The following is a 69,122-nucleotide window of genomic DNA, read 5'->3' on the forward strand; positions in this document are numbered from 1 at the left end:
CTCATAGCCTGCTCCTCTGCTGTCCTGAGACGTATGAAAGAACCAGTGAGACCATAGCCTGAGACCCCAGGCTGAAAGAAGGCCCTGGCCTATCCTAATATCATAGTGTCCCATCAAACGTTGGACCTGTCATTGTGAGAACTAGGGCTCCTAGATATCTCACCCTGCTGACCCTAGGCTGTGGAACCAGGGGGCCGCCCAGGCCATGGCCTGGCCACTTTTTGGCTGGGCCAAACCTGAGTGGCACTGTGACCCCACGTGCCAGGTTGCAATGCGCAACGCCACTCACTCAGATTTGGAGGGGGTGGGTGTAGGGCAGGGGTTCTCAAACTGAGGGGTCAGGGGGTCGCAAGCTGTCAGCCTCCACCCCAAACCCCGCTTTGCCTCCAGCATTTATAATGGTGTTAAATATATTAAAAAGTGTTTTTAATTTATAAGCGGGGTCGCACTCAGAGGCTTGTTATGTGAAAGGGGTCACCAGTAAAAAAAGTTTGAGAACTATGGTGTAGAGGCTCATGGGCCAGGGGAGTCAGGCTGCTGGTGGGAGGGGGGCGCCTGAGAGGGGAAGAGGAGGGTCAGGTGGGAGGAGCGCAAATCTATGCTCCCTCCAAACTTTAAAGGGCTCTCTGAAGCCTCTGCTGCTGACTGTTTTCTTTTGCTTCCTTTTGCAGAACCCCTGCTGTGCAACGACTGATTGAAAATGTCAGACAGCTCCAAGTATGTCTTCCTCTTCCTTCTCCCACTATGTATTGGATTGGGGCACTGCAGAGTGCCAACATGCAGCACCCTTCACAGGAAAGAGGGGACCCCAAACACACTGGGTTAGCTCGCCCCAGCCCTAGTGGAGGCAGCCCATGCCCTACAGAGATCGGATGGAATGGGGTAAATGCCCATTGTTTTGAAGGCCTCAGCCCCCTCCAGGGGCAGTCCTGCAACCAGCCCATGTCGCCCTTTGCTCTCTCTCCATGTGGGACTGGGACGTGCCATCCTCCAGGGATGGGCAGGAGTCTCATGCACGTGTGTTTAGCAGTGGGTGACAGGGACTTTGCCTGGCTTTGGTGGCCCATCCGTCTCTCTGTCATGCATATGCAATGCCATCTGCTGGCATTATGCAAGCTCTCCCACTCTGTATCCAGCCCAGAGCACAGCCTGCGTCTGAGGGAAGCTAGGTGCTTAATGTTAGACTCGATACAAAGGGAACATGGGATTATGGTAATTGGAATTGACATTGAAGTCACTATCAGCTCCTTAGCATCAGCCTCCAGCTGGCAAGGATGTCCAAGGCAACTTTAATCCTCCAGAGTCTGGGCCAGGAGCCAGATGGACATAGGACCAGAGGAACTTCCAACCCAGTCAAGTGTCCCAGCTCCTGCCAAAATCAATCCAGTCCAGTGGTCCATTAAGTCCAGTGTCCTGGCCCAAGTAGTGGCCAGTTCTTGATACTTTAAAGGAGGAGGAACCCCACCATCACAAAAACCCGGCCCTTGTGGTAGGTCATATGTGCTGCAGTGTTCATGTGTAGTGGCTGGGCCCAGTGACTATACAGCCTGCATCCATCTCATAGATCAAGCAGTTTAACTTTGTTGCTGAAGGTCCCAAGTCCAGTCTCTTTTGATGAGAGCGGTGTCTGTATGCGTATGCAGCCACATCTATGTACATGGGGGATTCTCTCCTCACCACTGGGTGATCAGTCCATGCCAGGAAACAGGAGCATTGGAAGCCCATGTAACCTTTTATCCTGACTGCAGATAATGTCTAAGTGGGATGGGAACTTGCCCCACAGCATAAGCTTCCCTAAAGCATCAGAGTTTAGAGTTACTAAGGCCAGGTCTACACTACGGGGACTACAGCAGCAGAGTTATGGTGCCATAGATAGACTGGCATAACCTGTAGTGTAGACGCATCCTACAGCAACAGTAGGGTTTTTCTGCCATTGTAGGAAAACCACCTCCGCAGCTGCATTTACACTGTGGGTTAGATCGGCATAGCTCACCTGGGTGGATTTTCCCCATCCCTGAGCACATGTTGACTTATGTTTTAAGTGCAAACCAGGCCTGAGTGTTTGGCAACAGTAGCTCCCCGTCCTGTGGAGAAATCCACTCCCCAGTGCCAGCAGCTAGAGAGAATTGGGGGAATGCAGCAGCCCTACCTGAGGAACCTGAGACAGGAGCAGGAGCAGTGCCTGGCTGGCTGACCATATTCTACAGTGAAGGGATATATACACACAGCCTCCCTAACCCCAGGAGCTGTTCACTAGCCAACACTCTCACATTGCAGTTCCCTGCTTTCCTCCCCAGCCTCTAAAATATGGTCTGTGGCAACAGTATGTCCTCCACCTCTCCCCACCAGGCATATTCTCCTCATGATAGTGGGCAGAGAAATCCACAGCACAGAGAGCTCAGGGCATATGATATCTCCCTTCTCCCCAGCCATTTGAGTCTTGACCAGGCAGAAACAGGCAGGGGCTCAGTTTGGGGTCTGACCATGCAAGGGACTGAATCCCCAAAGATCCTGAATTCACATGCCCACTTCTCCGTAGCCAAGAGTTCTGGCTACAGACTCAGCCTCGCTCCCCGACTTCCTCCTAACTACCAGGTGAACTGACTCCCCTTCTCCTCCCTTTCTCTGAACACAGCACTTTGGCAGAGGCCAGCCTGCAGGGACTTGCAATCTTTTCCCAGACCTTCCCAACCCCTTTGTGTTTGTTTCCTCTGCAGGGTTTTTAAGAAGACCAGCCCCAATGGGAAGGTAAATACACGCTGAGCTTGGGCACGCCTGGGGGGCTGCAGAACACAGGCACATGCACATTTGTATCCCAGGACACTTTACCTGTTGAACTAAATTATATCTGATTTATCCAGGCACTACTAAGAGAGACCTGCAGGAACATGTGTGTCAGAGACTCCATACCAGGGGGATTCCCAACCCACCAGGGGTGCATTGTGGGGAATCCCTCCCCCTTCAATCTCTCTCTTGCTCTATTTCTGATACACCTGGCATGGTGCTATCATGGAGCTTTTCAGGAAGAATTTTTTTTTTAAATATAATGAAGTCCCTAAGTAATTATGGCTGTTCTGATAACTTGAATAATCACAGTATCGAGAGATCTCCATTCCCTGATCCCAGCCACAGCTACAAACTTGAAACTTCCACTGATCAAATGAAGAACAACAACCTGTTTCTTTGCTGTTCTTTTTTCTTTTCTCCCACCTCATGCTGCCTCCAGTTATCCATCTACTTGGGGAAGAGAGATTTCGTGGACCATGTAGATTCTGTGGAACCTGTAGGTGAGTGACGTTCTCTTCCCCATCCCATTCTGCAAGCCAGTATCCTCTTCATGTGACACTGCAGCTGATTGCTGTGTAGCTGGTTGTCACGTTACAAACAGAGGTTTCATGAGGCCAGATCCTCAGCTGGTGTAAAATGGCTTAGCTCCATATGTTCCAGTGGTCAGTGATTTTCAGTGGGAATAAGCAACAGGAGCAAGCGAGACTTGTGAGAAGCAAAAATTCTGGTTTCCTGCAAATATCTGTAACATAAGGCAAAGGTGGGAGAAACAGAAAATCTAGCCCGTAGGAGCAGGCAGACAGACACGTACTAGCTCTGCTCATGAAAATAGAAATGTGCCCATGACAGCATGAGCAGCTTGCCTGAGTATGTACCCAGGGGGTCAGGCAGAACTGTATATGGAGAAAACTGATCACTACATGGAAATGGTTTTGGAAGTATTTTAGGAAGCGGTAGCAGCTCTTCAACATGCAATTTCCCTATGGGATGAGCTAATGTCTCTGTAGATGGAGAAAGGAGCTACTTTTGTTGACTAAATTTTATGGATAAAGCGCATTTTTAAAAGGACATTCCCACCATTTGCAGCCCCACCTGTTGCGAAGGCTGAGCTCACCTGCACCTCTTGTGCTTATTTGCAGATGGTGTTGTCTTGATTGATCCAGAGTATCTGAAGGATAGAAAAGGTAACTCTCTGCAGCAATAAGATGCAAATGTTGAGGCTATGATATGCCTTGTGACTGTAGTTAGGTTAAAGTGCCTAGTGATCACCAGTCTCCCTATTCAAAGCAACCATTCCTGAGCCAGAGACGAAAGACTGTCTTTGTTTTCTGCTCTTCTCTTCTGTCTTGGGGACTGATTCTGAAGCTACCAGAGGCTCGAAGAAGGATTTCATGGATCTTCCTATCTTTGCACTGGGCTTTAGAGACCCAGCCCTAGATAATTGGGTCAGATTTTTGCCTGCACAAAAAAACTGCTTTTAATTTTGAAGAGTCATTAACATGGTCTCTTCTCTCGTCTCAATCCCGCTCCTCCACCTGCCCTTTCCTTATTTCCATTCCTTCCTTTTGCTCATCATCTTTTCTCTCTTTCAATTTCCATCTGTCCTGCCCTGGCCCCAGTGTATGTGACCCTGACTTGTGCATTCCGCTATGGCCGAGACGACCTGGATGTCATTGGCTTGACCTTCAGGAAGGACCTCTATGTCCTGAGCACTCAGATTTATCCTCCTGTGCCAGAACAGACGCCAACTTCCCTCACTCCTTTGCAGGAAAAGCTGCTGAAGAAGCTGGGCGAGCACGCTTACCCCTTCACTTTCGAGGTAGGAACTTCTCCACACACATGGCTCTTTCCATTCACACACTCCAGTATCTCTTGCTGTGCACAGTCTCTCTGGAGCTGTGAAGCAGTGGCCACTTCTCATGCTCCCCAACAAATGATCCAGGATCAGTGGCAACTAAGTCAAGGAGTTAACTCATGGTAGTATCCTTCTCAGCTACATCAGCTCAAAGGTGCTCCCATATTGCTGGGGGAGCAGTCTTGGGATTTTGTCCCTTGGGTAAGGGGTTGGGGCAGAACAAGCACGAGCATCAACTTGAACAGAAGCTTCCTATGGACAGACATAAAGCCCATGTCATAGACAGTGGCTTAAGAAATTATGAAGAGACTATGGGGCCCCAAATGAGGTGCTACCTTGAGGTGTGTGTGTGTGTGTGTGTGTGCATGAAGTTCCTTGCTCCATTTATGCCTTAGGGTGCTAATCCTCAGGCACACTCCTTATCTGAGCCTATAGCCATGATGGAAGAGGAAACTCACCTGCAGAACTCTGAGCTACTACCAAAATACCTGCCAGGGACACATCTATCCCACCATAAACCCCAAGCCTCAGGGGACTCCAGCTAGGGCTTTTGCCATCCTGACAGCCCTCAGTGCCAGGGATCACTGATCTGGAGTCAGACATTACAGTGAGTGAGGAGGAACCCGAGCTCTGATCGTGCTGTTCCGCTGGGTTGGGTTTGGTGTTCTTGGTAAAAATTTCCTCTCTCCCGCAGATGGCGACCAACTTGCCCTGTTCAGTCACTCTCCAGCCAGGACCAGATGATCTTGGAAAGGTGAGCTTGAGTTCTGCGTTTCATACCTATCATTGGCCTGAAAGAAAGACACAGGGTGGACGGATGAATTAAGAATCTGTCTCCAACAACTTCCCCCAACTTTAGGGCTCCAAAAATCACAGCTGCTTCCATTGTGGTGTCAAGCAAAATGGTACAGCCAGTTGAGGGGCAGCTCTGAGAGGGAGGTAGCACAGCCACTTCATGCAGAGACAGGGTCTTCAGAGAGGTTGAGGATACACACTGATGTGATGAGGAAGGGAGGTGAATAAATGTAACTATCAGCACTTATTATCCCTGGTGGAAGTTAAGGGGCCCTGTTCCATCCCGAGGCCTATCACAATAACCTTGTAGCCATCTGTGTTTTCCTCAGGCTTGTGGTGTAGACTTTGAGGTCAAAGGATTTTGTGCTGAAAATCTGGAGGAGAAAATTCACAAGAGGTAATTCCAGTGCATCCCTTCTTCCCCCATCACCCTAAAGCAAAAGAACCAAGTTTCTCCCCTCAGGCCAAATCCCTGCAGGAGGGCAGCCCTGGGTTTAGACTTCCAATGGAGGCCACAGGCTTTAGCCTCCATCATCCCTGCCTCATGCTTTTTGATTTAAGGGTGCCAGCCTCTGTTTCCATTTCTAATGCTTCTTAAGAGCAGACTTTCGTTTGCCCATGCACCCTGGTGCAGGGGAATAAAAGTGTTCATCTGTTTAAGCAAACAGACATTTTCCTCCATTCTTTTAGATCTAGCTGGGGGAGAAGGGTAGGTTATGGGTGGAACCCCCTGGGACAGACCCAATATCTCTGTGCTTACAGGCCTGGCCATTTCTCATCCCTGCAGGAATTCAGTGCGACTGGTGATCCGAAAGGTCCAGTTTGCCCCAGTAAATACGGGCCCAGCACCAAAGTCAGAGACTACCAGGCAATTCATGATGTCTGACAAGCCCCTACACCTCGAGGCCTCCTTGGATAAGGAGGTCTGTATTGAGTCTCTCCTCTGTACTCTTGCAAGTAGGGTCTGTCCCACACAGACTGGGACATGCTGGTCTTTCCCTTTGCTGCTGGAGACTGATTACAGCAGAAATGCTCAGCTGTGAAACTGAGGCTCCAGAAGAGGCTCTCGCACCCACTCCAGCCTGCTAACCTATTGTGCCTCTCAGCCTTCCAGCATCCATCATTCATTTGCGAACAAATCTGGGGGCTTCATCCCAGCCTGTACTTTTTAAGACATGATTTACCCAGGTGTGAATCCTCAGGAGTTTAGTCGGGCTGGAACTTTCTCTTCTATGTCTGTATTTCTAGTGCTTGGAAACAGACCCTCTCCACAGACCCAAGAAGACAAAGGATCCCCTCAGATCTGGGCTGTCCCCTTCTTGGAGAGGAGAGGTCCTGGTGCACATTGCATATGCATTCCCTTGGGTCCCTGCATCCTAGCTATTACAGGCCTCTCTTTCCATGGTGCCTCAACTTCTACTTATCTATTTAAGTCCTTACTTTGGTGCCCTTCACCATAGTATCTGGTTACTTCCTTAACTCCTGTTAGCGTGCAGTGTAACCAGATCCATTCTGATTGCAGATCTATTACCACGGAGACCCAATCACTGTCAATATTAATATCAACAACACCACCAACAAGATTGTGAAGAAAATTAAAATATCAGGTGAGCGAGAGCATGGTGCACATCCCCAGGCCTCAGCTTCATTCTTACCTCCTGTGCCCCACATTCTTCCTTTTGCCCTCTGCCCTACACTTGGCTCATGCCCCACACCCTGGGGCAGACCTTTAAAACACCTCTGTGAGAGTCAGGTTTTATAAATAAGTGTGCACATGGGCCCAATAGGCAGGGCCGGCTCTAGCGTTTTTGCCGCCCCAAGCAGCAAAAAGCAAAAAAAACAAAAAAAACCCGCCGCGACGGCAGCTCTACCGCCGCTTCATTCTACGGCGGCAATTCGGCGGCATGTCCTTCGCTCTGAGAGGGAGTGACGGCCCCGCAGCTGAATTGCCGCCGAACGGCCGGACATGCCGCCCCCCTCTTCATTGGCCGCCCCAGGCACCTGCTTGCTACGCTGGTGCCTGGAGCCGGCCCTGCCAATAGGTGAACTGTGCTGGTTGGGCACAAGGCCAAATGCCTCACCCTCTTTTCTTCCCCACTCTCCCAGGCCCAGAGAGTAAATCCCTGTGCCTGCTTCTCCTCTCGCTTGCACCAGTTCTACACCTGTGTAGTTCCACTGACTTCAGTGGGGTTATACCTCCTTTAAACCAATGCATGGGAGGGAAGAACCAGGTTCTCTGTATGGTTTAGGGCTGCGGTTTAGAGACACAATAGTTTCATAGCCATCATAGAGCTCAGACTGTTAGGGGAGGGATGAGATGTAAAACAACGGAGAGGCCAGAAGCAGGGCTGGCTCCAGGCACCAGCCTGGCAAGCAGGTGCTTGGGGAAGCCACTCCGGAGAGGGGCGGCAGGTCCAGCTGTTCGGCGGCAATTCGGCGGACAGTCCCTCACTCCCGCTCGGAGCGAAGGACCTCCCGCCGAATTGCCGCCGCAGATCACGATCACGGCTTTTTTTTTTTTTTTTTGGCTGCTTGGGGCGGCCAAAACCCTGGAGCCGGCCCTGGCCCGAAGCCTGCACTACGTGTGTCATGCTCCAACTTTATCAAAGCTGTAAATTTAGTGGTTGAATGACTAGGAAAATCCTTGGGAAGCCCCCTGATATTCCACTGATTTAAGGAACTACCTCCTGAGATGCTATAGAGCTGCAGTGTCACAGGGGCATGCACAAGGGGGGGGGCAAGCAGGAGCATACCCCCCCCCCTCCAATCTCAGTGTGTCTCTACAGCCCAGGGAGGGAAGAAGCAGCAGGGTGGCTGGCTGCTAGCTGAGCTCCTCCTTCCCTGATCCCTGCAGGTGCAGTCTGCGGCTTCTCCCTCCCTGCTGCTGGAATCCCAGGTGTTGTCTCTGCCTCTAGCCCTGACTCACCTCAGTGGGTGCCTGCAAAGCAGGCAGCAGTGCTGGGACTCCAGCAGCGGGGAAGAAGCAGCAGTGTAAGGGGAGGGGGAGGAGGAGTTCAGCTGGCAGCCAGCCGCCCTGCTGCTTCCTCCCTCCCCAGGGGCATCAGGGACACAGAGAGTGCAGCTGCCAGGGGAGCTGCTGCCATCTTGCTGCTGGGCATCCCCGCCAGGGTGTCCTGAGAAATCTGGAGCGGGGGGTGTCACGCGAACCTTTCATTTGTGTGTGTTTAATGTGCCCCTCCGAAAGCGGTCAAATTTCAATTCCTGCGCTTGCCTCTGTATAGGGCCAAGGACAGTGTGTGCAACATTCTATGTGATACGCATGTCATTGCCATGATAGAATTGTGTTCCTTTTCTCTCTGATCAGTCGAGCAGATCACGGATGTGGTTCTCTATTCGCTGGACAAATATATGAAGAACGTGTGCACAGAAGAGATAATGTAAGTTAGAGGAGGTAGCAGCTCATATACCACTGGGCTTGGCTGGCCAATAGAGTGATGGAGAGAGAGAGAGAGTCAAGGAGTGGGAAGAGAAAGATGGGGAAAGAGAGGAGACAGGAAAGATGACATTTCAATGCGGAGCAAGAATATCCAGAGTTCTAATAGTAAATAGGAAAAAAGCAACAGAGCTTTGGAAGGGATATAAACCCCCATGCATCAGGGCACAAGCCACTGTCTAACTACTGGGGGCTAGGAGAAAACTTCCCTGGGGACAGATTGTCACACGGCTGCCCACAGCAGGGTCCTTGCAACTTTCTCTGGAGCATCTGGTGCTGGCCACTGTCAGAGACAGGATACTGCGTGGACTAGATGGGTCACAGGTCAGATCCAATCTGGCAGTTCCTGTGTAAAAGAAGAGGGATAAAGAAAAGGGGAGGAGGAATAGAAAGGAGAGTGGAAGAGACAAAAGGAGACATAGAAGCTGGGGGATACAGCCAGCAGGCGTGTGTGTGTGTGTGTGTGTGTGTGTGTGTGTGTGTGTGTGTGTGTGTGTGTGTGTGTGTGTGTGTGTGTGTGTTGGGGTGGGAAATAGAGATTCTCCTCTTCCTGGGGCATACAGACAGCAGGGTTGGGGGAAGGGATCAGGTAGTGTGCTGTGGCCTTGCTCTGCCCAGACGCATCTGCTCTGGGTCCATAATCACAAGCCGTTCCCTGGTGCAGCAGCAGGCAGCTCAGGATCCTAGCTTTCCAATGGGTTACATGCAATTGTCATTACTCTGTTCTCTGTTGGGACTTTGGTGGCTGTTCTGAGCTTTCCTCTCTGCATCCCTTTCAGTGAGACTGTGGCTGCCAATTCCACATTCTCCAAAAGCTACACAGTGACTCCCAGCCTATCATCCAACCGTGAGAAGCGTGGCCTGGCACTTGACGGCAAACTCAAACATGAGGACACCAACCTGGCCTCCACCACCGTGTAAGAGAAAGGCCTCCACCCTGCCAACCATGTTCTCCGGCTGATCTCTTTGCTTCTCTTATCAGTCTCTGCCAGACAACCACTTCCCACACACCACTCGCACTTTGTACCATCCAGTGCTGCTTGCCAGTACCTAGGTACCCAAACCTTGAGCTGCAGCCTCCACTCCTGCTAGTCCAGTCCTGGGCCCCTACACACTGCTTACGTACCTAGATCCTGTCCTGCCTCAGTCCCTGCAGCTCTGTTTCTAAGACCTTCTTGAGCAGAGACTGTTAATCATGCTGAAGAATTTGTTGAGTTTGTGATGAGGATGCCACACCCACTGATCCATCTTGCAGGTGAGAGGTAAACCCATGGGCCTGACCATGATCTTTAAAAGATCCCATCGCACTTTTTCCAAAAGCAGGTGCATCAGCCCTAGTGTCCTGATAAAATTCCAGCGGAGGTAATTACCATCTACCCCCAGAAATTCCTCCATGCTTTCAGCTACATTAGTCTTCCCTTCCTTTGTGCCATATGGCTGTGCAGTTAAACAGCTACAGTACTTCCCTCTGCACAAGATGGAGCCCTATGGCAGTCACAGATTATAAGATTTTTATGGCATTGTTGTGGTGGCTTAAACCTATCTCAGTAGCTGTCATCCTGATCATCAGGCAACAAATTCAGCCCCCTCTGATCACATGGCATCTCATCCCAGGTCATCTTCTGACCTCTTTTCTGTGCTTTTTCTTGTAGACTGAGAGCTGGGATGGACAAGGAGGTATTGGGGATCCTGGTGTCCTACAAAGTGAAGGTCAACCTGGTGGTATCCAGAGGAGGGTGAGCATCTCTCTGGTACATAGAGTGTAACTCTTTGGTGTAAGAGTTGTGTGTTTGAACAACACCTAGCATAACAGTGTCCTAGTCCATGACTGGAGCTCCTAGGCACTACCACAATACTACTACAGCTAATCATAATAATACTGACATGTACTGACCAGGGAAATAGCTAATAACTGGATTTCTTAGTTTGCCTTTGGGGCCCCCTCTGTACCCTACAAACACTTAAGCCAGGGGTACTCGAACTACATTGCACCGCGACTCCCTTCTGACAACAAAAATTACTATACAACCCAAGGAGCGGGGGCCAAAGCCTGAGCCTGCCCGAGCCCCACCGCCCCAGGTGGAGGGGGCCAAAGCCTGAGCCCGCCTGAGCCCCACTGCCCCAGGTGGAGGGGGCCGAAGCCTGAGCCCGCCCGAGCCCCACTGCCCTGGGTAGACGGGGCCAAAGCCTGAGCCCGGCCGAGCCCCACTGGCCTGGCTGGAGGGGGCCGAAGCCTGAGCCCGCCCGAGCCCCACTGCCCCGGGTGGAGGGGGGCCGAAGCCTGAGCCTGCCCGAGCCACATCGTCAGCCAACTGCTCCCTTTCCCCCCAGCACCTTCTGCCCACTGCAAAACAGCTGATCGTGGCGGGCGGGAGGCGCTGGGAGAGAGGAGGAGGAGTTGATCGGAAGGGCCACCAGTGGACAGGAGGCGCTGGGGAGGGAAAGGGAGGAGTTGGCTGCTGATGGGTGCTGAGCATCCACTAATTTTTGGAGCACCCACAGAGTCGGCGCCTATGCCCAGGTGAGGGGCCTGTAACCTGAGCCCCGCCACACAGGGCTGAAGCTGTCGGGCTCGGGCTTCTGGCTCAGGCTTCGGCCCGGGCCCCAGCAAGTCTAATGCGAGACCTGGCAACCCCATTAAAATGGCTTTGCGACCCACTTTGGGGTCCTGACCCACAGTTTGAGAACCACTGACTTAAGTCATCCGGGCATTGACTTGGGTCATCCACATGGCTTCCATTCTTTGGATTCTCAATGATTCCCACCCCTTTGCTCCCAGGTCACATCCTCATTTATACCACTGCACCTCACTTTATTACCAAACATTCTCTAATGCCCCACATTCTCATAAGCAAACAAGGGAGATGTGGTGGAGATAAAATTCCTATAAGGTGAATGCATAACTGGTTAAAGACCATACTCAAAGAAAGAAGTTATCAAAGATTCATTGTCAAACTGGGAGAGCGTATGTAATGGGGTGCCACAGGAGTCAGTTCTAGGTCTAGTACTATTCAGTATTTTCATTTATGATTTGGGTAATGGAGTGGAGAGTATGGGACTCTTGACACATCACCACAGGATACCTGGGTGCCATGACAGCAGGGACCTGTGAAGGGTGTCATTCACCTGCCCAAGATAACTGTGACACGAAATGAAAAGCCTCATTGTCCAGAAGGGGACATTTTCCACTCATTCATTACGTTTGTATTTGTTGTACTGTTCTTTAGCTGAATTCTGTGTTCTTTCTTTCATCCCCACAGCATCCTGGGAGATCTCACTTCAAGGTAAAGAATGAGTCAGTTGACAGGTGTCTATCAGGAATGGTGTCCCTGCTTATGGAGCTTTGCAATCGGATGGTGCACGGGGCCCAGAGACAATGAATCCTCCTTTCACTGTACAGGAATGAATATCAAGCCGCCCCCACAGCTTCACACCTCCAAACACACACACACATGCACACACACTTTCAGACACCTTGCGTGAAGATGTGATTGTCAAGCCCCACACCGCCTGTGTGACACCTTCCTGTGTCCTGCTAGTGGGTGGCTCCTCTTCTCTGGGCTCTCATATTCCCTGCTCAGCCATTAGTGCAATTACCCAGCAGATGACTTGTGCTAAGAGAACTTCACTCAAAGTTGAGGACACAGTGGATCAAGTAGAAAATCCAAGGCCTTTTCTGACCCAAAGCATGATTTGCAGCCTGACCTCTCTCCAATCCACTCTCTGAGCTGTATTTTGCAGCGCCATTCAGGGAGTTGGATGGTGTTTCTAATGCAGAACACACAGCTGCTCCCCACGCTGTCCTTGTCCCACAAAAGTTAAGGTTACATTTTAACACATATCAGTTTTAATTACGATTTTGATTATCTGATTGTTGCAAAGCATTGTGGGATGTTTTGATGACTGCCAGGGTGCTATAAGCAAGCCTGAGCAGAGACAGCCAGACCTGTACTCATGCCCATTGAAAAGGCCATCAGTTCCGGAGGATTTAACATATTCTGTGCTCTTCCCTCACAACTGTCTCTGTGTAATTTTCCCCTTTAAGAGATGTGTGCTTTTCCTTCCAGCGATGTTGGTGTTGAGCTGCCTCTTATTCTGATGCACCCAAAGCCCACTGATGGTAAGTGATCACGCTGGAATACAATTTTCACTAGGGAAGCAGCAGGGAGGAAACGCATTCACATTCATGAAGGTGTCAGAAACACTAGTGATATCGGTTATCCCTAAGGCCAGGTGAAGCAGTTCAGCTCAGAGAAGACCCAACCCAGATGGAAACAAACCTCAGAGCCTTTCCAGGGTGGGATCAGTTCATTTGCCCTTTTCTCTGTGGCTCTGTTCCTTCCAACATGGCCAGGCCTGGAAACTCTAACACACCCTGAAAGAGAGAGGCTTGTATTATTCTCTCTCCAAACCGAGCTTCCACACTTTCTGAAACTGACCCATCACTGGGTCAGTTCCCATGATGTACTGCACAGTGTGCCAATGATGAAAAAGGCACAGGCTGTGCTTTCCAAAATCCATTGTTTCCAATGGATTTGGAGTCAGTCAGAGCTGTTCCCACTTACATTTTAGCCATGATCTGTCTATGGCGTGCAAGGGGGGGTCTCCCGTAAGTTTGCCACCTCTCCAGATCTTGACAGGACCATCTCGTTTCCTGCAAACTTATCTTGCAGAACACGCAACTACATCATCACACCAGTATGCTGCATTGTGATGGCACAAACATCACAACTTCATGATGCCATGGGTTTGTAGTGGAGGACAAATTTTTAAGGGTGGTGATCCAATGCCCACCCAAGACTTGAGGCTAAAGCTCTGCTGGAGCAAAGGTCCTATTTTGCAATTGTGTGTCTGAGCCACTAAACACAACACATGTAACGGGAGAGCTGTGAACTGTGCTTAATGTTTATTTAGCAGAATTGAGTGGAGTCATTTTATAATAAACACAAAACTCCACAATGTGTGTAGTGTAGTGTAGTGGAAGATTTGACTTTGTCTTGAGATCTAGACTGAGAAATATTCACAAGGTTGTATGGTGTCTCAGCCACATGTCAATTACTGATCTTCCACAGTAACTCTGCAGATAAAACACACAACCCCTTTCAGTTATTTGCCCCAGAATATGTCTTTCCAATAGAAATATCCCAGTAGTAAGAACATGTCCTTTTGAAATGCCTGTTTCAGACTAACCTCTGTGTGTGTCTCTCAATCTTTCTCTGCCTCCCCGTGATGTGTTTATAAATGGACTATAGACAAGCCAAGGTAAGGAAAAGGTTTCTCGGCCTCTACACCAACACTTTCTGTAAGAAATCTGTGACATAAACGCATTGGAGATAGATGCAATACTAAATAACCTGCTCCCATTTCAATATGGAGTCTCCTGTAAGTGTCTTGGACCAAAAGATCCATCATAGATCTCAGGCTCAGGCCCCACAAACTTGTGCTCTCTACATCACAACAGACACTATGACATTACAATGTGATGTCACTGCTAAAATGAGCATTGTCATAGCGGGAGGAGAAACCAGAGCTGGGAGAGAGGCATGTTTGCAGCTTAATTTTGTTTATTTTATAGTTTCCTGGCTTTTCTTCTCCTTGCTAAAATCACACTGGCCCCTGTTGTTTCAGATCCAAACTGTGTTGTCTATTTCAATGTTACTTCATTATTTTCTGGAGGGAGTTGCTGTCACGGACTTGGCTCCATAGATACATGCACTGCTCTGTTGCTATGATAGATGGCCCACTGATGGAGATTTCTGTCCCTTGCTCCAATCAGCACAGCTCAGAACACAGACTACAGCTTTCCCAGTACTGTTGCTTCCTTGGTAATCTCAGCTGGCTCCAGCTCACTTAAGCTTAGTGGCAGCTGGAGGCTGCACTCCAGGCACTGGACTACAGGAAACTGTAACCAAAACAAAATCCAGAATATCCCTAGAGAGAGGGCACTTGCTGAATTCTTAACAGCAATAAATCCTGTAACTACCTTAATTGGTGTAGGAAATGACTAAAGCATCCAAAAACTATCCCAACAGGACACAAATCCACCAGGATTATTAGCACCAAATCCTGCTATGTGCCAATGAATTATATATTGAGAGCCAGCCTCATAAGATAAAGTCCTGTGTTGCCCTGGTAATTCTGTTTAGCTCCAGAACACTCTAGCCAAAGGACTCTAATGGTGAAATCCCACTTCCCCAGCTGGCAGCAATTTATACTGACCAAAACACCAGGATGGAGTTGCCACGCTTACACGTTTGCCCACTAGGAAATCTCACAATGCCAAATCCATCCCCCACTCCGAAGTCCACCAGCTATGAATTTGATCTGTAGTTACAAGACCGTGAAAGACCCATTTTTGTGTCTAGTTATATCCTGCAAGCTGCTGCTGCGGGACACTGGAGAAATGCATGAAAATCAGAACAGTACTTTGGGAACAGGCAGAGTCCAGGAGCTGCCTGTGCCTAGATAAACTACTCACATGTTCTCACAGCAAAGAATGTGCCCTTTATAGCCCCTCTGTGGGCCTAGTCAGGATATTTCAAATTTCTCTTAGGAGCACGGAACCCCCTGATCGGTCCCTTTCCTACCCACTTGCACTTCATGCAGTTTGTCGAATCACTTTGTATTCTTGACATTTTGGAACCTGTTTTGCTGAATTTTCTCCTTTTTTTCCTTCTGTTCCCTTTTGTGCCTCTTTCTCTGTTTCATGGTGTCATTTTGCATTTCCCTCTTGCAAGGAGGTAATTAATCCTCTTTATGTCTCTCTGTCTCCATTTTTTTTGTTTGTTTTATCACTGTGTAAAACTTTGTCTTCAGAAATCTCTTTAGATGCAGGTTTCCCCCCTCCATACACACACCTAGCTGAGTGTCCTGGGCAGAATTGCATTGCTGCTGCTGGTAAAAGTCTCAGCCACTTGAGTAGCTATTTACTACTATTTATCAGCACATCTTGTGGATTTCCTTCAGTAAATGTCCCCCACTGCACTGTCCTTATCAGTTAGCACTCCGAGCCTCCTGGGGCCAGGGCTGAAATATGTACAGAAGGCAAAGCACTGTTCCTCAGCAGAACATGTGCATTGAGGAGTCCTGTGAGGCTGGGTGTCAACAGAAAGTGGACATTGTCTCCATGGTCCTGATGATTTGAGCAGGGACTTCACCCTTTTGGGACTTCCACACTGTGACCCTCCCTCCTCTCCCCCCCGAGGCAGATGATGTGTGTAGTCACCAAAGTCCCAATTTTGAGACCTTATCATGCTGTCTTCTTCTCTCCAGTGAGGAGGACATTGTGATTGAGGAATTTGCTCGCCAAAAACTCAAGGGGGAGAAAGACGACGAAGATGAGAAGGAGGAAGCTGACAAAGACGAAAGCTAATCTGCTGCCCTGCCCAGCCCAGCCAAAACATGCGGTAGTGACCACTCCAGTGCACATAGATTTTTTAGAGCAGTCCCTGATGTACCAATCTTATATGTGTGGTGTGATACAATCATCATTTGTTAGCAACTGTAACTATTTGAATGCTGTCAAGGAAATGTGTTACATTCTGTTTATGCCACTCACTGGAATGCTGCAAAGTTATGCAATTTCTTTATAAATAAAACTGTATAAACTGAAATGTGCTGGAATCCATTTATTTTGGCTTTGGTTTTACTCTGATCACTTCCTCACAAGTCATGGAAGAGCTTACAAGCTAGAGGCAAAGTTGGTGCACAAGTCCCTGTGTCTCTTTCACAACAGCACCAGCTAGGTGGACACCACCCCAAGGCAAGGGTCAAGTCCAAAACAAATTGTTTTTTATAAACATGTTATTAAATGAGAATGTTCAGCATATGCTGTATATACTATTCTTGTAACGAGTTCAGATCTGGAACAGCCTTCCAAGGGGAGCAGTGGGGCAAAAAACTTAATTTGTTTCAAGACTGATCTTGATAAGTTTATGGAGGGGATGGTGTGATGAGGTTGCCTAAAATGGCATATGCCACCCATCTGCGACTGCTATTAGCAAATATCTCCAATGGCGAGAGAGAGGACCCTAGATGTAGAGTTACTACAGAGAATTCTTTCCCAGCTGTCTGGATGGTGGGTCTCACCCACATGCTCAGAGTCTGACTGTCATAACTATAAAAGGAAGGGTAACAGCCCTCCTGTGTACAATACTATAAAATCCCTCCTGGCCAGAGACTCCAAAATCCTTTTACCTGTAAAGGGTTAAGAAGCTCAGGTAACCTGGCTGACTCCTGACCCAAAGGACCAATAAGGGGACAAGATACTTTCAAATCTTGGTGGGGGGAAGGCTTTTGTTTGTGCTCTTTGTTTTGGTGGGAGTTCGCTCTTGGGACTAAGAGGGACCAGACATCAATCCATGTTCTCCAAATCTTTCTGAACAAGTCTCTCATATTTCAAACTTGTAAGTACAGCCAGGCAAGGCGTGTTAGTTTTATCTTTGTTTTCTCAACTTGTAAATGTACTTTTGCTAGGGTGTTTACCTCTGTTTGCTGTAACTTTGAACCTAAGGCTAGAGGGGGGTCCTCTGGGCTCTTTAAGTTTGATTACCCTGTAAAGTTATTTTCCATCCTGATTTTACAGAGATGATGTTGACCTTTTTCTTTAATTAAAAGCCTTTTTTAATAACCTGATTGATTTTTCCTTGTTTTTAGATCCAAGGGGATTGGGTCTGGATCCACCAGGAGTTGGTGGGAGAAAGGAGGGGGGATGGTTAATTTCTCCTTGTTTTAAGATCCAAGGGGTTGGATCTGTGTTCACCAGGGAGTTGGTGGAAGAGTCTCTCAAGGCTACCCAGGGAAGGGAGTTAGCCCATTGGGAGTGGTGGCAGCGGACCAGATCTAAGCTGGTAGTTAAGCTTAAAAGTTTTCATGCAGGCCCCCACATCTGTACCCTAAAGTTCAGAGTGGGGAAGGAGCCTTGACACTGACTGATCATCATGTTTGAAGTCAGGAAGGGATTTTTCCCCAGGTCAGATTGGCAGAGAACCTGGGGAGGTTTTTTTGCCTTCCTCTACAGCATGGGGAATGGGTCACTTGCTGGTTTGAACTAGAGTAAACAGTGGATTCTCAGTAACTCAGCCAGAGGTTGTGGGTCTATTGCAGGAATAAGTGGGTGAGGTTCTGTGACCTGCGATGTGGAAGAGGTCAGACTAGATGATCATGAGTGCCCCTTCTGGCCTTAAGGTCTATGAGTCTATGATTTACACACAAAACCCTTTCAAATCTGCCACAGTCCAATGACGTTAGTTTGCCTGCTCTGGAATTAGGTGATGTCATTGGGGTTGGTCTCTCTCTCCTCTCATCCCAAATGCCCAGCCTGCATCATTTTGCTTATGCAGACCAACATAAGGACAGGAGATTGTATTTACTGCACCTGCTCAAGAAGCTGAAGTCGCTGATGGCTGGTGAGGTGCAAAACTGGATCTCACAGGACCTAAAACATGATAAGAGTGAGCTTTGAGGTAATTATGTGCTGACTACACTTCAGCCAGGCCATTTGGCACCAATTGCAGAAGAGGATGGAACCAGCAGGATCATATTTGTCATCCATGTTTAACTGTGATTGTGACAACAGTTGACCAAAACCCCATAACAGCATTACAGTCAATATCTAGTGCTCTGTGGCAAGCAAGATCTAAATTCTGCAACAAGGTTCCTTGGATTTTCTGAAGGGTGCAGAGACTGGAAATTCTGTGGCAGCTAAATTTAAATGTTAAAAAAGATGTTTAAAATTAAATATGTAAAAGAATAATACAGTCAATACTATGCACTCTTTTTTATTGTGTTATTAAACTCAATGTATTTTTACCCTGGCCCCACATGTTCTGTTTGGATTGACAATGCATAACTTCATCATAGAAGCTATGATGAAAATAAGTTCCGGCAGCTAGAAAGGCATTGCAGTTTGGGAGCTGGACATTGCTGCTAAAATGAACAACAGTGATGTAAACTGTTATATTTAGACTTCAGAGTTAATACAACATTAAGATGAATGGGGCATTTCACACCTCAGACCTACTGCTTGAGTCTGTCTGCAAACTCAGGCAGTTATCATTGCCTCAGTGGCAGTCATGATTTGTTTAGATTAGGGAAATTTGCACCAGTGCAACCATATCAATGTAGTTACACCAGAGCAAATTCCTTATGTATTGCATTGATGCAAAAGCGGGCTCGCTTCTATGCAGGTAGGTTTACATTGGAGAAGCTCATTCCGTGTTGCACATGTACAAAGGGAGGTTGCATTGGTTTAGTTACATTGGTGCAGCTACATAAGTGTAACAAAAGCCACGTTTAGACAGGACGTCATTTCCTATATTTCAGATTTTCCACTACAACCATGGTTATGTTTGCACTAGGAAAATTCAGACCCATAATTTACGACCGGGGTAGAAATGTTGAAAGTACTGTACTAGTGTGTGCAGGACATCAGCATTCTTACTATGTGACCTAAGTATTCAAGGCCCGTGAAGGCTAAAAACACAGTGTTGTTCTTGCAAATGGAGGTTTATAGTCTACAGTACATTTGGGCAGGGAAGGGTAGGTCCCGGTAATCCATCTGATGGGTGGGCCCGTTATAGGTGGATTAGGGGGAACCCTGGTATCCAGCTGGTGCGGAGCCCCTGGTATAGGTGCATGGGAGGATTTTAGGTAAATATCTGAGGGGGGGTTCCTGTTACAGATGCAATGGGGGAATCCCCATTACTCATCTGGTGGAGGGGTTCCTTTTACAAGAACATTGTGTTATCCATCTGGTGGGAGGTCCCTATTATAGATGCATGGGGGACCCCGTGTTATACATCTGGGGGGGTTCCTGTTATAGGTGCATGGGGATCCCCCTTACCCATCTGGTGGGAGGTCCCTATTATAGGTGCATGGGGGACCCCCCTTACCCATCCAGGGCCGGGTGGGGGTAGCTAACAGTCTGGGGGAAGGGTGTTTGATTAACGCATCTCAGGCATTTACTGTGTTGGGGTGTGAAACTCCCACCCTTGACATCAGCACCAGCGTGCCAAGTGACGTCACATCGGCACACGGTGCCGTCAGACGACGAGAACTGGCAAGCTGGTACGTGAAGACGTCGCTCACGCGCTTGCCTGGATGAGCCCACGGCGCAGGGGGATGACGGTTTCTGTCTCTGCGTCTGCGGAAGTGACGCCCGAAGTGGTGGCGGTGGGTGGATCCCGGAGCGGTGGGAGTTGGGCAGCGTCTCCTTTCCCCAGTCCCGGCTCGGCCTCCCCGCTCCGCCATGTCCGCGCCCGGCAGCGGCGGCGAGTTCGGGAACCCGCTGCGCAAGTTCAAGCTGGTGTTCCTGGGCGAGCAGAGCGGTGAGCGGGGCGGGGCCATGGCTGGGGTGGGGGCGCCGGGGGCAGGGTGGAGCGAGAGGGGTCCGTGCCTGGGCGGGGGTAAACCCGGGGCGGGGGAGGACTTGGGGGCAGGGTGGGGTCCGTGCTTGCGGCATGGGGGGGTGTCTCTCTGTTACTGGGGGGGGGCACCCGGAGCTGGGGGCGGGGGTCCAGGCCTGAGGCGGCGCAGAGCCGGGAGTGGGGGTGCGGTGTGGCCAAGTGGAAGAAACAGACTCAGTGGCTGCATCAGTGGCCCAGGGTGTGGCCCCGTGGGTTTCCGCAGGAGCTGCAATCATCCCGTCCGTGATTTCTAGCCTCTCGGGGCGGGAAGGGCGCTGCTGTCGTCCACCTGGTGCTCTTCGCACAAGGCCAGACTCAGATTTTAGCCCAGCTCACCGTTCCTGGTAATGGCTGGCTGTGTCCCTGCCACTGCTGCCCTGAGCTGCTGTGTGGGATGTCTAGCCAGGCTGTCAGCTCTCCAGTCCTTAGCCATGGATAAGACCTTATCTGCATCACTGAAATCCGCTGTTCTGACAATGATATGCTCCTGTCAGCACACTTCTAACATGCTTGGTGACCAGGCACAAGTGCCCCAGCCAGATCACCAATGTGGATGGAGGTGTTTGGAGTTATAGTATGAATGTTGCAAATAGTTCTTCTCTTACTCTTCTGCAGTGCACTGGTTGTGATATCCCCAAATACACAGTTTCTGTCAGCTGTGTCAAGAACTGGGAGTGGACACCCAGAGAGTAGTGCAACTGAAATGGCTTTAAAAATGGCCTAGTGTGGATGGGGGACAAAACTGCATTGGTTCAAAATATGATTCAGTGTGGACAGTGTAGGCATACTGAACTTTTTATATTAATGGTGGTTCAGTCCCACCAGTTCAGTTGTTCAGTGAAGACAGCCCACTGTGTTTGCTGTTGGCATTATCCAGCTTTGCAAAATTCTGCTTACTCACTTTTGAGCAGGTGAGTTTAAAAAAAGCTCACTTTTTTATCACAGGGTAAGCAAGCAGACTTTTATGTCTTGGCTGGCTAATGTTCATAACGTGTGAGGTTGCAGTAACATATGTGCACATATAAAGCACTGAGATTACTATTGAGGTTCTTAGTGGGAAATCGGTCTCTCCACAGGCTGAAAACGACTGGGTTTAGAATAATTCCACATTTCTGGGAGCTGCATGTGGAGGGTGGTGTTGAGTAGGGTAAAGAGATTTCAGGAATCCCACTCTCTGCACTTGTGGGAGAATTGCATTATCTTGATGCATTTCCACTAGACCGGTTGGGGGAGCACTGTGCCCAGGTGCAAACAGTCAGAAAAGGCTTTTTCTGTTGCTCTGCTGAAAGCTCACATTTTTGAAGAAGGATGGTCAGTGGTTCGGGCACTAGCCTGATGCTCAGGAGACCACGATTCACAGGCTTTCTGCGTGACCTTTGGGAAGACATTTAGTGTCTCTGCCTCGTCCTCATGTGAAATGAGAATAATAGTACTTCCCTACTTCACAGAAGGGTTGCAACTCAAGGATAAATATTTAAAGATTGTGGCCCTGCCGCCCTAATTTCCCACAACGGTGAAAACTGAAATGGATAAAAATAGAAAAAATATTTAAAAATAAACATGGATATTGTCAGTCAATATTTAAAAAAATTAAATTCTGTCAAGTGTAATTATGATCCAAGTGCTATAATGTTGTTTCAGATCTGTGTGGACAGAAATTACCATTTCATAAGTGTTAATAAACTGTAACTAACCATGGTTTGGTAGCTATCTACACCAAAATATGGTTAAAGCACTTATGGTGACTTCTGTCCAGCATTGTAGAACACAATTGCAAAATATGATTATCCCCAAATGTGTTTAAGCAGCTGTTTTTTAGCATAGACTAGGGCTGAAAGTGCAGTGTTAAGAAGCTCTATGAGGGAGCATGGTCCAGCTTGGGAAGGCAGTAGAGGGAGGGTCACTGCAGTGTAGGGGGTTGGGGTGGTAAAGGAGAACATGAGAAAATCGAATGATCGCATAAGGCAAATTCCCCAGTGGTGGTCTGCGGAGTGCTTGGTTGTCCATGGAGAGCTGATTAGTGCTGGCTCCTCCCCCATTCAGCTACTAAACAGTGCTTAAGGAAAGCTAAAAATATATTGTTTTCCTAATGTTACTATCTATGTTGGCAATGGCTGTAGTTTCCACAGATAAGTTAAGCAGTTGTGAATGGATAGGAAGGGATCCATATTAAAATGTGGACCCTGTTATGAAACCACTCGATAGCTCCTGTCAAAAAATTATGCCCTCTTCCCATGAAGGGAAAGAGAGGGTGCTCAGAAGCATTGGTGCAACTGAGAAAAGTAGATGCAAGTGAAGAAACAGAGAGCCTGATTTCATACCTGGTATAAGCAGGTGCAATTCCCATAGACATCTCTAGGTCAAACTCCATAGTGATGTAAATGGGATATAAGTTGCATATTGGTATTAAATAGCCAAAAAATAGCATAAGTGGTATAGTAGTGTAACTTATATAGCCGCTCTCATCCCCTCCCATGCAGTTCCACTTAACCTCTCCCTCACTTCTGGCTCTTCCCCTCACAACAGAGGCATACTTTATCTAGTTCCTCCCATCTTAAAAAAAAAAAATCTTTATCCCAATTGCCTTTGCAGCTACCTCCCCTTCTTCCTTCTGTCTCTAAGCTCTTTGTAAACAGAGCAGTCAATCGCTGTCTAGAGTTGCTTTCCAGTCTGGCTTTCTTCCGCTTGCACTCTGCTGAAACCACTCTTGTGAAAGTCTTTAATGATTTATTCCTAGCCAAAGTTCTGAACCAGTACTCCAGCCTCATCCTCCTTGACCTATCAGCCACCTTTGACATCACAGACCATCCTGTTCTTGAAATGTTGTCCTCTCTTAACTTCAGTGACTGTCTTCTCCTGGTTCTCTTCCTACCTCTCATTGCTTCCTCAGCATGTTCTTCAAAGGATTCTCCTCATCCCCCTTTCAGCTAGTTGTGGGGGTTCCACTGGACTCTGTTCTTGGTCCTCTTTTCCATCTCTGGATTGTCTCATCTGCAAACACAAATTCAGCTGCCATCTCTATGCTTACGACTTGGAAATCATCTTCTTCTCCAGACCTGTCTCCAAACTAAAATGTCAGCCTCTCTCTGACTTCTCATTGTAGCTGTCTAGTCATAAGCTCAAGCTTAACATAGCTAAAACAGAACTCTTGATCTTCCCTCCCCAGTACCTCATTTTTCAATCACTGTGGACAACACCACTGTTCTGTGTATCTCACAGGCCCATAACTTGTGCATCATCTTTGACTCAGACCTGTAGCTTCTGCTGATTGTTTCTGCTTCGCATCTCTGAGATACAGCCTCTCCTATCCATCCACACAGCTAAAACTCTCATCTTGATTACTGCAATATCTTTTTTGCTGGCCTTGACAAGTGCAAGCATTTACTTCACTCCCTGGTTCAATAGACCACAGAGGTCCTTAGCTGAGCTTAGAATTTACCCCACCTCTTTCTATCAAGGGTATATGTTTCCCATTGATGGTAAATCCCAGTAAGAGCTCTTAGGTTGCTCGGTATTATTCCTCCATCTTCTTAGATCAACCATGCCACTGGATACCATAAAGATGACCTTCCTGGTGGAGCTTAGCTTGTTTGTCTTCTGTTATCCTACCATTCTGCCCACTGAAGCCATTGAGATTTCACAGCATTTATTATTTTTGGTTCTTCCGTGACTTTCTGCAGTTCCCTGTTAGATCTTCACCACACAAACTTGCCCCCACTCATATCCATTCAAAATATTACTGGAAAGTTCACTTTACTAGCCCATTGTTTTGACCATATCATCCCTCTCTTTGCATTTCTTTACTGGCTCCCACTTTTCTATTGCATCACACATGAGCTTTTTGTCTTCATTTTCAAGGCCCTTCACGGCCTGTCCCTACCCTCCCTATCATCTCTCATTCACTATTGAGATGTCAGCTCCTGCCTCTAATCGGCCCATGATACCAACCTCCATTACCCACTTGTTAAATTTTCAAACAAGCAGCTTCGTGTGCTACCCCATATACTTGTGAGGAGCTCCCATAAGTATCGACAAAGCTACCTCGTTATCTACTTTCAAATCCCTCCTTAAAAAATTCCTTGTGTGTGATGCCTACAAAAAATGGTTAGTCTGCTAGTGTGCTGAGGCCACTGCCTATCATGCTGTCCAATACTGTCACACTGTTTCTTTGTAATCCACCCCACCTCTGTCTGTATCCATTTGTCTCTAAGTTAGATTGTGCACAGTTTGGGGGCAGGGACTAGCTCATTGTTCTGTTTGCGCAGAGCCTAATACAGGGGTAGGCAGCCTATGGCACAGTGCCGAAGGCGGCATGCGAGCTGATTTTCAGTGGCGCTCTCACTGCCCGGGTCTTGGCCACTGGTCTGGGGGACTCTGCATTTTAATTTAATTTTAAATGAAGCTTCTTAAACATTTTAAATACCTTATTTACTTTACATACAACAATAGTTTAGTTATATATTATAGACTTATAGAAAGAGACCTTCTAAAAACGTTAAAATGTATTACTAGCAAGCAAAACCTTAAATTAGAGTGAATAAATGAAGACTCGGCACACCACCTCTGAAAGGTTGCCGACCCCTGGCCTAATACAATGGTGTCCTGGTCTGTGACTGGGGCTTTTAGGTGTTACAATACAAATAACTTACACAGATTTGGCACTGTTTTGGGTGAGCAAAATGAATAATTTTTAGATCCCATCAACACTTCAGCTAGAACTAAGTTGAGGACCAGGTTACAGTATACTTAGTAATTAACTAGTACAACCTTGAAAATATCATGTGACTTGGTTAGGTCTATTCTACACTATATTTTAACCATGTTGTGACTGGGTTCTTTGTCTAGATATTTTGTAGTATAGACAGTTCCTTACAGGCCAAAGAAGGTTGTAGCAAGAAGAGCAACGAACATTGAGTTTGGAAGCTTTATCATTTGAATTAACAGTGCTTTGCGGGAAGCAGCCTTACTCCTTTTCTACCACTTGAAAGTAATTATTTTTTTCTCTCCTCCTGCAGTTGGGAAGACATCTCTGATCACCAGGTTTATGTATGACAGTTTTGACAATACTTATCAGGTGAGTGGGAGCCCAGTAAATGCTTTCTTTTATCAAAATATATCAAATTCCTTCATTGTTTGGGAAGAACTGACCTTTCAAGAACTGTGATAAAAGCTACATTAGCCTAGGATTGCATCCCTGACTATCTTGGCTAATAGACATTGATGGACCTATCCTCCATGAATTTATCTAATTCTACTTTGAACCCAGTTATACTTTTGGTCTTCACAACATTCTTTGGCAATGAGATCCTTAGGTTGACTGTGCATTGTGTGAAGAAACTTCCTTATGTTTGTTTTTAAACGTGCTGTCTATTAATTTCATTTGGTGACCCTTGGTTCTTGTGTTATGTGAAGTTAGACGCATGACGTTTCACATAGGTAGGTGCTGATATCTCAGTGCCATATGGAGATAGATAAGATGTGGAACCTGTGTAACTCTCCCTCCTTACGGTGGCTACACAGTTCCCTGCCTACACTGAGTTTCCCAGCATGTCAGACTGCCTAGACAAGTCAATATGAGCATTTTGCTTTCTTCTCAGAGGCTATAAACCGCATAATTGCCCACCGTTATGAGTTCTCACACAGCCCATTCTAAGCAAGCACACTTAGTCTTAAGGTGAAAGCATTTCAGAGAAAACATATTAAACAATAAAAGAACCTACACACACCAATAAGCTTTACCAGAGAGAATTCAACTCCCACAAGGGCTCTGGCAGGTGATCAGTTCTTCAGATCCCACCAAGGGTTTTTTCTGTGGTTCATAACAGCTGTTAGCTCAGAACAGGCACTCCCATGAATTTGTAGTTTAGGCTTTGATCTTCAGATTCCAGGAATAGGTAATCTGCAGACAATGGGTTTCTCCTCAGGCCATAGCTTCAATAGGTTGGATCAGGAGGTGGGAATTTGCATTCACCTCCTCCCAAGCATTTCCTAGGAAACCCACTTAATTTTGTCCCAAAAGTTCCTTCTTGTCTGGTACTTTGTTTAAAATAGTCCTTTGACGCTCAGAACGCTTCCCAGGGTTTACATTGGTCACATCTCCTCCCTAAAGAAGTTATGCAATCCCACAATAAGAGATAAGGTTTGCATGTATACTACAATGGATTCCAAAGCTACTTAAACTTAATTCAATGAGGTCTTGCAAAGCTATTGCAGAAAATTGCTGTATCTATTACACTTTGTAAGACCCTCTCTCATGGACAGATTGAGGCGATAAATGCACATGAACAACTTTAATTGGAAGATTTTTTGATACTAATAAATATAATACTTTACAAACCAGTATAAGCGGATAAATTTCAGTTTACTAAGACTTTTTTTTTTTTTCTTCTTTTCAGGCAACCATTGGAATTGATTTCCTGTCAAAGACAATGTATCTAGAAGACCGCACGGTGAGTGAGGACTCTGTAATTAACCTGGCAAATGCAGTCACAAGAGCAGCAGTTGCCCACGTACACAATGTTTCTACCTGGTTCTTCATGCAATGGCCATTCCTCCAAACCCCACAGCAGCCTTCACAGGGACAGTGTTTAACAGGAGTTGCCAGACCTAGTCAGGCTAGTAATCTGTCTTGCATGGAATCCTGTTTCCTGTTGTACTGGCTCAAACTATTGGTCCTGTTTCTGGTACTTGTGATAATACTTGGTGCTTCAGAGGAAGGTCAAAAAAGCACTATGCAAAATTGGGTCAAGTTCACAAATCCATATGCTTGGAGAAAAGGGCTGTCTTTGTGTTGTACTTGTTGCTGATATATCACAGGCATAACATGCTCATTCTCATAAGTGGCTGCAATGCTGCCTTTGGGACTGTCAGTATAAATGGATCTAAGTAGACCAGGGTGATTCTGCTCTGTGAAGTCACTGAAGATTTCTGAGGATAACAAGGTCACTTCTCACAGGACAGGTGGCTAGATAAGTCAGTAACATAATTCTAACCTACAACATTCAGATAACAAACATCTCTCTGAATAAAATCAGTGATGGAAGGAAAATGTTCAGTGAACCAATACAGTTAAGTGTGTAGGCTACGTGATGTTCCCTGTGCATAGAGAGGCCCCCTAGATTTCTCTCCCATTCCTTTTGGTATATTTACCTGTTGAATCTCAAATGAGTACTCATCACTGGCTGAGCAGGTGAAACTGGCCTTCCTTTGGAGACAGTCGCTGGTCCTGAGTGATGTGATGCTAACCCTTCTGGTTAGGTGACACTGGGCATGCTGCCTCTGCACCTGATCTTCAAACCAGAGCAACATCCCTCTCTCTGGTCCACTGTGGCAGAGAATGAATTTCCTAACTGCCTTCCTCTCGCATTATTTCCACTGTTAGCTTTCTGGGTCATGTAGGGGGACCACCAGAGGCCATAAAGCCTGTTAAGAGGGCAAAGATGGCAAAATGGGAGATGAAACAGGAGCAAAAATACCTGCTCTCAGGTTGTCTGCATGTCTCTTCTCACAGGGCCTTGTAAAATCTAGCAGCAGCCAAGTCTGAGACAAGGCTCTGGCTGCCATGCTGGGATAGAAGCATGACAGGGCCTTGCTTGTACGTGGGCTAATTAACATTTTGGTGCATACTTGGTTTGGTGTGTTGGATGTATCCTCCCTTCAGAGCTATCCTTGTTCCAGATGCTCAAACTCTTAATCCATTCTGCGTTGCCTGTACCAGTGAACAGAAGAAACAACTGTCTGTAGCCCCTAGTGCATGTACTTTTCATTCTCAAAATCAGCCCTAAGTAAATTGCCAAGAAAAACACTCACGGGCTTTGACTGTGGGAAATAGAACACAAACATGCTGCTTACAACTCTTTGCTTGTCGGGTGGATGAGACGCACCAAATTAAATGGAGTGTTGAGGAATCTCATTTACCTTAATGAGTACCCATAACTGTCAGACAGAGCTCCATGTCACGCTACAACCTCAGCCTGGGAGGATGGATGGAACTTTGTCCTTCACCTCTCAGTATTGCTCACTAACAGGCTGAATTCTCAAGTACAAGTTCAAAGCTTTGGGGCTTCATTCTTCATACTATGAATCTTTAACTTGTGTGATCCTGGAATGGAAGAGAGGAATAGGCTGCTGAGGTGTGGAGAGATTTGGCCTGGAACTGAAGCTCCGCTTGCCCTCAGCCATCACAGTGTCTGGGTGCAGTTCCCAAGTCAGCATGATTGGTAGGTTTTTCTAGATTTTTTTTTTTTTAGGGCTTGTGAAAACTGGTCCCACATGGCACAACCTTCATCAAGAGGTAAGGAAGAGCCCAGTTCTATGGCAGCAATGTCAACTGTTAGTAAATTATCTTAGGATGGTGTGAAATCTGAGTGAGCACAGAGGGCTTGCAGGTGGTCCTGCTTTTTAGGCTCTCATGTAATGGCTTCCAGTGTCATCTGTTGTATGTATTCCCTTTTTCCACTGTGGGATCCTCTGTTCTGAGCATGAGTGATGACGGTAAGCGAGTTTGGAGGGTGTTTGATAACACTATATCAGGAGAGCAGACACCCCAGTTGAATGTGGCTGGGGCCTCACGCATTATCCTACCTTTGTGCTTTAGACCTTATAATGAGATTAAACAAAGTCCCTCTTGGCTCCATAATGAGCTAATCTACGACAGGCTCCAGGATGATTTAGTCCTTATTTATTAGGTGTGACTGCATACAGCCATATGTAGGCAGCAAGCATTGTGGATAGCCCTGTCCTGTCTGACTGCCAAAATGTAGTGATACAGGTACACATTAATGATTCATCTCTGGTGGATGCTGTTAGAAGTGATTTTATGAGGGATGTTTTGGTTTTCCACCGAAATAGGGTGTGTCTCACAGGTCAGCAGGTAGAGGTGGAAGCTGAGTGATGGTTCTGCCATGTTAGTTGCGGCCATTGCATGGAAGGGATGGAGAGGTACCTTCATCACTCTTCATTCTTCTGCACTGCATTTTTGTTCCATTTTAACTTTCCTTTGAATGTTTGTTTGCATTATTTTTTGCCTTGCAAAATAGTTTTTCTTTTTATTTCACTTGGGTTTTGGTTTTATTTTGTTTCCATTTTTCCTGCTCTTCCCCTTCCTCTCCCCCCCACATTTTTCCATTTCCCAGATCAGGCTGCAGCTGTGGGACACAGCCGGCCAGGAGAGGTTCCGCAGCCTCATTCCCAGCTACATCCGTGACTCTGCTGCAGCTGTCGTTGTCTTTGACATTACAAGTAGGTACTGAGCCTGAGCTCCTGCAGGGGCCTTGCTGTTAACAGGTGCCCTCTAAGTGGAGGAGACAGCTCTGTTTTTGGAAGGGGCTCATTTCCATATGAGGTGGGGCTAGGCTCGCAGCTAGAGCCCTGCAGGTGTTTTGTGGGTGGATCTGCTGCCTCTGGGAGAGGTAGCCGAAGTCTCTTCTTTCCCGCTTCCAAAAGTAATTCCATGAAGGCTGCTTAGGGAATTGGGAAATCATTGATTTCTATTTACTCATATCTCAAACCTTAAAGATGACCTACAAAGGGTGTGTACGTGTGCGAATTGGATTTATGCCTTTTTATATCCCTCTGTGTTATTAAAAAAGGCCTTAAGGGTTTTTCAGAAGCTTTTATCTACTTGTTTTAATACTAGAACTGTAGGATTTCTCTGGACAAGTAGAGCACTAGAAGGAATTTGACAAAGATACCAAAGAAGGGAAACCTGAGTGGGGGGAGTAACTTTTTTTTATTTTCAAACTGTCTGAAACTATAACACCAACTTAAAAAACTGCACAGTGCATGTCTGGGTTGTCCAAAGAGCCTTCTAACAAAAAGGGAAAGGCAAGACTTAATATTCCTGGCATTTCTAAAGAATAAACAACTTTGAAGGGAAAACACCCATCATTCAAACTTTCTCTAAATTAAAATGGTTTTGTCTATATGGGAGGTGTAAACTAAGGGGTGAATTTAAATTGATAGTTGTACTGGTATAACCCCTGGGGTAGACACTTGTTCCAATATTAAGAGTTCCGTTTCTTGGTTTAGTTTATCACTTGGGAAATCAAAAAGTGATTTATATCTGAAGAAGTGTCCACATGGAGGGTTATACCAGTATATCCATATGGTATAGACTAGACCTAAGTAAAATAAAAAACACTGCCCCAGTAGTTTTTTCTTTCTAGATTCACTTTAATCTAGAGTTTAGGATACAGTATTCTAACTTCTAAGGTTTTATGGGTGGGGACTTCCTTTACTTTTGTCTTGCACTGTGCTGAGTACATAAATATTTAACAAGTAAGATCACTTTTCTGTTTGAATTTCCCCCAATGATTTGTAGTGGGGACAAGCAATTGAGGTCTCTGTAATTTCCAAGATTACTCCACTTTGGGAATGATTGTCTGAGACTTCCTTCAGGGAAAGGCCTCTGGGGTGGCAGAACATACAAATGTAATGTGCCATAGGGCACCATGCAGGAATTTGAGGGGAAAACGAGGACAAGTCTGCCTTCTGGACATAGACATGGACATGCTCGGATATACATTGGGAACAGCTCTAGCTGAGGTTGGAGTTTGAGAGAAGAGGATGCGCACTCTGCTAGTCTGTGATGACATCTGTCCTGGGATGGATATTGTGAGGGGCATAACATGCTATTCAGCCTGTTCTGCAGCAGGCTATGGGAAGCTTCTAGTTCTGTTTGGACTCGGAGTGAAAGATTGTGCTTATGCAGCCCTGGCCACAAATGAAATGGTGAGAGTTGGGGATAGGAAGGATGTTACAATTGTTTCCCTTATTCTCCCCACACACACTAAAAAAAAAAGACGTGCATATATGCAGTCTATCCCCACAGCAACTTCAGCTTCTCCAAACAACTTAGGCTCCAATAAGTCAAAACCAGGGGTTCTCAAACTGGGGATCAGGACCCCTCAGGGGGTTGCGAGGTTATTACGGGGGGGTCAACCTCCACCCCAAACCCCACTTTGCTCCAGCATTTATAATAGTGTTAAATATATAAAAAAGTGTTTTTAATTTATAAGGGGGGTCGCACTCAGAGGCTTGCTATGTAAAAGGGGTCACCAGTACAATAGTTTGAGAGCCACTGGTCAAAACAGTCTAGCAGGTCAGCAAAGCTGTGGCACTCCATACGACATACTTGGGTGCCTGCTGAGACAAGCTGGCAGAGCGGGAGCTCAGCTGGCCTTGGGGGAGTGGTGAGGAATAAATCCAGAATGAGTGCTTGAACCTCTCAGTAACACCTTCTAGATACGGAGGAACATGAGTGGCAGCCGTGTAAGTGAGGCAGCTTAAACTCCATCTTGTTTGGACCCTGCCTGGGTGAATGGGAGGTGGGCAGCAGTGATGTGGGGACCACCATGGAGGTGCATCATGAAGCTAAGGAATGGGCCTAGGGTACAAGTCTCAAACCTGAATCTTGAGGGCTGGTATACAGTGTAGCCTAGGGGCTGGGATTCACTGTTTTGGATTTCCTCTGGCACTGGGGGATGCTAGCACAAAGCAATGCCCTTTATAGGAGAGGGAAGGGCACCAAGGAGTTGAACACTTAAAGTTAGACCCCAACACACCTGAAGCCACAGGGCAATGGAGTGGATTCTAGTGGTGGTACCATGGGGGTTTGGAGAGGTGGTCTGCCAAAGCTTCTCCAAGAACAAGTCTCTTCCTAAACAGAATTTGGCAGTCTGCCCTTCTCTTTCCTTAGTAAAAACTGCCACCTTCATCTTATAGCTAGCGTTGGGCACCTGCAAGCTCACTCAACTAACATGCTCTTTCAGGCATAAAAAGGCCACTGTTCCGAACTGCTGAGCAATTAGCATTTGTGAGCACATCTAGCCTGCTCGGATACTCCTACTAGGTCCTTTCTGGGGCTTCCTCTAGCTCACACTAAACATGTTTGATCACTGAAAATGTCAGTAGCAGGCTTTTCTTGCCCCGTCAGACTGTTCAGCAGAGCAGTGCTGCTAACGGGATGACAGTTGGCAGCATTTTGGGGAGGGGGAATGGGAAATCTGAGGTGAAACTACTTGATATATTTTATTAAGCATTTGTTCACTCACCGTTGTGGTGTCTCGGGGCCTTTTTTGAGCCCTGACACTTCATGTAGGTAGGACACACCTTCAACCAGGCATAATCATCGTTACTTCTTTCTGACCTCCCAAGAACCTGTGGATGTGAGGGTGGAGTGGGGGAGGGAGAAATAACATTTTTAAATTGTGGTGTCTCTTGTAGCCCCTTTTGTGCTTTGGATATTCTGACTGAGCTAATATGGCTGCTGTGCTAGAGACCAAACTGTCCTCTTCTTACTAAGTAACTGGTGCATGTTTCTGCTTTTCATGTTTTCCTGCAAGGGAGCATCGAATGCCATTTGTGGGCTGGGGCTTGCTGCGTGTGCTTTTTTTTTCTTCCTGAAACCTCTTGACCTAAGCTTACACGAAAATCCCCATTACCCTTTTTTGGATGCTTGATGCTGAGGAGAATGTAGATGCTATTTCACTACGTGGTCTCCTGAAGAAGTTGTCCCTTGTCTTTGCATTGAGTGTAAATCTGAGAATTACACAAGGGGCTCAGATCTGAGATTCTAGCTCCCTAGACTAGGCCCTGCTCTACAGTGGGGGGGAGGATCGATTTAAGTTACGCAACATCAGCTACGTGCATAGTAGCTGAAGTCGACTTACTTAGATCGACTTACCGTGGTGAGTCGACTGCTGCCGCTCCCCCGTCGACTCTGCTTGCGCCTCTTGTGGCGCTAGAGTACAGGAGACGACAGGAGAGCGCTCGGGTCGATTTACCGTGTCTAGACTAGATGCGATAAATCGATCCCCGCTGGATCGATTGCTATCCGGTGGGTAGTGAAGACGTACCCTAGGTGTGTTAGGGAGGCAGCATACTCCTCCCTTGGAGGGAATGGTCAACATGGTAGGTTACTTATTGGCCACCTTTCACAATGTTAAATAGTGTTGATGGGTACCAGTGGGTGTCCTTTTTGGTTGGAATGGCACTAGCCTCAAGGTAGAGCTCATGGGTATGGGGAGTGGAAGCGTGTGAACTTCATGGGACTCCCAGGCACACAGAAGGGGTAATTAAAGTAGGCCTTCTTACAGCCTGAAATAGACAGAACAGCTGGGTTCACTGCTCTTTGCGTGTTCAGGGGGCTGGTCAGCAAGGCAAATATCCAGTTCCCAGACTGAGACCTGTAAACAGTTAGTTCTGGCAAATAGCCTTTTCTCTAAAGGACAGTTTCCTCCTTTCTTCTTTCTCTCTCTCTCTGCTCTTTTTGCTCTCCCTGGCCTGGTACCAGCAGGTTCGGCTACAGCTTTGGGACACAGCAGGCCAGGAGCGGTTCCGCAGCCTCATTCCCAGCTACATCCGCGACTCCACCATTGCTGTGGTAGTCTATGACATTACAAGTGAGTGGTGCTTTGATGTCTCATTGTGTTTGAAATGCTACACTTGAGCGAGGGGCTAGTAAGTGTACAGTCATGAGTTATTACAGAAAGATAACATTAGAAACATAACTGTCTCTTCCCTTCTGGGTGGACAAGAAGCAATCCAAGGATGTCATCTATGCAGTGCTGGGGGAATTGGCAAAGCATAGGGGTGAAGACACAGGTAGTTTTAGAAGTGTTTCATTATCCCCTTGTTTGAAAGAGCTTCTAGTTAATGTGTTCAATCCTCCCCTCTTCACACAGATCTGAACTCGTTCCAGCAAACCTCCAAGTGGATTGATGATGTGCGAACAGAGAGAGGAAGTGATGTCATCATCATGTTGGTGGGGAATAAAACTGACCTGGCAGACAAGAGGTAATGGAGGGGAATTGGTGACCTTGCCAGTTTGACAGCAAGTAGCTGGTATACTTTTTAAGGGGACCACTAACTGTTCTTAAACCCAGACTACAATGGCCCTTTGGGGCTTAAGTAGCCTGTGATGAGTGAGATTCCCACTGTCCTTGCTGTTTGTTCCATAACATATGTAATAGAATGCCCAAGGTGCTTTGTCTTGTTATAAACTGTACAAATCATGGTTAGAACAAAGTCAACTGAAAAAGCTTCTCAGGCTACCAAAACAAGCACCTGCTCCACACTGTTTGGTACAAAACACGCCCCTAATAGGGAGATAAGACTGAAAAAGTAACTTCACAAAAGTCAGGAAATTCTGGTTCCCACAGCAACATTAAATGGGTCTTTGTGCATGGCAAATGTAAGAGGCCCTGTCAAGTCTAATTTGGCATCAGATGTAGGTGTGTGGAAAACAGATTTTACAAAATCTGAGATCAACAGAGAGGCTTCCTACAAAACAGAATTCCCTGCAGTAGCACAGCACTGCAGTGTTTGGAACCAGCAAATGAAACAAACTCACAATTAACCAAAATGAATCTGGCCACTCAACTGTCCAAAACGAGAGATGTAAAAAGTAAGCTTGACTCTTCAAACTCAGTCAGGTTTACTAATATAAAATGCTACTAGTATGTTAAAGAAAGCAGTTCAGTTTTTGAAAAATATTTTAAATGTGACCGTGCCACTTCAGCATGTGCAGTAGGGTAGTTAGTATCCTAAGGGACCAGAGGCTTGCATTCCTGAATCTCTTAACTTCAGATTCTCATCCTTAATGTTGAATTCAAGCTTATTCCATTGATTGAAATTTACTTTGTATAAAGGACAAAGTGCACTGAGATTCAAATGTCACATAAGTACCATTATGATGGACACAATAGAAATACTGTAGATACAAATAGCTTCTGTGCCTTTATTTCATGGTGTATAACCTCTTAAGCATGTTTGTTCATGTATATCACGTGCTAGGCACTTCAGCACATTGTTAGTGAGGGAAAAATTAGACTGCTCAGTATTTTTTTAACTATTAATTTCAAAACTGTTACCTTCAACTGTGTCAAAAGCACTAACTTTACTGAGTTCTGAGTTCCATGGAAAATATGCTTCAAGTTAACCTATTTGAGTTTAGTGTACAGTAAAAATCTAAGTTGCTGAACTGGGGAAAATACTTGGAACTTTCACAGCCAAATGCAGTCTTACCAAACTAAAACAATTTACCCCAGGCTGCCCACAAGATACTTCTGTCTGCTGGGTGAGTTTCAAGCCATAAGAGGAATTTAAACAGAAATGCTTTGTCAAACATAATTCTTTCACCGGTGCGGTAGCCATGCTAGAAAAATTTTAAACATTCAGCCAAACACTGTCAGTTGGCTATTTAATTTCCTCTGCTTTGACGTGAGGCTCAACAAGATGTCTGACTGTACAACTCTGTTAAAGGGGTATTTTTAATACTTTAGAATTTTTAAATCTGATTTTTATTTTACCATTTCCATGAAGTATAAAAATCATTTGAGTTTACTGCGTGCATTCTCTGCTTCCCCCGTTGTGTTGGAGTTATATAGTGCTCATGTGACATGATACTCAACCTTGCAAGTGCATATTGCTGCCATGAGAGTCTCATTTTCTCTTTGGCCCTTGTCTACCCTTACCACTTCCCCTTCACTGGGGAGAACATGCCTTGCTGCTGTGTTCAGCTTTCCAGCCCCACTGGGAAGAACATATGCAGTTCTGTTAAACCATCTTGCAGTGAGTTACTAACAGAGGCTAGGCTCCTACACACTATGCCACCTTAGTAGTGGGCTACCGACAGATGCTCTGTGTCAACTGAACTAAACCATTGTCATGTCTTCTTCATTCCCCTGTAGCTCTACTATAGTTCACTTCTGTTTTCAAAGCTCCTTTCTACTAAGGTTACTTTACAGAGTCCCAGCTTCAGTGGACGCCACCATAAATGATGCCTTACCATACGTACCAGGAATATTGAAAACTCTTCCCACCCAGGAACAACTTAAACTAGGTTGTAATTAACACACATCAAATGGTCTGGACTGAGAAATCTGGCTGACAAGGATTCCAAGCTGCCTCACTTTGGATCAGCCAGGGAAAGTGACTACTAGATAAAACATGAGAACCATGCTCTATCCACAATAACAGTATGGCCTGAGCAATTAGTACTTTATGTCCTTCCTGGGTGCCCAGAATAATATTAGTCATCTGGCTCTCAGATTTTGGGCTTTCTAATTTTTAGCAAGCTTGTGGAATCTGCCACTCTTGTCTTTTTCCAGCACTGGAAAATACAGTAGGAACCTCATCAGTCACAGGATGACTGATGGGACAGAAGTGTAGGGCATCCTGTGTATGCCAGCTCATCATTTGTACCAGCCCTAATAAAAAAGCCAGAGACTTTGCCATGCTTGCAGTATACCTGTAGTTGGAGTGCATGTGGCATTAGAAATTCCCTCCCAGTGGGGTAATCTAGGTGGTACCAGATGCTTTGTCTAGACTAGGAACTAAAGGTGATGATGTTAAATTGAGCTAGTTAATGTGATCCAACACCTAAAACTCTGGTCAAAGCAAGAACCTGCCTTGTCGTGCCTAGAGTTTTAGGTGTTCAGATCATGTTGGTTAGTTAAAATACTGCATCTCTAATCCTAAACTAAACAAAGCCCTAGTGTCAATCTGAGCCTGGCCATGACTTCTTTGTCTTGATAAAGCCCTCAGGAAACTGTTAGCCCTTTGAGAAGAACCAGGTACTGTCCTCTAAGCTGTAGTGTCAAACATGTTTGAAGAGTTGAGCCATTTATTTAATTTGTCATTTTATTTTGTGTAGTCTGTATGTTATCTTTCCAAGCTAATGTTATTTCAGTTGCTGGCCAGTTCCTTTGTGGTTTATTTTAATTTCTACTACCATTTCTGTCTAGTTTTCCTTTGTTTTGGTTTCTTTTCTGTGATTTGTTCTCATTGCTGTAGACAGGTTTCTATAGAGGAGGGCGAGAGAAAGGCCCAAGAACTGAATGTGATGTATATTGAAACCAGTGCTAAAGCAGGATATAATATGAAACAGGTATGTACAGGGCGTTGGTCAGAGATGCTCTTGCAGGTGCTTAGCTTCCAAGCAGCAGCTCAGTACTTGCTGTTGAATTTCACCTCCTGCTGGAGCCTTTCTGAGACCTTCCTATCACCTTATGGAGTTTCCTTCTGTTGACTTGGGGGACTTGCTTTTTGCATGGCTGCACACTGATTCTGTTGCATTAGGTACAGCTGAAGAGGGCCCTTCCTTCCCCCACAAGGAGGCTATGAATGAGACTTAAGTGTGGTGTTACATGAAACTCACCCGGTGCAGACTCATCCTTATTGGTTATTATAATCTACATATTCCCTCAGCTGCTCATTTGGATTGGTCCTGTCTTAGCTGGAGCATAAGGAGGAGGTAAAGGGAGGGAGGGGCGTAAAGGCTCAGAAGCCCTACGGTCTCCCTTCCTGGACAATGCTCTACTATTCAAATCCTTCACTGAAGAGTGTTTCAGTCACAGAAGTCTCTAACTCATGCCTTCTCTCTCCTGTCTATTCTTCCGTCTCTTGCTCTTTCTTTCCTGTTTGCATCTGTCTGTCCAGGCAAATCACTACGGAGGAAGGTGAGCAGAGAGCCAAAGAGCTGAATGTGATGTTTATTGAGACAAGTGCGAAGACTGGATACAATGTGAAACAGGTAGAGCAGCACTGTGCCCTCAGGATGCAAATTCTGCACTTTCCACTTCACTGTGATCAGGGAGATGAGCTGCTTTATGGGTTTTGTGCTGCATCAGATCTTCACTTCCCACTTCACCCTCTGCCTCTATATTCCCAGCCTCTGAAATTCTTCCCTTTAGGCAGTCAGTGTGTCATTTAAATAAAGGAGGCTCCCTCTCCTGCCAAGCCAAGGGGGCTCATTCAGGTAGAATGCTAAGGGATCCTGTCAGCAGCTGACGTATCCTGTTCCCAGACCTGTGACACCAACAATACTTGTTGCTAAAGCATGTCAGAGCTTTGGAAACAAAGCACCTGTGTTCCCTTCAAATCACAGCTAAACTAGTGTCTTGTGGAATTTCCTTTCCCAGGCGGTGGTGGTTTCTGCTGGGACAGAATTAAACCTTGTTCCATATTTACTTTTAAGTACACCCAACATCATTGCTGTCAGGAAATTCTTCATCTCTGATTTGCACTAGTCACAACATGCTGCAGGGCAACAGGTTTGGCAGAGAACCTCACACTTGGGTTTGGGGACTTCTCAAACAGTAACTTCATTTTACTCTTTAACTAGATCTCTCTGCACTAGTGTAAAATTCTGGGCCTACTCTACTTGATAGCATTGCTTTATTTGCCTAGCAGAAATTTGTAATGCATGAATTTCTGTGATTCTCTAGTGCTGCAAGGTAAGTCCAGCTTTGTGTGTTGTGGCCACAATTACCATCCTGCACCTGAGGCACTATTCATGATTGTCTAAGGTGGGGAAGGAAGAACATGAATAGATAGCCTTTAAGGACAGGCTCTTTTCTATGTGCAGCACTCAAGTCAGCCCCTCCACTCCTGGCTCACTGCCTCAGAGCTTGGATTTCTTTTAACTTTTAAACACCACGTCCCTAGAATCCTGAGCTCATTCTGGAACAAACTAGATCAGTTTAGTGGTGGATAGCACTATCCAGTAACAAAATCAATAACAGCTATGCACAGAAGCAATGGGGTTGGAATGGTAAATTGCTGCCTCTGACTTGCTTCTCTGTTGAGTGAGTGCAGGATTGAATTATTAGCCAGCCTGCTCTTAACATCCTGGCATTTTGTGATGTGTGTGGAGCAATGGTCTGGTACATTTTAAAGAAATAAAAAAGCTGAAGCAAAATCCTGCACCAGAGGTGTGCTTTGTAGATATTCAGTAACTTACTAAGCTTGATAAAATATTTGGACTGGGGTTGAATAAAGTCCTTAGAGATATTCTTGTGAGGACTGTGTTAAATACTGCAGTGCTGGCTAAAATGTGTATATAACTCTTGGCAAAACCTTGGCTTTCCAACAGCAGCGCTAGAGAGAAAATTGAGGTTTCTTTTACTTTCTTTGACAAGTTCTGCATTCACCTGTTACTTTGGTTGCTGCCTTTCAGCTTTTCCGCCGTGTGGCTGCTGCCTTACCTGGGATGGACAGCACACCTGAGAAGAGCAAAGAAGACAGTATCCTTGTCTGCTATGCAGTAACTTTCTTATTTCAAGAGTTAGCAAGTTTTCCTTGTTGCCAGGTCTGGCTTGCTGCCTTTGACAGATTGAGGGCAGTCATGGACCTCGATTCAGTTACATCGCTGCAAAGCATAAGTAGCCTTTATATTGTAGTGCTCACTTGCATGTGTAAACTGAGGATCTGCAGCCAAATGTCTTGGCCGCTTCTACCACTGGGGCCAGTATTGAGCTTTTGCTGTTTAGGCTTGGTGTGAAATGGGTTTTGATTTGTAATGATTCAGTATGATCTAATCTTTTCTGATTCTGTATTCTGCAAGCAAGATGGCCTGGGGCGATACAGAGATCCTTCTGACTGGCCTGTCCCCTTCAGAGTGCTGGGTGAAACTAGTCCCCCCCCCACTCTTGCGCATCATGTCTGCTTTTCAGTGTACAGTACATGTTTTGCTAATGCATCTTCCCTTCTCCGGAAGGGTGACTGAGAGGCTATTCAGAATTACAGGAGAGAGAACTGCCAAGTGGGGCTTAGCTAGAACCCATCAAACTCAGCTCCTAAATGACTGTCTCAGACTGAAGGGCAGGAACATAGTCTCTGCCAAAGCAACAGTCCATAGAAATTCATTACTTGCCCATGTATCCAGCTAATGCCCTAACAGCAACTGGTGACTCCATATGTGCACACATCTGGTATTATAGCATGGGGTGGAGACGGTCAGTTGTTCTTGAGAAGCATGCTTCGTGGGGCTAGGGGTTTGCCATGGGCTATTTATGGAGAAAGACCAGTTCAGATTTATAGTAAAAATGCCCCAAATCCCAGGTCACGCTAGTTTAAAGCTACAGGTAGTTGCTAACATGCTGTAGTCAAAATGTTGGCTTCTATCAAGGAGAGTAGGTGCTGTACTGGGCAGTGCATGCTGATTCAACTGTTATCGCAGCAGCCTTGGTTGTCAGATGTCAAATCTATAGCTGTCACTACAGTACTTCTTCCTAGCTTCAACCTTCACAAAGGCAGCAGCTCTCTACCAATGCCGTCAGACAGCTGTTGGTTCTGGAGATGTCTGCTTCAAAAAACAAACCTCATAGTTCCTGGCATTGATGCCTATGTACCAAGCCACCTAGGTGGCTGCACTTGTTACCCAGTTCTTAACTGTGGAAACCCCCAACTTTACTCCTGGGTTAGGTAAGGTCTATGCTTTGTCCTATGTGTTCTACTGGGCTTGAGTTGTATTGTGATGCTTTGCCCATGACCCTGGCCAGGTGGCTTCCTTAACTTGTCTTTTACAGTGATTGACATCAAGCTAGAGAAACCTCCTGAGCAGCCAGTAACGGAGAGCGGCTGTTCCTGCTAAAGTGCCCGTTGTATAGCAACACTTTCCCTGATTGGCCAGTCTCACCGAAGAGCATCACTTCTCATTGGCTAGGCAAACCTACTTTTTGTGAACTGAAGAAACAGCTAATCAATCTACTAAGTCAGCGAGCTCCCTGTTAGCTGGTGGGGAACAGCCCTGGCTGCCCCTCCTATTGCATGGTATGAGCCCTGAGTGCAGAATGAATGTCATGTCGTCCTCTTTTAGTAGTGCACTTTGGCACCCCGGTGCCCTTTACTCCATCCCACACCTTGGGCCTATCTGCACAGGTGTATTTTTCTGTGAATGCAACAAAAAAGCTGCCACGTTAGGGAAAACAAAAATAAAGCTGGGGGTTGGTTCTCCACCTCCCTAATTGCCTTGCATCTTAATCAGTTTTCCTTCCACTCCAGTAATTTTTTCTCTCCCATGCACCACTTCCTTTTTTTTATTTTTTTCCCCTTCAGAGGCTTCTCCTTTAAAACTAGTCACAATTTGATTTGGCCTTGCCTGTTTTGAAAGTTGGGGGTGATCTGTTCTCCATGTCCTGCTTCCTGCAGAGGTTGCACAGTACAGGCTTCCCAGTCCCTCCCTCCTGTGGTTGGTCTTAGCCAATTCCTGGGTCTTCTCTTTTGAGGTTTGGGAGAAGGAACTTCCCTGCCCTCCTCACTTCCTGCATCAGTGTGAGTGAGAGCTGAGCACTGGCCATTCTACTCCCAATCTGCTCTAGCACAGGCCACTGATCTTGTTTGCTCCCTTTGTCCTGTGGTGGGTAGAACTCCCCAGGATCACTGGCTTCAGTTGGATTCTTTACCCTGGGGAATGCTGTCAGCTGCAGGGGAGGAGGTTAGACAGACTTGCTGCAGCATTCAGTCTCTGTGGGAGAGCCTGCCTGACTTCATCTGTGGATGACCTGGGCTCTATCTGCAGGCTGCAGATGGAATCTAGAGTTTATCCCTAGGATGGCAGTATTAGGACTGGGCATCCCAGGTCCCATTCTGGTTATCTTCACCTGCAGACATACTCCTTTTTCTTGTGGAACATGCACAACCTACTGTCTGCTAGCCAGACATAGGATACAAGCTACACAGTTACTAGTTATGCAGAAATGGGGCTTGCACTGCAGAAGTGACTCAGTCCAGTGCCAGCAGCTCCAACCAATGTGGTGGAAGGGCAGCTGAGCATCTTGTATTCCACTAGATTGAATCTGGGTAACAGCAGTTTTATTCTTTTAACTATCTAGTGCAGGGGTCGGCAACCTTTCAGAGGTGGTGCGCCGAGTCTTCATTTATTCACTCTCATTTAAGGTTTTGCGTGCCAGTAATACATTTTAACATTTTTAGAAGGTCTCTTTCTATAAGTCTATAATATATAACTAAACGGTTGTTGTATGTAAAGTAAATAAGGTTTTTAAAATGTTTAAGAAGCTTCATTTAAAATTAAATTAAAATGCAGAGCCCCCCGGACCGGTGGCCAGGACCCGGGCAGTGTGAGTGCCACTGAAAAACAGCTCACATGCTGCCTTCGGCACGCGTGCCATAGGTTGCCTACCCCTGATCTAGTGTGTTGCCTATGAAATAGAACATGGCTACCCTCAACCTTGCAGCTGCCTTTGCTGGAGAACCTCCCCAACCCTGTATGTGGAGAAAATGCTAGGTCATAATGTTCCCAACATTGGGACAAGCAGTAGGATGGGTTTGTTCCCACCTTCAAAGGAGGGGAAGATGGGATTAAATAAAGGGAAACGTTGCTTTTTGTGGCTGCTTCTGTTCCATTAGCTTGGGTTGAGGGAACATCTCCTAGTGACTCTTATGATCATTTTAAAGGGGATTTTTTTTAAAAGTGATTTTTGCCTCTGTGCCCACCCACAACCCTGCTGTGATCAGGCTTGTCCATTGGCTGAGAGGAATGTACAGGGAAGAGATGGAGAAGTCCTGTTAGATCATCCATTTGACCACTTGGTCTGTGTAGTGGTGTCAGGGTACATCCTAAAGGGAGGGTAGAGACAGTGCAGTAGAACAGGGGCTTGGGGGTGTGCAGCAGCATAAATTGCATTTCCCCTGGTATAATGCCTTGTTGGTCACCACTTCAGCTATGTACTCTTTCTGTGAACCCTGTGGCCCTATCCAGGGAGAGGAATGAACTGTCACTCTTACCTGGATGAACTAACTTGAACCCTGATAGCTGGAATTTCCCTTTTGGGAGCACCCAATTCATGATGCCAGGGCTGGCTCTTCTGGTTGTGTTTACTTAATGGCCATGGAGTACCCTGCTACTGGTTGTTAAGATAGATACATTTGGTATGTGGTCAGCATTGTCCCTTCCTCTCCATGTGAGTTGACCTGCAGGGAGAAGCTGGGATGTTTTGTTCTTTGTTTCTCCTTCCTATTCTGGAGTGTTCCCTTTTTCCTACCTGAAGCCCTCAATGGCCTAGTCTGAGTCCTTTAGAACCCACCCCCAGGGTGAAGCCCTGTCCCATACTATGTATATACTCCCTATTGTGTGGGAATTGCTGATGTTCTGTCAGTGTGTCTGTGTCTGCAGTAGAACAGGTTCCGCTCTCCCCTTCTTACAGGCAGACATACCCTGCCACTATGTTGTATTGTTCTCTCGAGTCACTGGACTTTCTTTTTTTGGGGGGAAGGGGGTAGGAGGGGGAGAATAAGTAATCGGGAGGGAAAACCTAGTGAAATAAAATAGTTCACTTTCCACTGCCTTCCCTATGAATGTGCATAATAGTGAGTGTGTGTCTCTGGCCCTGCTGTCTCCTAGCTGTTAGCCAAGTAAGTGTGACTATTAATATGAATAGCGACTGTCTGACCACAGCCGTGTATCACACTAAATAAAGTTATTTCACCAACACCTTTTCTATGTTTGTTTTGGGGAGAGGACTGCTGCTGCCACCATTTACTTTACTCAGAGCCCCTGCCCATCAAAGGCCGACACCAATTTATCTGTGGAAGAAACAGGTAACAGGCTGTCCCATCTAAATGCATTCTTCAGCTATTGATGCTCTGTGAAGCTTAAGGGTTGTCTGGGAAATGTCTTCTGGATTCTTTATGCATCTTAAAAAGAACCTACCACTTTGGCCTTTGGGGTTTTTTAATCACTGTTTCTTCCTGGAAGTTGTACAGTCAGTAATGTACTTAAGTCCTATAACTCTGCTCATTCTGATGAGACACATGCATGCAAAAAGTAAATGACCCAGTTTCATCCACTGATGAGAACTATGAAAGAATGCCTAGAAGTTACAGTTTTAAAGCACTTTACAAACCAATTGTGAACAGAAAGTATTGTACTTTCCAGATGGGGAAGCCAAGGCTCTGAGAGAAAACTACAGTGCCCTCAGATGATGGTGAGTTGGTTATAGGTTTGGGAGTAGGATCCTGGAGTCCTGACCACTAGCCCCAATACCCATTGTCTCCTGCTGTAACCAGTATGTACCACTTTTGGGGGGAGATAATTTGTATGTGCCAGTTGCCAAAGGACGAAGGAAGGAGGGGCAGAAATGTTTGCTCATTTCCAAGTGACCCCTGATAATCAGAGTAGGGGGGTGCTGCCAACAAGCAATAAGTAACAGGTGCTGCTGCTGGCACTAAGAAATCTGCTCATCTAGTCTAGCTAAGGCCTATCACCTGTCTTCCAACATGCTGTGAAGTCAGATAAGTCAATGAGTGAAAACACAAACAAGAGGAACTTTTAAAAGTTCTTATGAGGGCCCATGTAAACCGCTAGCTCCCGATGGGGTATATTGTGTACTTGCAATGAGTGAAACTCACATAAAGAAGGGATTTGTGCAGTAGGAAGTTGGGATTGCTGCAAGGCTGTATACTGTTTAATACATGATACTTTCACTGATATTACCACTCCTGGCTGAGGGATGTTGCTCCCCTTAGGAAGTTACAGTTGAACAAATTTAACATATTCGGAGATGCTTCTTTACTCTGTTTTTCCAAGACTTGAAGCTGAGTGAGTAATGGGGAGCACTGGAGAATGAATTTCAGTATTACCCCACCAGTGAGGAAAGCATCCCTCTGAACAGCAAAAACCAGACTTTGCATGGCAGACATCCTTTTCAGCCATAGGTCGGGTCCTACCAGTGAATTGCCAGCTCTAGAGTTGCCTGTCATTACATTCTAGTCATGAACATGAGAAACTGGGCTTTTCTGTTGGGCATGGAATAGTCTGCATTATGTACAACCAGGATACATCGCTAAGTTTGTAAATCCACTTCCTGGATAAGGATGTTGATGGCACTTCAGGGGCCTGTGTGAGATGAGTAGGTGGGCTTAGCATTATAGATAGGGAAGGTAGCACCACCTATTAATAAGGTTGCCTGACACTTCCCATTGTAAGACCCTGTTTTCAGTTGCTTATAACTTTGCCAAACTATAACCATTGGAGCTGAAATTTTCTACGTTGAGTGTCAGGCAGAATTATTTTTCAATTATTTTGGAAATTTCAGCCAAAATAGTTCAGCTGTGTCCAAGAATTAGGGTAAGGAAAAATGTTTTGCCCAGTTAAAAACATTTTGGTGATTCCTGCTTTACAAAGCTCTAGTGCTCCTATGCTGTGTAGTAGGGACTGAAAATTTGTCAAAGCGTGGCCTGTGTGTCACTAATGTGCCTTTTGCTGTCACCATGAAAATCCACCCAAATTTGATCAAATTATAAGCCTTTGAAAAATTGCAGTTTGCACATGCTTGGTACAGACTTAGCAGGTAAGACTCCAACTGCAATAGGCATGCTCCAACCTGAGGTTCAGTGAGATTTTCCCTATAATTGCCGTTCTCGATTGATGCAGACCTGGCTGGGTCCAGGCACACCTACTGAGAGCAGGGAGCCTCTCTCTCATTGACCCTCTCTGCTGGGCTCAGGTGGCAGAGAGGAGGAAATTAACTGATTCAAGTATAGAGGGGACAAGAGCCAGAGCTGGGGGTGACTAGGACTAGCTGAGTAAGGAGAGTGGGATGAGGAGTTTGGAGCACTTGCTGGGCAAGAACACTGGGACTGGAATGAGACAGAGATGGGCCAGGGATGGAAACGAGACAGGACTGGGCAGAAGAGTCTGTGCCCATTAGAAGAACACTCCCTTCCAAAGCCTGAAATAGAACCCAACATTCCCAGGTCAACCATCCCTCTGTTATCAGCAAATAACTGTGAAACCCACTGACAGTGTCCCATTCCCTTCTAGCGCTAGTCAACATAGAGGATGACAGCCTATTACTGCTATCAGTTCTTTGGTCAGCTCAAATGTCACACGTCTGTGTGGTGGACCTAAAGATTCCAAATCTGCTGATGACCCATGTGGGTGTTAATATGATGCTGCATGATAATTTTTTTTCTTTTTCAGTTTGCTTTTTTAAGTCTAAGAAGTTACCCACAAAAGTATTAAAAGAACATTAGTAAGCTTGCAAAGTCCAGCACTCAAAAGTTAGGAAATGCTTGTGTAACCTTAATTCAGCCCCCTTCTATCTGTGTATCATGATACAATCTAATTACATGATCACATATTATGCTTTCCACAGGAGCCCTGCCTTATTCAGTGCACAGGCTGTTCCTGCTGTGGCGTAAATTAGGATTGTGTAATGAAAGAGACTTGTCTGTAGGACTCATTTATTTGTTGCAGAAGTTGGAAAGTATGTACTTACTGTGGTTGGAGAGAGACAGCCGGCTTAACCCAGCCGTCAGCTGAGTGAGCGTGGCCATGGAACCCAGGCCACAATTAAATACTGGGCACAACAACTGAAAAAACAGGGATGGAAGTGAAGTTCAAAGGGCAAAAATCAGAACCGCAAGGGGACACCAAGCAGAGAACCTCTGACAGCGTCCACTGCTCCTCAAAGGTGCCTAAAAAGTCAGTGGAACTCTGCTTGGAGATATGATATAACAAGGGCTTGAAAACAGGCCTCACAGAGCACCCTGCTCCATCCAGCTTCCTCCTTCTGGAGTGATAGATGGCCATCTTGGCCAGCACCAGGAGGAAATTGAGGAGGACATCACGCAGCTTTGTTGCCATGGATGAGGTGTGCAGCGTTGAGGAGGCGCATGGAGAAGTGCAACCCAAACCTCTTACATAGGTTCTGGAGGAGCCGGAAGAGGGGTTGCAATCTGACACACACTAGGTAGATGTGTGTCCAGGGTGTCCTCACTACAGAAAGGACAGGTGTCATGAGATTGTGAGCTCTGTCAGGCAAATACCCATGCTGATGGATCCTTGGAGGAGCTGTCAACTGCTATCCCCAGCAGTCCATGAACACAGAGTGAGGTACAGGCTGGCCAGCCAGGGTTCCTCGCCCTCCTCAGGTGGCAGTAGGCCCATCATTTAGGGTTGGTGTGGGACATGAGGGCAAGGGAGTGGATGATGTGAAGCATGAGCACGTACAGATGTTTTCTGGGCACAGTGTGGAAATGGACCATCTGGCCCTTGTTCAGCCAATTTAGGGGATCGGGGTGTACAGAGGCTTGTGGGACAGGGGTCCACTGAGTTCTGGAGGGCCAGGGGGAGGAGAGAGGACCTGCTTGAGAAAAGTGAGAGAAACAGGAGGCAAGGATAGCTTCACCTGGAGCACCCGAGGGGGGAAATACAGGTGGGCAGCCCATGCGCTGGCTGAGCACCATAGGGTTTACCTAGTCCCTCCATTTGTTGGCCAGGAGGGCTCCAATTCTGGTGGCACCAGCCAGGACCAAACCTCCGGTGCACCAAGGGGGACTCCACCACCTGCACGAAGAAATGGGGGTTGTGTAGCAGGGGTTCCATGAGGAGATCTTCCCACTCGATGGCCACTATGGACCTGGTTGCTGAAACTAGCTTCTAGGTCCGATAAAAGACAGGTAGCTCAGAGAGTTCTCGCTGGAGACAAAAGAGCTGCTGGTTGTATTGGAGGTGAAGGAGGAAGGCATATATCAGCACACACTGTGCCAGCCTACCTGCACTACCACAGTCTCTGCAGGGTCTGAAGGTGGAAGGTGTGGACCTGGCTACAGTTGCATACCAGGCCCTGTCTGCCCTCCCCCAGAGGGAGGCTTAGGACACCTGCAGAGAGCCAGTGCAACCCTGGCTAGAAAAACTCCAGAATCTTCTGCTGGAGGCTGGCCAGGGTCCCTGGGGGTTGGCTCATGGTGTTGAGCTGGTGCCAGAGCATGGACTGGACTAGCTGGTTGATGACCAACATCAGCTCCAGCACCTGAAGGGAAAGGCACTGGAGCAGCCCTGTCCACCTCCACAACCCATCACACATCCTGGCCTCTAGGTCAATCCAATTCTCCAGCAGGGAGGGACCAATGGCAGTAAAGTGATACCAAGATAGAGCAGTGGACCCCACAGCTGGCACACTATGGGTGGGAGGGAGCCTTCCTGCTACCTGTCCCTGACTATCAGACCAGCGCTCGACTCAGTTGACCCAGGCAGAGGAGGCTGCCAAATAAATGGCTTGGCATGCCTCCACCCGTGCTAGGTCTCCTGGGTCCTTAACCACAAGAAATACGTTGTTGGCATATGCCAACAGGCCCACCTGCAAATCCAGCTCCTGAAACACCAACCCAGTCATCCTCTTGCAGGGCAGACGGAGGAATGGTTCAATAGCACTGGTATAGAGCTGGCCGGACAATGGACAATGGAGACAATCAGGGCCAAGAGGCCGTGGGAGGCAAGAAACAAACAGTGAAGGAAAGGGCCTGGGCACGGAACAAACAGCAAAGGTTGGGGCTTGGGCAACCTAGGGAAGGCAGGCAGGCAAACAGATGGGGCAAGGCAGGGGAGGCAAGTAACAAACAAGGGGGAAGCCCGTAACAAATGGAAAGGGGAATGAACTGCAATGAGAGGGGGACCACACAAGACGGGGGGCTGCAGTGAACTGCAAGGGGAAGGGAACAGAGGAATTGGGGGTGGGGAGCAATAAACTGCAAGTGAGATTGGGGCCTTGTGAGATGGTGGTGGGGGGGGGAACGGGTTTTGCAAACCATGAGAGGGAGGGCTGGTGGACAGGCAGGAGGAGGAGGCCCCCCAGCCCAATGCAAACTGAGGGGAAGGGAGGTGAGGGGTAGTCCAAGGGGGCATGTGTACCCACATGCACTTGCAAAATTAGGGTCTCTGCTACAGCAACCGCACCCACAGAGTCACAGGTGTGTGCAGGGAATGAGACAAGGGAAGAATAGTGTCATGGTTAAATCAGTTGAATGCTGCCCCTGGGAAATGGATTCTATCCCTGCCACTGCTGCAGAGTTCTTATGTGATGCTGGCAAGTCACCTAAACCAAACTTTTCACAAGTTGTCACTAATTGTGTGTTCTTAATTTTCTAGTGCCTGACTTGATACCTGATTTGCAAAAGGGTTGAGCACTCACAACTCCAACTGAAGTCAATGGGAGCTGTGCTTTGAACATATGAAGTGCTATATAGTGCTAAGTACAGTACTTTGAAAAATCAGCTCCTAGGAATCTCAAATTGGGCACCCAAAATAAGTGAGCACCTTTGATCTTAATCTATTTATGCCTCACTTCCCCATTTGAAAAAGTGGGATAATATGCACTTGTGAGGTTTGTAAAAATGGATGTATTAATAGTTGTGAAGCACTTAGATACTATGGAGGGAAGTGCATAAAAAAAGCCCCAGAGGAAATTTTTAAAATCTGTCTTGTGAGCAGATTTGAATAGTTTGCAGTAAATAAGGCCTGGAGTCACGTATTGAACAATGTGGAGAAAACAAAATATTGAATCAATAAGTGAGCTCTGTGCAATAGCACTGAAATAGGCAGGTTCTTGTTGAAAAAATAGTGATCATGTAACATAATGCATACGTACAAGGGGGCTGAATTAAGGCTGCACAGAGGGAGGGCTGGTGGGTTGCACAAGCAGTCTTAATTCTGGTCTTTTCTGACTACAGAGTACTTGACTTTACAATCTTAAGAATGTTTTTTTAGTGTTTTGGGTGTGTTCTTTGTTTTGTTTTTGTAATTACAAACCATTAGTTCTTATGAACTGGCCTCCTCCTTGCTCATGCACAGAGGAGAGAACAAGAACTGAAACATACTTTCTTTGGCCTTGACTACACTTAGTTACAGCGCAATAAAGCCACCCACAGCGCTGTAGCTCACTCCCCGTCCACACTGGCAAGGCACGTACAGCGCTGTATCTCCACGGCTACAGCGCTGCTTGTACTCCACCTCCCCAAGAGGAATAAAGAGTATTGCGCTGCCGCTGCTGCGCTGCGGCACCAGTGTGGCCACCCAATGCGCTCTGATTGGCCTCCAGAAGTATTCGGTAGTATCCCACAATGCCTGTTCTAGCCACTCTGCTCATCACTCTGCTCATCAGTTCGAACTCTATTGCCCTGGCCTCAGGTGACCAACCATCAGACCCGCCCTTTATATTCCCCGGGAATTTTAAAAATCCCCTTCCTGTTTGCTCAGCCAGGTGTGGAGTGCTATCAGCGAATGTTTCCAGGTGACCATGCCTCCACACACCAAACGAGCCCCAGCATGGAGCAAGGGCGAGTTGCTGGACCTCATCAGTGTTTGGGGGGAGGAAGCTGTCCAGTCCCAGGTGCGCTCCAGCCGTAGGAATTACAATAGCTTTGGGCAGATATCAAGGGCCATGATGGAAAGGGGCCATGACCAGGACACACTGCAGTGCAGGATTAAAGTGAAGGAGCTGCGGAATGCCTACCACAAAGCCCGCGAGGCAAACCGCCACTCCGGTGCTGCCCCCATGAGCTGCAGTTTCTACAAAGAGCTGGACGCGATACTTGGGGGTGACCTCACCTCCACTCCGAGCACCACCATGGACACTTCAGAGCGGGGGGAGGAGGAGGAAAGCGGGAGTGAGGGTGCTGGGGCGGGGGGAGACACCCCAGAATCCCTGGAGGCATGCAGCCAGGAGCTCTTCTCAAGCCAGGAGGAAGGTAGCCAGTCACAGCAGCCGGTACTTGGTGGAGGACAAACAGAACAGGGATAGCTCAGTGGTTTGAGCATTGGCCTGCTAAACCCAGGGTTGTGAATTTAATCCTTGAGGGAGCCACTTAGGGATCTGGGGCAAAATCAGTACTTGGTCCTGCTAGTGAAGGCAGGGGGCTGGACTCGATGGCCTTTCAAGGTCCCTTCCAGTTCTAGGAGATAGGATATCTCCATTAATTTAATTTATTTTAATTAAAAAAAAAGGAGCAGGTTCCCAGTAAGTGGCTTTTTTGGGGGGGGAAGTTTTTTTTTTGGGAAGGAATTTTTTCAGTGCAGGCTCTTTGGGAGAGGAGGGTTAGGGCTGCATGCATGCCTAGATGCGGTCTATCACATCGCGGTAATCGGCCTCGGTAATCTCTTTGAAAGTCTCATCCAGAACGTGGGCAATGCGCTTGTGCAGATTTATTGGGAGAGCCACCGTGGTCCTTGTCCCAGTCAGGCTAATGTGTCCGCGCTACTGTGCCGCAAGGGGCGGGGGGACCATTACTGCACACAGGCAAGCTGCATATGGGCCAGGGCGGAAGCCGGATTGCAGTAGAAGACCCTCCCTTGCTTCCCAGGTCACCCTCAGCAGCGAGATATCTTCCAGGATAAACTCCTGTGGAAAATGTTGGGACAGTGTTCAGTGTAGGTGCCCCCTGCAGCTGTTGGCTCTCCCCAAGGCACAGAAACCCAGAGGACAGTACAGCCCTGAAACAATCAGTCCCCCTTACTCACCATTTTGGGGCTCCCGTGGGTTATGTGCGCTCTCTTTGGGACGGGAAAATTATGCTATTGTGTAGACTGTGTGTGCACTCCTTAAGTGCGGGGGAATCATTACTCTGTCTGGTATAAACAATGCTGCCTCTGTTAAGTGTTGCATTTTGCCTTTACAGACACAACCTTGAGATCTCAGCCGTCCGTGTTATCACCGGCTGAGAGACTGCAAAAACTCCGGAAGAAATCGCGAAAAAGCAAAGAAGACATGCTGCACAAAGTGATGCATCAATCTCTTACAGAGAATCGAAAAGCGCAGGAGTGGAGGGAGAGCAAAAGCAGGATCCGCAAGGAAAACGCAGTGCACCGGAAGCAAAGCATGGATCAGCTGATAAGCATCATGGAGCGCCAAGCGGACTCTATCCAGGTGCTCATAGCCATGCAGGCGGAGCACTACCGCCCCGCCCCTCCCCCCCGCAGCCCTTGTCCCAAAACTCTTTCCCTTGTGCCCCCATGTCACCTCCAACCCACTTCCTCCAACATCCGGGTTCTTACCGCCACCAGCTGCCTTCAACACCTGTATCTTCACCAACCAGCCCTGAGAACTATGACCCTTACCCTCTGCACTCAACCCCCATCACCATGCAGTATAGCCATCCTGAAGTGCAGCACTCATTGCACAGCACTCCAGACAGGACATACACAAATCTGTGATTGTACCGTTCCCCACCCCACCCCCTTGCCCTTTCTGATTCCCAAACAGTTGTGTTTCGTTCAATAAATGAATTTTCTTTTCAATACATGGATTTTTTGGCTTTGAAAACATTCTTTATTATTGCATAAAGTAAAAGATACCTTAAAAGATACCTTAGCCCAGGAAAGAAACAGGCACTGCAAATCAGCTTAGCAAACACAGATTCCTACTGACATTGTAACCACTGCACTTCACTCCCGTGCAGGGCACCAGACATTACTGCTGGTTTTCAGCCTCAAATTGCTCCCTCAAGGCATCCCTAATCCTTGCAGCCCGGTGCTGAGCCCCTCTAATAGCCCTGCTCTCTGGCTGTGCAAATTCAGCCTCCAGGTGTTGAACATCGGAGGTCCATGCCTGACTGAATCTTTCACCCTTCCCTTCACAAATAATATGGAGAGTACAGCACGCGGATATAACCGCGGGGATGCTGTTTTCGGCCAAATCCAGCTTCCCATACAGAGATCGCCAGCGGCCCTTTAAACAGCCAAAAGCACAATCCACAGTCATTCGTCACCGGCTCAGCCTATAGTTGAACCATTCCTTGCTGCTGTCAAGGCTCCTTGTGTAGGGTTTCATGAGCCACGGCATTAACGGGTAAGCGGGGTCTCCAAGGATCACAATGGGCATTTCGACTTCCCCTACTGTGATCTTCCGCTCTGGGAAAAAAGTCCCTGCCTGCAGCTTCCTGAACTGGCCAGTGTTCCGAAAGATGCGTGCATCATGCACTGCGTTAATGTCAATGAAACGCCCACGGTGATCCACAAGCGCCTGGAGAACCATAGAGAAATACCCCTTTGTGTCCATTTATTCTTTTGCGGAGGGACTGTCCGGTTTGGCCAATGTACATGGCAGAGGGGCATTGCTGGCACATGATGGCATATATAACATTAGTGGATGTGCAGGTGAATGAGCCCTTGATGGTGTGGCTGATGTGGTTGGGTCCTCTGATGGTGTCGCCAGAGTAGATATGGGGACAGAGTAGGCAACGAGGTTTGCTACAGGGATTGGTTCCTGAGTTGGTGTTTCTGTGGTGTGGTGTTTTTCCCTCCGCAAAAGAATAAATGGACACAAATCGGACATCAGGAATGGTAACATACATAAGCCAGTAAGTGAACACTTCAATCTCCCTGGTTATTCTATTACAGATTTAAAAGTCACTATCATTGAACAAAAAAACTTCAGAAACAGACTTCAAAGAGAAACAGCAGAACTAAAATTCATTTGCAAATTTAACACCATTAATCTGGGCTTGAATAGGGACTGGGAGTGGCTGGCTCATTACAGAAGCAGCTTTTCCTCTCCTGGAATTGACACCTCCTCATCTATTATTGGGAGTGGACTACATCCACCCTGATTGAATTGGCCCTGTCAACACTGGTTCTCCACTTGCGAAGTAACTCCCTGCTCTCCATGTGTCAGTATATAATGCCTGCATCTGTAACTTTCACTCTATGCATCTGAAGAAGTGGGTTTTTACCCACGAAAGCTTATGCCCAAATAAATCTGTTAGTCTTTAAGGTGCCACCAGACTCCTTGTTGTTTTTGTATTAAAAATCTAGTTGGCCGTGTAGCAGGCAAGCTCCCTGCCTGGCTCTCGAGAAGCGGCAACACGTCCCGTGGGCTCCACATGCTGCCTCCCCCCAAGTGCTGGCTCCACGGCTTCCATTGGCCGGGAACCGCAGGGGCAGCACGGGGAGCCTCCTGGCTGCCTCTCCGACTAGGAGCCAGAGGGACATGCTGCTACTTCCCCGGAGCCGTCTGAGGTCAGCGCTTCTGGAACCTGCATCCCAAGCCCCCAGCCGAGCCCCCTCCTGTACTCTGAACACCCCAGCCCAGAGTCCCCTCCTGCACCTCACACTCCTCATCCCCAGCCCTGCCCCGCCCCGAGCCCGCACCTCCAGCTGGAGCCCCAACCCCCTGCCCCAGCCCGGTGAAAACGAGCCAGTGAGTGAGGTGAAGAGTGAGTGGGGGCCGGGGCCTCGGAGAAGGGGGGGGGGCAGGGGGCGGACGGACAGGCCACGGGGCGACACAGGCCTGCTCCTCGCAGGGTTCCCCCCCGCTGTTCCCTCTAGAGCCAATCCCCACCAGACACTCCATCCCAACAGCCAATCCGAGCCCTCCCCAGCTCCTAGCCACGTGGGGCGCGGCCTGTTTCATACTGTATCTAATTCCGAACCCGCCATTGATTTTTAAACTTTCACCCGTCACGAGGCGGCAGGTGTGTTCCGTGCGGGGAGAGTCCAACCAGGAAAAGAAGCCGCCGACATCGCGGCCAATCAGCCGGTAGGGCGGGGCAGGCGGGGCGCACCTGGCCGGAATCGTTGGCTGATTGGCGGCTGGTTCGACGAGGTGAAGCCAATGAGGAGCGGGGACAAGCTGGGCGAACCTGATAGGGGCGGGAGCTACTACGCCAACTGCGTATGGGGTGGTGAGCGGGTGGGGCCTTCGCCGGCACCTGTGTTCACCCGTCCGGCGCCTTCCGCTGCTGACCTCGCCGGCTCCCCAACGCCTATGGAGCCTGTGCAGGTGCCCGACGCCGACGCCTTCCGGGCCTTCCGGGCTCAGTGCGAGGCGGAGCGCGGCTGGCAGAGCAGATACAGCCGGGAGGGCGTCGGGGTGTGGGTGCAGCCGCCCCCGCCCGCCGGCCCCGCCGTGCACACGGTCAAGGTGAGCCGGGGGGCAGGGCACGGAGAGGGCACTTGCGGGCGCCTGGCGGCTGCTTTACGCTGCTGGATCTCCCCTGGGAGCGGGGCTCGCTGTGGGAGTTGTTGGATGGCCTCACGCCCAGATCTGGCACCGCAGGCTCCGCTCACCCTGAGTTTGACTATTTGTAGTCCTGGCTCCCTGTCACAAACTGAGGTCCAATGTAGTCTGGGCCTGGACCCTAAGCGGGGGGGGGGTCGGGGATCGTGTCACGTGGAGACAGAAACTGGGTACCAGAGGAGTTGTTGGGCTCCTGCCCCAGAAGGTGCTTGCCAGTGCCTGTGCCATGATTAGAGTAACTGATTAACTCTAAAATATGTAGTGGAGCCCATCTGTGCTAATTGTCACCATCTTGTATGGGCTTTGGTGTCCCTTTTCCCTGGTATGCAATTCACACAGCCCTTGTCTTTGCCATGTGACACATCTGTGACCCAGAGGCACTTGTCACTCCAGTATCTGGCTGCCAGGAATCTGATGTGAACTTCACAAGAAAGTGGCCAGTGAGATGCATTAATTATTCTTCCTATCCAGTTGTCTGCCCTGGTGATAGCCTTCCCCACAGGAGTCTTCTTTGCCCATGTGGTATAGAACAACATAGTGAGTGGTTGTGGAGTTGCACCAGCCTTGAGACTGCAGTCTGAGTTATGCTTTCTCTGTAAATCATTGACTCATATTGACAAACACCACTGTAAGTGGCTGAAGTCTGGTACAGGGTGATGGGATTGGAACTAGAGGTGCAGCTTCTCTGAACCAGTAACAGGAAAGCTATTCTTTCTGGGATCTCCCAGACCTGCTATTTGCCCCTGAATTCTGGTCAACCACAAGCCGTTGAGGGGGCCTACTGTGCATCTCCATGCTGGAGTCATCTGTGTAAGATTGGACACCTCCACTGTCTGCCTGGTTGCTTCTATCTGGAGATTGGAACGTAGTGTCCAGCTCTGACTTGCTCTGCTCACCTTTTTCCCTTCTCCATTCTTCTGCACCAACATGTGTGGTGGTACCTTAGTTATGGAAGCCTGTGCCATGTGCTTCTTGTTCATGATTCTGGTTGTTGTGTGGACTGGGATTTGTCTAGTTATGGGATAGGGGTTTTAACACTGATCTGTTTGCGTTTGTCTCTGCTGAATGTTTCAAGGGCAATAAGTATTGTTACTTTGGAATGGATTCTCTGTCCTTATCCCCGTTTTTGATCTTAGGTGAGTTGCTTCCCTCGCTGTTCATCATTTCCCCTCACAGTGGGTTGATATTTGCAAGATGTTTTGGGTGGAGGGTTCCAGTGATTTGTAAAGGGGTAGTGTTACCCTGTCTGACACACTTCCCCACAAATGGGAGCCCAGCTGAGAATGAGGAGCTCTTCCCTATACATGGATCAAGTCAGCTACTCCAATCGGTAGTATGGGGGTGGGTCCAGCCAGCCAGTGTCCTGACTGTGGTCCTGCTCCTGCCTGCAGTGCTGCATTGACATCCAAGATGTGCCAGCGGAGACGGTGTATGATGTGCTGCATGACATTGAGTATCGCAGGAAGTGGGACATGAACGTCATTGACACACATGACATTGCCCGGCTTGCCACCAATGCTGATGTGGGCTACTACTCCTGTGAGTGATGGCTTGGGGGCTGCTCTGATTGGCTGAGTGTGGCAGGAGGTGTGATCAACCCCAGAGAATTGAAATCCTGAGTTAAACAAGTGCAGGGTCCATCCAGTTTCCTTGAGTAGGAAGGAGCAAAGACTGAACCCATTCTGTATGCCCTGAATAGATACCATCTGGTCAGCAGTAGGGCAAGCTTCCCACACACCAACATGCCTCAGCCCACTGGACTTTCTAACAGGAGAGGGGAGTTCAGTCCCCCGGGTTCATTTCATCCTTGGCATCTCTGTTGAGGCTGCTAACAGAAGGATCAGCTGGGCTCTTAAGAGATGAGGGGAGGCTTTGGTGGCAGGATACAGAGAGATTGCTAACCTCACCTGAGGGGCAAGTGCAGGCAAGGTAGAAACCCCCTAGTGTGACTGCACTTCCTGCAACTCTTATCACTGGTGAGTTGAAGTGACTTTGCTTCCTTCTTGGCTAGGGAAATGTCCAAAGCCCTTAAAGAACAGAGATGTGGTGACACTGCGATCCTGGCAGGTTGTGGATAAATCTTACATGATCATCAACTTCTCTGTCAAACACCCGGTGAGTCAGGGGGTGGGAAGAGTTTAATTACATAGCCCCATGCTCCCACGGGAATCTCAATAGTGCTTGCTCAGATGCCTCCTTGATGAATGACTCCACCCCACAGCTACAGTCATGAGCTGGGTGGAGTTTGTCCGGGTTACAAGTTAAAGTAATGGAGATCTCCTATCTCCTAGAACTGGAAGGGACCTTGAAAGGTCATCAAGTCCAGCCCCCTGCCTTCACTAGCAGGACCAAGTACTGATTTTGCCCCAGATCCCTAAGTGGCCCCCTCAAGGATTGAACTCACAACCCTGGGTTTAGCAGGCCAATGCTCAAACCACTGAGCTATCCCTCCCACCCGTTAAGGATGCTCTGAGCAGAATGTGACTCTGGCTCTTATTAACCTGAGCTACACTTGTTTATCTACCACTCCTTACTATGCCTTAGAGTGTATGTAGTCCCTGTGTCCCTTTGGATGTGCAGGGACCTTTTATTATTGTGGGATATGTATTGCACAGCTAATGCTTTACAGACCAGGCACCGTGTCTGAGCCTCTAGATTAGTCCCATTGCCCTGTGTGTATAACACCAGGTCTGAGAGAGAGTCCAGGGAAGGTGACAGAGTTTGAGTGTCTGATTTCACCATACAGCAATATCCTCCCCGAAAGGACCTGGTAAGGGCTGTTTCTATCTTGGCGGGATACTTAGTGCAGTCGACTGGACCAAACAGCTGCACCTTGACTTACCTGGCTCAGGTGGACCCCAAAGGTAAGTCTGGCTCTGTATCCCTTGTGGGTGTGCAAGGGGATGAGGCAACTTCAGGTCTAGGTGAACAGAAATTCTACTCCCTTATACAGGGCATAAATTGTATTGCTTTCTTTCCACACATTTCCCTCCTAGGCATTCATCTAGGATCACTTTGCAACGTGCCATGGAAATGATCTTGCAGCTTCGCAATTGTACCTTGGTGAGGGGCTGGAGCATTCCATGCAGTTGCACCCTGGCATAAATGCAGCATTTTTCTGCCATGGCTCACTAATTATTCTCTTTCTCCACCTTTCTTTCTTGTGCATTAGGGAAACTGCCAAAGTGGGTTGTGAATAAAGCTTCCCAGTACCTGGCACCAAGGGTGAGTGAAGGAGCTCCTGAGTAGTGGGTAATAAGGATCAACCATTGTTCATGGTTAGAGGAAAGGGCTGGCAGTTAGTGGAGATCTAACTTGTCCTTAGACTTTCCAGCCCCTCCAACTTCCTGGTACAGGCCTGAGCAGTAGAGAGAATGGGGCATCCTAGGTATCCTTGGATTTGGTACTAAAATGTGCTGGCCCGGTTAGTCCAACTTCTGACAATGACCGACCTCTGATACATCAGAGAGGTGAAAAACCTGTGCACAATGCTTTGTCTTGGGGTCCCCAGCTTGTGACCACCGGATTCTGCATTCTGAGGTTCAGCATCCTCTGAGCTCTTGGAGTAGTGGGGAAGGCACAGGTCAAGATTGCAGGGCATAACTGTGGGGAACCTATTTGGCATGAGGTGTAGTTGAGACACAAGATTGCAGCATGGGTCAGCACCCTGGGTTCTGTCCCCAGCTCTGTCACTGGACTTGACCAAGGTGTCACATTGACTTTTTGGCTCAGCCTCCATTTCTCCATCTGTAAAATGGGGCTAATAATTGTCTGCCTCCTAGAAGAGAAGCAGCTGACGCACAATGAGATCCTTAGATCTATTGAAGATACTGATTGCTTATCCAAACAAATGGAAAATGCTCCTGTATGGAACTGTACAGTATTAGTCTGTCTATCCATGCACTCAGGTCTCCCCCCTTTACCTGACTCAGGTAACTGCACAGCACCCACCCTTTCCCAAGCATTAAGTACATACGAAAATGCAGGGGGTCTGGTAGTGGTCAGATTCTAGGCTGCTTCCATTTTCTTGGTCCCCTTTTTTGCTTTCTTCAGATGCTGAAGAAGATGCATAAGGCCTGCTTGAAATACCCCTCCTGGAAACAGCAGCACAATGTCAGTGTGAAGCCCTGGCTGTATCCTGAGCAGAACGAGCTCCCCACCATGATGCTGTCAGACCTGGCACTCCAGCATGCTGCCTCTCTGGAGAACATTGATGAGAGCAGCCTGTCGGAGGTGAAGGACGAGAGGGGAGACCACAGTGGCTCTGAGAACTGATGCTGCTTGGTTCTCTTCCAGGAGCAACACTGCACTAGACTCTGTTTGGACTCTTCCTGACTGTTTTACATTAAAGGGGGGAAATGTATTTTATGCCCAGGGTTTGTAGTTCTTCCTGTCATGAGCCAAGAGACCATGTTTAGGTCTCAAGCATAGAGGGGTGTCCGTTCCCATCAGGATGGGAACAGAGGACAGTGGCTGTGTGGGGAGCTTGGAGCACCTGGGGCCCATTGTGCGGAGACAGCTATCGCAGTGAGCAGGGTAAATCTTGGGAAATTATCAGTGACCTCTGATAGGATGGTATGAATTTCTTCTCCTTCTGCTCGATGATCCTTTCTGTACTGATAGGTTTCAGAGTAGCAGCCGTGTTAGTCCGTATCTGCAAAAAGAACAGGAGTACTTGTGGCACCTTAGAGACTAACAAATTTATTTGAGCATAAGCTTTCGTGGGCTACAGCCCACTTCTTCAGATGCATAGAATGAAACATATAGTAAGCTAGCTATATACATATATATATACACGTGTATATACACACACACACACACACACACACACACACACACACACACACACCCATGAAAAGGTGGAAGTAGCCATACCAACTCTAAGAGGCTAATTAATTAATAGGTCATCTTAATTAACTAGCCTCTTAGAGTTGGTATGGCTACTTCCACCTTTTCATGGTGTGTGTGTGTGTGTGTATATGTGTAATAGCTAGCTTACTATATGTTCCATTCTATGCATCTGAAGAAGTGGGCTGTAGCCCACGAAAGCTTATGCTCAAATAAATTTGTTAGTCTCTAAGGTGCCACAAGTTCTCCTGTCCTTTCTGTACTGTGACCAAGATCTGTTGCTTCATATGAAGGTAAAGATATCCATAATGCATCTGGCCAACTGTGCTGTTGCTTCCCAGAAGTGCTAATGCTGCCCCAGTCTGAGAGGTTTTGCCTGTGTATTCTGAGAGCCATTAAGAACTGGATAGCATTAGACCAAGTACCCTCCTACAGAAACGGGCAACAGGAGTGAGTTTGGGATGGATGGACATCCCTACCTCCTGGGGCACTTCTGGGGAGAGAGGATAAACATGTTTCCCTGTTCATGTGATGCTCCGTCAGAGCTGAGGAATTCAACTCCAGTGCAGGAGGGAGAAGTGTGCCCCAGAAAGGCCTTGAAGACTGACCCAAGTTTATTGCTGCTGTAACTCTGGATGTCAACCTGTTGCCCCAGGGCTGAACTTGACCCTAGCAAAGCAGGCTTGTATTGAATGGGGTGATGTAATAGGTAGCTGCAGCAGTGAAGCTGGAAAAGGACTGATGCAAATAAGTCTCAGGGGAGCAGATTGGCTTTGTTGTCAAGGTGACAGGAAATGGACTTGAAGTGGTAAGAACTGGGCTGCCAAATGAGTAAAAAAAATTAATCACAATTAATCATGAGATTAAAAAAAATAGTCTTGATTAATTGCAGTTTTAATAGCATTGTTAAACAATAATAGAATACCTTTTTATTTAAATATTTTTGCCAATAGTTTTGGTTTGGTGGGTATTGGAAGAGCACTTTCTTTTCCAGCATAGCACTTTTCAGCCAGCAGCAGCTGTTGTCGGCAGCACTCACTTCTGAGCTGCCAGCAGCAGCAGACAGGTTCCCCCGTTCCCTGGCCTCAGCTCAGTGGTGACCGGCTACATGGGCAAGGGGAGGGGAATACCCCAGCATCAGCCTCCACACCCCCAGTCAGGAGCAGCTTGGCCAGGGGCAGAGAGGTGGGATCCACAGTGGAGGAGGGTGGCAGATGGGGCACCCTGCCCCAGAGGCATGCAGCAGCACCCCCTGAGCATGGTGCCTTGGGCAGTGGCCCCCTTTGCCCAGCTGGTGCCTCCTTACCTGGCTACCACTGAGTCCTATCTGCAGAGATGTGTGATTAACGCTCATTAAAAAAGTGTTAATTTTTGAGTTAATTGCATGCATTAACTGAGATTAATTGACAGTTCTAGTAAGAACATAAGAATGGCCATACTGGTCAGACCAGAATCCATCTAGCCCAGTATCCTGTCTTTTGATAGTGGCAGGTTCCAGATGCTTCAGAGGGAGTGAACAGAACAAGGCAGTTTATTGAGTGATCCATCCCCTGTTGTCTAGTCCCACCTTCTAGCAGTCAGAGGTTTAGGGACAGCTAGAGTATGGTAAGGTTGGCTGAGTCCTGGAGCTGAGAGGTGTAAAATGGATGGAGCTAGTGCTGCACTTGAGGGTCCTGCTCTTAACAAATAGGATGAGCAGCTTGAATGTTCAGTGAGAATTTTTAGGGTTTGTCTCTGTGGGTTTGTGTTTGTAGTCATCTGTGTGCAGGTAAGTTAGGGACAGCCCATGGGCCTCTGGCCATAGGCCCCTCAGTGATACTGATTGGAGTCTCCTGTTAAGACCCTATGCAAATACACTTGTCTGTGCTGAGAGCACTGCTCAACCCTGCCAGGCCTATTTGCTCACTGCACTCTCCATTCAGCAATACATGGTAGGTGTTGGCTCTGAGAGGCTGGGTGTGGAACTGCTCATTGAACTTCCCCCTGGATGTTTGCTGTCTCAAGCAGGTGACACTGATGAAGCTAGAGAGAAACTAATCTTAACAGTTGTTGGATTTGTGGGGTGTGAGATTGGCTTGTAATGATAACACTGTGTTCCTTCTCCAGGCCAGTGGAACTGTGTCCATGGGTGTGCTATAAAGGCAGCTCAGTATGAGGAAAGGGCCTGGGCCCTGTGCAATACTTTCACCCATCTCTGCTGTGGAAATGCCTTGGGTTCCTTGTACCCTGGGCATTATTCCTATTGGCAGCAGCTGGCCTGTAGCAGTGAGGCTGCCAGCTCATGTTAGGTTTTGATAGAAGATTGTTACTGAGAACAAGTCATTGTGTTAGTTCTGTCCTCAGTTTTCACCTCCTTATTCCCTGGGTTGAGTCCAAAGCACTGGGGGTGGGGAGAAGACTGGCTAACCCGGGCCTGTAGGTGCAAAAGCTGGGCCTAGAGCTGCTTTTTTTCCTGCAGTTTGACCCTTTTGAAGAGACAGTCCCAGTGTTGCTAACAGGAGTGTTTACTAGAACTTCCAGCAGAAGTGAGACAACACCAGCTGCCACAGGGGGGCTAAGTGGCACATCCAACTCCTTGTCAGAGAAAGTCAAACTGACTCAGTGTTTAGCTTGGCTTGCACTGGGGTTCCCACCTCTGGAACTGAACCAGTAATCACAATGGTGGGCAAATGTTAGAAAGTGTCCCTATATGTGCCAAGGGTCCCTTCCAGTGCCTGCAGTTGCAGAAGTTAAGGACAGAGTCTTGCGCATAACTTTAGCCTCCAATGCGGATGTCAATTGAGCTGTGCTCACTGTACTTCCTCCATGTGTGGGATGGGTGGGTACAATTCATCAGACCACATTCATTTCCTGGGAGGGAATTAAAACATAGTACAGGAGCCAGACTTCAAAAGTAACTTTATTTTTATTAAGACTTTTAGGTGCCTACAAAGCACTAGAACAAATCCCAGCCCAGGAAGGCAGACCTAGCCCCAGATCCTGTTTGGCAAGAGCAAAGAAGCTTTGAGGATAATGACACCACCCCACTGCTGTGCTTCCTACCAAGAAGTCAGCTGCTAAGAGGAACTGCAATAAGCTTCCCCACATAGGGCATGGTGGGTTCTCTTTTGCTTCATAAACAGCCAACATCCAGTTAATGCAGTAGCAGGTTGTGTGACTTGCTTACATGGATGGAACATGAGGGATGGATGAGTGCAGGTACCTCCCCCTTTACAGCTGGCTGGGAATCTTAATGGGAGAGAATAGTAAAGGGACAAATGGTGTGATAGTGCAGAATGATGGATGTGTCCTCAGTAGATAATGTCCACCACATCATCAGCAGGAAATGCTTAACAATGAAAGCAGCAGTGCCACCTAAGGAGCCTAGCAGAACAGGTGTGTGTGTGTTTGGTGCTAGACTACAGCAAGCATGATTTGGAAACCAGTCCCAAGAATTACTCCACCGTTGGGGGTGTTAAATCATGATGGGATATAAATATATTCCCTAATCTTAAAATCCAGGAAGATAGCTGGACAGACACACAATACTAAAGTTCACTGAAGTTACCTCCTCTCTCTTCCGTGGATCCCAACCAACCCATTGCCCTAGAAAGGAGCAGCTGGGGGTGGGGGAGGATTTCTAGCCCTGTCCATAAAAGGGGCTGAACAGTTTGTTCACCTTCTAGAATTTGCGAAGATGGCAGTGTCAGGCTACAGCAAGTGGCCACTGGACAAGAACAAGGCAGAGTCAATCTCCTATGCAGTAACTGCTGTGCTGCCCCCCTCCCCCCGTTCTCTTACCACAGAGCACTTATTCCTCTTACCTCCCCAGAGCCCAAGTGCTTCTGTGCAGTGAACAAGGTACAGGGCCTACTTTTAAAGGAAACTCCAGTGGATGGTGAATTGTGCAGAGGCACCTACCTAGGCAATGGCAGACAGCAGCTTGGCTGTGCCTAATGCCAGGTTCTGCCAGCTACTTTCTCCCTCCAACACAGCAAGTAGTAGCTGCTTCATTAGTGTTGTACAATTTTGCAGTGCATGATGGATAGGGCAAAAGACATTTGAGACCATGTTGGAAAGAAAAAGCCTGCTCTGTGCTTGGCTTAGAATCAGCACCACAGCCTCATCATCTTGTGCTCTAATTCAGACATGGTGCATGTATACAGACCCACCCTCTTTGGCCTCACACCTCATAAGGATCTCCTTTAAAAGAAGCAATCACCTACTGGAAAAGACACTCACTCCATGGATACAGGTCTGGCTACAGAAGCCGTCCTCCATACCCCACTTCTCCATCAACCTCTGCAGTGCAGTGCCTAAGCCAGAAACTGTAGATTAGAGCCCAGCTCCCTGTCCTGCCACATCCTTGACTCCATGGTGTAAACAGCAGGAATAGGTTGGGTCCATCAGTACAGAGAGCAGAGCTGGGATCTTGTGGGAGCTGAGACCCACAGAGCCAGCAGGATAGTCACACCTCTGCCCGAAGCTGAAACTTGAAGGAAAATCTAGGTTAGTGTCAAATCTCCCCAATGCTGCGGAGAGCAGTCTTCCTGCTGTGACCCAATGAATTGCAGGGCAGAGCAGCCATTACTAGGGAGGACCTCATCAGGGACAGTGAACAGTTCTCTCCTTCTGCCTCTGGTAATCTGGAATGGAAAAGCAGGCATTAGTGTGGCCGATACAGCAGGGGACACAGAGAATGGGCTCAGGTGCTGCTATTTGAATGCAGGCATTGCTCTATATGGAACAATGTCCTGTCAGTAGTAGTGAGGAAATTGCTACTACTGTAAGGGTGACAAGTCTAAGGTCCAGGATCAGCCTGAATACAAGACTCACAGGACTGCTCTCTAGCAACTGATTTTAATGGCATGTTTGTTGGCAGCTTAGCCACTTCATTCCTAAATTCCTTCAGCACTCTTGAAAGTAGAGCAAAATCTAGGGATTTGGTGCCCTTTGATTTGTCAGCTTGTTCTAGTGCTTCCTTTGACACTCCAGTCCAGACACCTGATTTTAACTAAGGTGAGGCACTATCTCTCACCACCTTCCGTCATGAAGACTGATGTAAAGAAATCACTTAGCTTCACTGCAGTATCCTCATCCTCTTTAGCTGCCCCTTTTGATTTCCTGATAGACTTGTGGGGTTTAACACTCAGGCATCCTACATCTCAGAGTTAAAGGATATCTTTCTGGTTGTGGCCCTGGCTATTTGCTCTGTTTAACTTCCATCCAATTCGACTGCCATAGTTTGCTTCTCTCTGATGGCCTCAGTAGGGTTGGATTTCCATTTTCTGAAGGATACTTGTTTGGCTCCAATAACCTCGAACATGTCATTTGACCACCTGTGTTTTTCTTGCATCTTTGTACCTTGGTTGCTTAGCATGCGGAGTCCTAAGGCTTTAAAATTTGCTCATGTTGATTAGTCTCCTTTTTTAAAAAAGCTCCATTCTAAAGAGCCACCACTATGTGGTATCTTTCCTCCCCTGAGAAAGTTTAACAGTTGCATCCGCTGTTAGTTATTCAATTCCTGAGTTAAGACTAATTGCTGCTTGTGTGCTCTAGAACTAGCTGTTCCAAGAACCTGTTTAAGCTGGTCAGTTGTTTGTTTAAACCTTGTCTTGCTAGGACGTGACCAGTTTATATGCAGGTACTTTGTCACTCATTTACTGTTGTATTTGACTAGTGTAAAATCTTGAGAGATCAAAGCAGCAATTGTTTCTGATCAGCAGCCTGCTACTCTAATCCTATGTTTGACTCTAGATTTTTAGTATTTGTTTAGCTGGAGTCAGCACAGTCTCTTGCTAGGATGCAAGGCATCAGGCTTCACAATCAGGATGTCAGAAGCAGCTGAGTCATGGGAGAGGGAACTAACATGCACTTACTGTAGGGGAAGTAACGCACTCGCATGATGATCTCACGGGCAGTCTTGAGGATCTCGACAGCCTGGAAGCAGCAGCAAGGGAGTCACTAAGTTAACAGACTGGGCTGGCAGAAATTAGTTCTAAGGAACCTGCCCCAATGCCACCCCTCAAACCCAGCTGGAGGTTCCAACCCCCAGTACACAACTTGCACTGATTACTGCTGCTGCTCTAAGTGCAATGCTTTAGCATCCAATCAACTTCTGTGGGTCAGGCCTGAACCATAACCGATTAAGGAAGGGATGGTGGGCTTCTCCCCTACCCATCCTATAGCAGGCTTGTGATGACCAATTCTGTGCTTTTTCCCTTTTAGGGTTGCTCACTTCTTTAAATCAAGAGTGAGCTCTTACCGAAGAATCTCACAGTAGACAAGGATCATTCTCCTATTTTATAGGTGGGGAGACAGGAGCTGCCCACGGGCACACTGAGTCAGGAATAGAACTAGGAATAGAGGTCTAGGAGCATGCCTCCTAGACTTGCTCTAGCTAATGGACAAAGCTGTAAAGTAAATGCCACACTGCAGTTAGTGCAGGCTGGGGTGATGCTGTGAGGGGGTAGGATCAGCTCTCCTCACTGCACATGCCTCCTGCCTCACTTCCCTTAAACCCCTTTCTCTCTATGTATCTCCAATCGATACAAGCAGTATATGACCCCCTAGCAGCAGCAGGGGGAGCTCTTACCTTGCTGTGCTCAATGTCCTGGAAATCTACATCATTAACTGCCAGGACTTGGTCTCCCTCCTGTAGCCCTGCTCTGTGTGCATCTGAGTCAGGGATCACCTGGAAATAGAAGAGAAGAGATGGTTTGACTGACTTGACCAACATATCAGACTATGCAGAGCCACTAGTCCACAGTTCCCTCCCCAAACAGGTCAAGTCAGACCCCCAGAGCTCTGTAGTACCACTCAGCCTCTATATTTCCCCTTTGTGGTGTCCACCTTTGCTCCACTCAAAACAGTAGGGCATGGGGTTTGGGTCAGAACTGAGGTTCATTAGAGCTACAGGGATAAGGGGTTGGAATCAGATGTGCTATGGTCCAAGTTGTCCCCAATTGCTGATCCTTTGGCAGTTGGTAGTTCACAGCAATGGGTGCTAGAGCTCCAGGCAGTGTCTAAATCAGCCCCAAATAAGTAAACTCTGCTGGTTTAGCTTGTCCAAAAAGCACTAGACAGCTAGACAAAGTGGCAGAGAGAATGGCAAAGGGACTGATCTACCTTGGAGATGAAGATCCCCAGCTGGGAGGCCTTTCCTCCTCGAATGTTGAAGCCCAGCTGTGAGAAGAAAATAGGATTAGTAGTTGAGTGGAATGTGAACAACTGCCAGCTACTGGGACTTCTGCTCCAGTGGCAGCAGGGGAAGGCATTCAGAACTTGCAGCTGTTACCCATGGGTTCAGACAACACCCTGAAGCATTCAGGGTCTCTACTGGCACCTCTATGGCAACCCTTGCATCCCCCTGTGAAGCATCATCCCCATTTTACAGCTGGGGAGTAGAGGTCAGTGGCCCAGTTGGGAATTTAACCCCAAGCTTTTCTCAGTCCCAACCCTGTGCTTCAACCACAAGACATCCACTGCCTGGGGGGATAAGTGTCAGCCATCGCCCAAGAACAGGCCAGCAGAACTCTCATCCCCTGGCCCCCAATTTCTAGGGGCAATTTCAGTTTATTATCTAGGAAACATTTTAACAAGTGATAAAAGTAGGAGAGGGAGTCACCCTGGTAACAGGAGCCCCATTCCCAGGGGCGGCAGGTTTGTATAATTTTTGGTGATGCCCAAAATGGGTCCAAGTCTCCCCCTGCCCCTGCAACTGCCTAAGGTTCTGGGAGGGAGTTTGGATGCAGGCTCTGGGCTGGGGCAGGGGGTTGGGAGAGGGTGAGGGGTGCGATATGGCTCCTGGGCAGGGGTCTCCTCATGCTGCTGCCTCCAGGCACCACCCCCACAGGTCCCATTGGCCACAGTTCCAATGGCAGAGTTGGGGCGGGGGCAGCGCGCAGAGACACACCCGCACTCCCACGGGCCGCAGTGATGTGCCAGCCGCTTCCAGGAGTGGTGTGCTGCATGGAGTGAGGGCAGGAAGGAAGCCGCTTTAGCCTCGCTGTGCTGCTGGTGGTGGCGGCGGCCCCTGAGGCCCTTTTAAAATCGCTCAGGGGCTGGGAGATGCTCTGGGGGAGGCATGCAGGGATGGCGGGAGAGACCAGCCCCTGAACGTTGGTGGAGCCGAGCCCCTGTGCTCTGAATATTTCTGAAGCACAGGCACCACAGGTCCATACAACTCGCCGTCACTGCCTCCAAAATGTCTCCCTTAGCATGTGCAGAAGGATATCCTTCTCAGAGTGTGGTGTGGGGTTACCTCCTCCCACCAACATCTCTCTACATGGACTGGTCTCCAAGCAGGACTTTTCACCTCTCAGTGGAATGAGATTGTTGTACGACAAGGGGCTGGAGAGGTGAGCCTGAACTGATCCTTCACTGCCAACAGCTTCTCTAGGAAGCGGTAGATGAAGACAGTATTTGTGTATGACCCATATCTCCCATCCCCTGAGGCCATGGGGCATATTGTGCCTTAGAGCCCTGGAGTGAAGCAAACCTGCCACAGTAGAACAAGAACATACTAAAGCAGCAGACTGCACACATTGATGCCAGGCCTCAACCAGCAGTCAACCCTACCTGGGCCTGTAGAAAAGGCTAGTGCCATGCCCTCAGAGTTCTCACCTGAGCCCCAGGAGGCTTCTTCAGCACAATAGTGCGAGGCAGGTACTGGGTCAACTCATTATTGTAGTCAGGGTGGCCAATTCTCTGCAAAATGCAACAACTGCTGTAAGAGACCTGAAAGCAGGGAACATAATCCCCTAAAGGAGTTTTCTACACCCCAGACAGGAATTCCATGCTATCACTGCTCAAGATGCACTTTTGATACCTATGGTATGCTGCCAAGTAAAAGTGGTGAGGCTGGTGGCCAGCAGGGATTCCTCAAGTCATTGATATCAAGTGCTTATGTACAGCTATAGGAGATCCATCAAAGCCAGCTGACACTCAGCAAGGCTACATTACAGTGTGATCTCATCCCTATTACCGTCACCCTTCCCTTCCTCCCCAAAACATACACCGCCACTTGCTTGTTACCCCCACTTGCGTTATTATGCACACTTTTCCAGGAAAGGTCTGTTGTGTCCTATGTTTTTGTACAGCACCCAACACAATGGAGACCTGACCCTGATAGAGCTTGTGTGCGCTACCACACTACAACTAGTGTGACAGCCTTATTCCATCCAGGACAAGCAAGGATCTCTGCTGTCGGATACAGGCTGTGAGGGGAGGGCAGTGCTAGCCAGAACTCAGCATCACATGTTAAACCACTATAATTCAATATTAAAGGATGTGTTGAATCAGGGGGTTAGACCAGGGGTGGGCAAACTGTGGGCCATTTTAAGCCGACCCCCTCTGGCTGGGACGCTGGGTCGGGACCAGACCATGTGGCTTGGCCCTACTCCGGTCAGGGCGCAGGGTTGGGGCCGCACCACGTGACTCAGCCCCACTCCAGCGCTCCA

At 47.7% G+C, this 69,122-nt stretch overlaps 4 protein-coding genes across 9 annotated transcripts in view; 3 read left to right on the forward strand and 1 right to left on the reverse strand.

Moving 5' to 3' along the window:
• Positions 1-700: 700 nt before the first annotated feature.
• Positions 701-16,263, forward strand: ARR3 (arrestin 3). The gene is made up of 17 exons (XM_065410459.1): positions 701-717; positions 2,718-2,748; positions 3,227-3,287; positions 3,927-3,971; positions 4,407-4,606; positions 5,337-5,396; positions 5,767-5,834; positions 6,225-6,360; positions 6,960-7,044; positions 8,763-8,835; positions 9,671-9,808; positions 10,544-10,627; positions 12,152-12,175; positions 12,959-13,011; positions 14,144-14,153; positions 15,629-15,631; positions 16,164-16,263. The coding sequence occupies exons 1-17, from the start codon at positions 701-703 to the stop codon at positions 16,261-16,263; spliced, it is 1,188 nt and encodes a 395-aa protein (XP_065266531.1).
• A 3,808-nt stretch (positions 16,264-20,071) lies between these two features.
• On the forward strand, positions 20,072-41,056 carry RAB41 (RAB41, member RAS oncogene family). 5 transcript variants are annotated; one of them, XM_065410311.1, is made up of 8 exons: positions 20,072-20,218; positions 25,312-25,370; positions 26,692-26,745; positions 29,431-29,536; positions 33,982-34,093; positions 37,094-37,187; positions 39,258-39,324; positions 40,609-41,056. In XM_065410311.1, exons 1-8 carry the CDS (start codon positions 20,140-20,142, stop codon positions 40,671-40,673), a joined length of 636 nt encoding a protein of 211 aa, XP_065266383.1. In that variant the 5' UTR covers positions 20,072-20,139; the 3' UTR covers positions 40,674-41,056. The 5 variants fall into 5 exon arrangements, 4 of the variants coding, with proteins under 4 accessions (XP_065266383.1, XP_065266382.1, XP_065266384.1 ...); XR_010561652.1 differs by lacking the exon at positions 40,609-41,056 and adding an exon at positions 37,739-37,832 and having other exon boundaries at positions 20,075-20,218; positions 39,258-39,321; XM_065410310.1 differs by lacking the exon at positions 37,094-37,187 and adding an exon at positions 37,739-37,832 and having other exon boundaries at positions 20,075-20,218.
• Positions 41,057-54,429: 13,373 nt separating this feature from the next.
• LOC135883772 (START domain-containing protein 10-like) lies at positions 54,430-59,164 on the forward strand. The gene is made up of 6 exons (XM_065411017.1): positions 54,430-54,738; positions 56,226-56,373; positions 56,846-56,949; positions 57,581-57,698; positions 58,007-58,059; positions 58,888-59,164. Exons 1-6 carry the CDS (start codon positions 54,430-54,432, stop codon positions 59,107-59,109), a joined length of 954 nt encoding a protein of 317 aa, XP_065267089.1. The 3' UTR covers positions 59,110-59,164.
• Positions 59,165-64,181: 5,017 nt separating this feature from the next.
• The window catches only part of PDZD11 (PDZ domain containing 11), a 7,520-nt gene continuing 2,579 nt past the window's right edge, over positions 64,182-69,122 (reverse strand). For both annotated transcript variants that reach the window (XM_065410691.1, XM_065410690.1), the window contains exons 3-7: positions 68,287-68,370; positions 66,790-66,846; positions 66,257-66,355; positions 65,541-65,601; positions 64,182-64,307 (exon numbers count right to left, since the gene is read on the reverse strand). In XM_065410691.1, the coding sequence (XP_065266763.1) occupies positions 64,267-64,307; positions 65,541-65,601; positions 66,257-66,355; positions 66,790-66,846; positions 68,287-68,370 (342 nt within the window). In that variant the 3' untranslated portion in view covers positions 64,182-64,266. The remainder of the gene's footprint in view (positions 64,308-65,540; positions 65,602-66,256; positions 66,356-66,789; positions 66,847-68,286; positions 68,371-69,122) is intronic.

The sequence above is a fragment of the Emys orbicularis genome, chromosome 9 (assembly GCF_028017835.1).
Source record: "Emys orbicularis isolate rEmyOrb1 chromosome 9, rEmyOrb1.hap1, whole genome shotgun sequence".
In the NCBI taxonomy this organism is placed as follows: domain Eukaryota; kingdom Metazoa; phylum Chordata; order Testudines; family Emydidae; genus Emys; species Emys orbicularis.

What these genes read in the sequence shown, in the direction of transcription:
- ARR3 (XM_065410459.1), top strand. An exon ending in GTGTGCACAGAAGAGATAAT is followed by an intron (nt 8,836 to 9,670) that starts GTAAGTTAGAGG and finishes CATCCCTTTCAG; the next exon opens with TGAGACTGTGGCTGCCAATT. An exon ending in CTGGGAGATCTCACTTCAAG is followed by an intron (nt 12,176 to 12,958) that starts GTAAAGAATGAG and finishes TTTTCCTTCCAG; the next exon opens with CGATGTTGGTGTTGAGCTGC.
- RAB41 (XM_065410312.1), top strand. Translation starts at nt 20,140, where the DNA reads ATGTCCGCGCCCGGCAGCGGCGGCGAGTTCGGGAACCCGCTGCGCAAG. An exon ending in GTTTTGACAATACTTATCAG is followed by an intron (nt 25,371 to 26,691) that starts GTGAGTGGGAGC and finishes TCTTCTTTTCAG; the next exon opens with GCAACCATTGGAATTGATTT. An exon ending in TGTATCTAGAAGACCGCACG is followed by an intron (nt 26,746 to 33,590) that starts GTGAGTGAGGAC and finishes GCCTGGTACCAG; the next exon opens with CAGGTTCGGCTACAGCTTTG.
- LOC135883772 (XM_065411017.1), top strand. Translation starts at nt 54,430, where the DNA reads ATGAGGAGCGGGGACAAGCTGGGCGAACCTGATAGGGGCGGGAGCTAC. An exon ending in ACTTCTCTGTCAAACACCCG is followed by an intron (nt 56,950 to 57,580) that starts GTGAGTCAGGGG and finishes TTCACCATACAG; the next exon opens with CAATATCCTCCCCGAAAGGA. An exon ending in GGCTCAGGTGGACCCCAAAG is followed by an intron (nt 57,699 to 58,006) that starts GTAAGTCTGGCT and finishes CTTGTGCATTAG; the next exon opens with GGAAACTGCCAAAGTGGGTT.